The sequence below is a fragment of the Ranitomeya variabilis genome, chromosome 4 (genome assembly GCF_051348905.1).
Source record: "Ranitomeya variabilis isolate aRanVar5 chromosome 4, aRanVar5.hap1, whole genome shotgun sequence".
Classification (NCBI taxonomy): Eukaryota; Metazoa; Chordata; class Amphibia; order Anura; family Dendrobatidae; genus Ranitomeya; species Ranitomeya variabilis.
The window spans coordinates 756983859-757055947 of record NC_135235.1 but is presented as its reverse complement, the minus strand read 5'-3'; the positions used below and the strand labels follow the sequence as shown (position 1 = coordinate 757055947).

Below are 72089 nucleotides of genomic sequence, written 5' to 3'. Positions count from 1 at the left end.
CCTTAAACCCCCCCCCCCCCCCTATTTGACACTTCGTCATGTCCTGACTCCTATCCTATTGGTACAGGTTTTTCCCTTGCTGGAACCTGTTTTTATTTTTGTTTTTAACCTTCTTGAGTGTCATCAGTTACTGATTTGTTATGTCTCTCACTTTGTTTCTTATAGTTTTTTTCACTTTTTCGGTGTGCCGAGATTCATCTATGATACAGAGATTCAACTACATGATAAAGCTATTTTGCTTCTAATTTTCTCTATGCGGAGGATCTGGTCCTTGAGTCCCTGGAGAGAGAGATGGGATGCACTCCATGATTCCATCTGGACAATGTTGAACCCACTACACTTAATATCTTATGTGTGATATTATTGATTGTTCTTGTATATCACTGCTCCCTGTGTAATGCATGGGTTGTTGCGTACCCTTGTACATATCTCTGTCTCCCATGTATGGCCATGTCCCCGCTGTGTTCTGCATGTTTTTCTGATTGATTGTTTCAGTACATTTCTTTACATTGGTGGCAGTGCGCGTGCGCCGGTCCGACCCGCCGGTTCCTGCTCCAGGGCGGCGTCAGCATTGCCTCCCACGTGTGACCGGGGCTTACCCCGCTCACACGCTGTGATGCTGGACGCTGCTGCTGGCCACAGGACCTGCGATCTGATCTGCGCGTGCGCCGACGTTGCCGCTTGTTATTGGCCGCCTCTGGACATGTGAGACGTCACATGTTCAGAGCCCGGCCCTTTTTAAGGTCCTTCTCGGCTACTCTATTCTATCCCCTTGAGAAAGCAGCCTACCGTTCAAGCGAAACGCGCGTTGGGGGTCTCTTTTATTCTGGTCCCAGCCTGGTGTCCTGGTGTGCCCACTCCACTTTGCGGTAAGCATGCCTTGCGGTGCTTATTAGTAGTGACTGCGGTCACTCTATTGCACTTATCAGCTACATGGTGTCTTGCGGTTATGTATATCACTAGTCTGCGGTGTTGTGCAGACTGATTGACCATTTGGGCCCCGCTCACCAGAGGGAAATTCTGTCCTCATCCTTTATGCACCTTGTATGTAGTTTCTATTTATGCTTTATATTTTTGTAATTGATGCATGTATTTATACATTGTATATTTAATAAACTTTGATACCCAGTATACTCCTTTATCCTCTTTGTTTCTAGTATTAGCATGGAGTCGAGTGGGTGGCCTTTCGTGTAGGCCTGGGACTGTTTCGCACTTTTTTGTGTTAATCAGCCCCTTTTTTTGCCTGTTTTGTTGGTAACATGTTCTCTGGTTGTGTAATAATTATTGTATCTGTGTTTATCACAGTCTTTTCCAGATCTACCATGGATTTTAGAGCCCGCGATTCCACCTGGCGGGCACAAATAGACGATGCATTTAAGGATGGTTTGGATGGGGGTCTGGACGGACTGGTAGGGGATTTACAGGAATCTATAGCTAGGTTTAAGGAGCTCCTCCGTAAGAGGACTAGAGTGTGGTGGAACCATGCATACTTTGAGAAATATCTAGAAGGGAAGTTAATTCCCCGTGGATTAAGGATACATGTGTTTCCGTCTTTTCCCATTCCAGAAGGGGATTTTAAGGATAAATGGGAGGAGTTATCCAACACATGCTCTCTTGGCTATATTGCGCTCCTTAAGGACATGGATCTGCGCACACTGAACAGCATTGAAACTGAAATCGATTCTATTCAGCTAATCTTAAAAAGGGAGTTGTCCGCTGAGGCACTCAAGAAATTGAATGACACTATCGACGTCGATCTTCAGAAGTGGGCTACTGAAATTCAGACTAACAAAGTGAGGAAGTTTAGACGCGACGTGCGGGACAAACAGACTGCGAATGTCTGTAGATGGCGGGGCCAGGGAGAACGCTCCCGCTCCCGCTTTAGCGATTTGTCAAGTTCGAGATCGAGGTCACGATCCATGGCGTCCAACACCTCTCGAGATGTGTCACAGTCTCAGACGCCAGAAAATCAACCAGAACCCACGACCTCGCACAATAGAGTCACCACTAGACAGACTGCTAAGAACAAAAATCCAGCTGGCAGACACAAAGGGATGGGTGCCCAGGGGGGTCTCCAGGTATTAAATCTATCCACAAGAACGTTCACCCCTACACAAATTGCGGTGTTAAGTAAGGGCCTGACTTTTTCTCCCACCCACCCCTTTGATTTTTTTACAGCATTAAAGGACCTCCATCTTTTCTCGAGGAAACTGATCCTGCGGAAATTACACCATAAGAGTCAGGATCCGACTGATCCTCTAACTGAGACGGAGAGGGAAACGCTGCGGATTTTAGAGGAATTGCTCGACGAATAATCCTCGACACCTCAAGGTAGGTTCCCACCTGCCATCATGCCCAGATCAACGAGGTTTCCCCCCCTGTCACTTTGCCCAGCGGTGGATCTATTTACTAAGATGGTTAGTGCTGACTTTATAAAGCTTTCATCTAAGCGTCGTTTTGACAATTTGACATATAGTCAGCGTTCTGCCATCAAAGAACTACAATCTTACACCGATGTGGTCTATAAACCAGCTGATGGGGGGGAAACATCATGATCTGGCCATGTAACAAGTATGAAAAAGAGGTGTATCGCCAGCTTAAGGATACGGCTACATATACCAAACTGACCCACAACCCGACGATGCTTTCCTTCTCGTCTCAGTTGCAGGTGATGCTTACCCGTGCATTAGAGGAGGGAACCATTAATAAAAAGGTGTGGGAGGGATTATCAGTCAGATGCCCTAGGACCCCTACATTTTATCTTTTACCCAAGGTCCACAAGGACGCCGTCAACCCCCCGGGACGTCCGATCGTGTCGGGCATTGACGGTCTCTGTGACCCGATCTGTAAATTTATAGATTTTTACCTGAAACCTTTGGTCGAGGTACTCCCGTCATATGTCAGGGACACGACGGACGTCCTTACCAGGGTGGATGGCGTTCTTGTGGACTTAGATGTCCTCCTGGTTACTGCGGATGTGCAAACATTGTACACCTGCATTGACCATGAGCATGGCCTGGATGCCGTCCGCCTCTTCCTCGGAGCCTCCGACCTGGACGGCCCTTTATGCGATTTTATCCTCGAGCTGCTGCGCTTTGTCCTCACGCATAACTTCTTTGTCTTTAAGGATTTCTACTATCTTCAGAAACACGGCACGGTCATGGGTGCGGCCTGTGCCCCCTCGTATGCCAATCTCTTTCTGGGTCACTGGGAGAGATCTTTATTTGGTGACGGGGGGCCCGGGCCGCTGACCATGTGCTGTGCTGGCTCAGATATATAGAAGACATTTTTTTTTGTGGGGGGGCACGGCTCGGCAGCTCGAGGACTTTATGAGTCAACTGAACGACAATCCGTATAATATCACGTTGACGTATCAATACGATGCCAGGCGTGTCGACTTTCTCGACATCAGTCTGGAGATCGACAGTTCACGCCGTATCCAGACTGATGTTTTTAGGAAGCCGACGGCTGTTAACGCCTTGCTACGGGCTGATTCAGCACACAACCCAGCAACAGTAAGGGCTGTCCCAGTCGGACAGTTCTTGAGGATGAGGTGGATCTGCTCTACAGAGGACAAATTCCAGGCCCAGGCAGTGTCTCTCAAGGCCCGCTTTGAGGCACACGGCTACAGCCGCAGGTGCGTCAGGCGTGGCTATGATAGATCCAGGAGGACACCCCGTACAGATCTTCTCTACCGTGCGGGTCATAGAGCTAAAATCGGGCCAGGGGACTCAAAAATAAGATTTATTACAACATGTAACCACGAATGGGTTAATATGAGGGAGATTCTGGCCCGACATTGGCCTATCCTGGGTACCGAACCGTCCCTGGGTCCCGCACTTGTTGACTTTCCTTCTATGACAGCAAAGAGGTCCCCTCATCTTAACAATATGCTCGTTCGAAGCCATTATGTGCCTCCTGCTAGTAACCCTTTTGGCTCCAGGGGCCCAGTGCTCGGCTGCTTCCAGTGCGGCCACTGTATGGCTTGTGCCAATATCGTCCGGACTACTTCCTTTTTATCTTCTGATGGGATTAGGACATATTCTACCAGACACCACATATCGTGCAGCACGAAGAATGTGGTGTACTATGCTACGTGCAGCTGTCCTTTAATCTATGTGGGTCTGACGTCGAGGGAGCTCCGTACACGCACTAGAGAACATGTGCGTGACATTCAGGCGGCCAGGACTGTGGTCGATGCCTCTCTCCTGAAGACGATACCGCGCCACTTCAAATTATTTCATGATTGTGACGCGGGGTCGCTTCGGGTCAGGGGCATCGACTGCGTCCATTTGGGCGCGCGTGGGGGCGATTATAAGAAGGCACTGGCACAACGCGAAGCAGGTTGGATAGTTAGGCTTAATACAGTCGCACCTAATGGTCTAAATGAATCGCTCAGTTTCGCCTCATTTTTATAATGCTCTAAGTGTGCGCAGATCGGTCCAATACTATACATTGTTGTTCATCTTCATTATAGTTTTTCCTTAAACCCCCCCCCTATTTGACACTTCGTCATGTCCTGACTCCTATCCTATTGGTACAGGTTTTTCCCTTGCTGGAACCTGTTTTTATTTTTGTTTTTAACCTTCTTGAGTGTCATCAGTTACTGATTTGTTATGTCTCTCACTTTGTTTCTTATAGTTTTTTTCACTTTTTCGGTGTGCCGAGATTCATCTATGATACAGAGATTCAACTACATGATAAAGTTATTTTGCTTCTAATTTTCTCTATGCGGAGGATCTGGTCCTTGAGTCCCTGGAGAGAGAGACAGGACGCACTCCATGATTCCATCTGGACAATGCTGAACCCACTACACTTAACCCTTGTCAGGCTGCATAATTTTACAACCTTAACAGGCTGCATAGGTACAATTGTACCTTCACATATACCTCCACTGTGGGAAGACTTTACTTGGTTTCAGAAACTAAAGTTCATTCAGCTACAAATGTTATGCTGATATCTATTGTTCAGTGTTGTTACTGGTCACTTATGTTGCTGTCAATTAAGTTAATTCAAACTGGGAGTGGCTTCTACTTGTCTTCCTGCCTCCCTCCTCTCATTAGCCATTTTGCTGTTCATCTCATTGCTGTGAGCACACATTTCTAGGCTTGTGAAGTCTTCAATTTCTTGGAAACGAAGGTAGGAAAGTCTCACAGCATCTAACAGCCAGTTATACCTTTATTCTCATTATGTGGGGACAGAACAGTCAAATTGTCTTTCAGCCTGGACTTGGCTTACATATATTTTGTATGAAACTTATCACTATAGGTATAATTTTTATACGAAAAATGGATAATAATTAGTATCTACATATTGTTTTACGATGTTTTATTTATATTCAGCACAAAATACGAAGCCAAAATTCATCTAGCAAGTCATCATGAGTGATAGTAATGCTGGATCTAGTTTCCGCCATAATCCAAGAAAACGTGTTTGCAGGTTAGTATAATTTTGTGAAAAGCCAATAATGTAGTATTTCGGAAAATTATTTATTTTACATTTTTTCATATTTACAGATTTACGTCTGACGAAATAATGCGAATGCTAGAAGAATCTGATTCTGAGCATGAGGATGAACCATATGTTGCATCTGATGATGAAAACTATGTACCACAAGTGGATGTTACTGAAGAAGATTCAGACATTGAACAAGAAATGGTCATAGAGCATGAAAATGAATACGAATCAGACGAAAGTGTTGAGGATGATTCTGTGCCTCAAAGTGCAGGCGACATTTGGACTGCTAAGGATGAAACTCAATGGTGCAGTAATCCACTGCCAAATGCACAAACAAAATCTCGTAATGTCCTACGACAAAGAGGTGGCCCTGCAGCAATCAGCAACCTATATACAGCAAAAGAGCTATTCAAGTCCATCATGACTCCCGAGATGTGTGACATCATATTACGGGAAACGAATCGAAAGGCCAAGAGAGTTTGTGATGCTTACAACAACGAACTGGTACAACGTTTTCCTGATTCTTCCAAACGGCCACCACAAAAAACATTCAAGCAATTTACTGAAACTGAACTTCATGCATTTTTGGGCATACTGATTGCTGCTGGTGTGCACAGAGCCAGCAAAGAGAATCTGGAGGAAATGTGGAATGTTGCTGCTCTGCCTCTTATACGTGCAGCCATGTCTCGTGACCGCTTCAAGATGATACTCAGATTTATCAGGTTTGACAACGAAAATACACGTGCAGAACGTGTGCAAACAGATAAAGCTGCACCAATACGGGACATCTGGACAATGCTGAACAGTAATCTGGAGAGAGCCTACAAGCCATATCATTGTATCACCGTCGACGAGCAATTATTTCCATTTAGAGGTCATACTAAATTTACCCAGTATATACCTTCAAAACCAGCTAAATATGGCATAAAGATTTTCTGGGCTTGTGACTCATCAAATGCCTACCCTTTACAAGGTCAGCTCTACACTGGGAAACCAACTGATGGTCCTCGACAAGTAAACATTGGAGAACGAACAGTATTGGACCTAGTGAGCTCGTATAAAGGCTCTGGAAGAAATGTCACCACCGATAACTTCTTTACAACCATGGAACTAGCTAAGGTATTGAACTCCTGGAACATGACACTAGTTGGTACAGTGAGAAAAAACAAAAGGTTCCTACCTAACAACATGCAGCCTGCCAAAGAAAGGCCTGTAAACTCGACAAATTTTGCCTACAATCATGATGCAACAGTCTGTTCATATGTACCAAAGAAGAACAAATCAGTCGTGCTTCTATCATCTATGCACATGACGGGAGAAGTTGAAGAGACACTAGCAGCCAAGCCAGAGATAATAAAATACTACAACATAACAAAAGGTGGCGTTGATGTTATGGATAAAATGTTGGGAGAGTACACTGTGAAACGACGAACATCACGTTGGACTTTGGCATTTTTCTACAATATGATTGATGTCAGTGGGTTAGCATCCTACATCATCTACAGAGAACACAATCCAAGCTTCAGGGCAAAGGATCAACGAAGAAAGTTCCTGAAAGATCTCGCAAATCAGCTGTGTATGATTGCAATTGAAGATCGTAGTACAAACAAAATGATAATGAGAAACCATTTTCTTCGAGGTGCAGTAGAAATGGTGCTTGGACGATGCATTGTGGTAGCATCGCAGCCAGCAGCTGGCCCCAACATACCTCATGGTAGTCGTGGACCCTCCCCTGTTGTTGGTAGTTGCTATGTCTGCAGAGACCTGAGGCGAAAACAACGCAAGACTAGAAAGTCTTGTGTGGTTTGTGTGAAACCCATTTGCGATGAACACTCTGTAGCAAAGCCAACATGCATTACTTGCAAAGAAAATCAATAAAAAAAAGTTTCTTACATTTTCTTTTATAATGTAAATGAACAGTTTTTTACTTGTTTATAATAGTTAAATAGCATTATCATTAAAAAAAAATTTATGCTTTTTCCCTTGCATTATCTTCATTCAAAATATATGAGGTACATTTGTACCTATGCAGCTTGTTATGGATGCAAAAAGATCTCGACCCCTTATCTCGGAAGTGGGTGGAGATATTTTATTGAAATTTGGCCAATATATTCTGGACCAAAAATGTAGAGATGTCATGAAATTTCAGCCCTCTACGTCTTTTCAAAAAAAAGTTATTGCAATTTTAAAACGGAATAGTTACAATTGTACCTATTCAGCCGGATAAGGGTTAATATCTTATGTGTGATATTATTGATTGTTCTTGTATATCACTGCTCCCTGTGTAATGCATGGGTTGTTGCGTACCCTTATACATATCTCTGTCTCCCATGTATGGCCATGTCCCCGCTGTGTTCTGCATGTTTTTCTGATTGATTGTTTCAGTACATTTCTTTACATTGGTGGCAGTGCGCGTGCGCCGGTCCGACCCGCCGGTTCCTGCTCCAGGGCGGCGTCAGCATTGCCTCCCACGTGTGACCGGGGCTTACCCCGCTCACACGCTGTGACGCTGAGCGCTGCTGCTGGCCACAGGACCTGCGATCTGATCTGCGCGTGCGCCGACGTTGCCGCTTGTTATTGGCCGCCTCTGGACATGTGAGACGTCACATGTTCAGAGCCCGGCCCTTTTTAAGGTCCTTCTCGGCTACTCTATTCTATCCCCTTGAGAAAGCAGCCTACCGTTCAAGCGAAACGCGCGTTGGGGGTCTCTTTTATTCTGGTCCCAGCCTGGTGTCCTGGTGTGCCCACTCCACTTTGCGGTAAGCATGCCTTGCGGTGCTTATTAGTAGTGACTGCGGTCACTCTATTGCACTTATCAGCTACATGGTGTCTTGCGGTTATGTATATCACTAGTCTGCGGTGTTGTGCAGACTGATTGACCATTTGGGCCCCGCTCACCAGAGGGAAATTCTGTCCTCATCCTTTATGCACCTTGTATGTAGTTTCTATTTATGCTTTATATTTTTGTAATTGATGCATGTATTTATACATTGTATATTTAATAAACTTTGATACCCAGTATACTCCTTTATCCTCTTTGTTTCTAGTATTAGCATGGAGTCGAGTGGGTGGCCTTTCGTGTAGGCCTGGGACTGTTTCGCACTTTTTTGTGTTAATCAGCCCCTTTTTTTGCCTGTTTTGTTGGTAACATGTTCTCTGGTTGTGTAATAATTATTGTATCTGTGTTTATCACAGTCTTTTCCAGATCTACCATGGATTTTAGAGCCCGCGATTCCACCTGGCGGGCACAAATAGACGATGCATTTAAGGATGGTTTGGATGGGGGTCTGGACGGACTGGTAGGGGATTTACAGGAATCTATAGCTAGGTTTAAGGAGCTCCTCCGTAAGAGGACTAGAGTGTGGTGGAACCATGCATACTTTGAGAAATATCTAGAAGGGAAGTTAATTCCCCGTGGATTAAGGATACATGTGTTTCCGTCTTTTCCCATTCCAGAAGGGGATTTTAAGGATAAATGGGAGGAGTTATCCAACACATGCTCTCTTGGCTATATTGCGCTCCTTAAGGACATGGATCTGCGCACACTGAACAGCATTGAAACTGAAATCGATTCTATTCAGCTAATCTTAAAAAGGGAGTTGTCCGCTGAGGCACTCAAGAAATTGAATGACACTATCGACGTCGATCTTCAGAAGTGGGCTACTGAAATTCAGACTAACAAAGTGAGGAAGTTTAGACGCGACGTGCGGGACAAACAGACTGCGAATGTCTGTAGATGGCGGGGCCAGGGAGAACGCTCCCGCTCCCGCTTTAGCGATTTGTCAAGTTCGAGATCGAGGTCACGATCCATGGCGTCCAACACCTCTCGAGATGTGTCACAGTCTCAGACGCCAGAAAATCAACCAGAACCCACGACCTCGCACAATAGAGTCACCACTAGACAGACTGCTAAGAACAAAAATCCAGCTGGCAGACACAAAGGGATGGGTGCCCAGGGGGGTCTCCAGGTATTAAATCTATCCACAAGAACGTTCACCCCTACACAAATTGCGGTGTTAAGTAAGGGCCTGACTTTTTCTCCCACCCACCCCTTTGATTTTTTTACAGCATTAAAGGACCTCCATCTTTTCTCGAGGAAACTGATCCTGCGGAAATTACACCATAAGAGTCAGGATCCGACTGATCCTCTAACTGAGACGGAGAGGGAAACGCTGCGGATTTTAGAGGAATTGCTCGACGAATAATCCTCGACACCTCAAGGTAGGTTCCCACCTGCCATCATGCCCAGATCAACGAGGTTTCCCCCCCTGTCACTTTGCCCAGCGGTGGATCTATTTACTAAGATGGTTAGTGCTGACTTTATAAAGCTTTCATCTAAGCGTCGTTTTGACAATTTGACATATAGTCAGCGTTCTGCCATCAAAGAACTACAATCTTACACCGATGTGGTCTATAAACCAGCTGATGGGGGGGAAACATCATGATCTGGCCATGTAACAAGTATGAAAAAGAGGTGTATCGCCAGCTTAAGGATACGGCTACATATACCAAACTGACCCACAACCCGATGCTTTCCTTCTCGTCTCAGTTGCAGGTGATGCTTACCCGTGCATTAGAGGAGGGAACCATTAATAAAAAGGTGTGGGAGGGATTATCAGTCAGATGCCCTAGGACCCCTACATTTTATCTTTTACCCAAGGTCCACAAGGACGCCGTCAACCCCCCGGGACGTCCGATCGTGTCGGGCATTGACGGTCTCTGTGACCCGATCTGTAAATTTATAGATTTTTACCTGAAACCTTTGGTCGAGGTACTCCCGTCATATGTCAGGGACACGACGGACGTCCTTACCAGGGTGGATGGCGTTCTTGTGGACTTAGATGTCCTCCTGGTTACTGCGGATGTGCAAACATTGTACACCTGCATTGACCATGAGCATGGCCTGGATGCCGTCCGCCTCTTCCTCGGAGCCTCCGACCTGGACGGCCCTTTATGCGATTTTATCCTCGAGCTGCTGCGCTTTGTCCTCACGCATAACTTCTTTGTCTTTAAGGATTTCTACTATCTTCAGAAACACGGCACGGTCATGGGTGCGGCCTGTGCCCCCTCGTATGCCAATCTCTTTCTGGGTCACTGGGAGAGATCTTTATTTGGTGACGGGGGGCCCGGGCCGCTGACCATGTGCTGTGCTGGCTCAGATATATAGAAGACATTTTTTTTTGTGGGGGGGCACGGCTCGGCAGCTCGAGGACTTTATGAGTCAACTGAACGACAATCCGTATAATATCACGTTGACGTATCAATACGATGCCAGGCGTGTCGACTTTCTCGACATCAGTCTGGAGATCGACAGTTCACGCCGTATCCAGACTGATGTTTTTAGGAAGCCGACGGCTGTTAACGCCTTGCTACGGGCTGATTCAGCACACAACCCAGCAACAGTAAGGGCTGTCCCAGTCGGACAGTTCTTGAGGATGAGGTGGATCTGCTCTACAGAGGACAAATTCCAGGCCCAGGCAGTGTCTCTCAAGGCCCGCTTTGAGGCACACGGCTACAGCCGCAGGTGCGTCAGGCGTGGCTATGATAGATCCAGGAGGACACCCCGTACAGATCTTCTCTACCGTGCGGGTCATAGAGCTAAAATCGGGCCAGGGGACTCAAAAATAAGATTTATTACAACATGTAACCACGAATGGGTTAATATGAGGGAGATTCTGGCCCGACATTGGCCTATCCTGGGTACCGAACCGTCCCTGGGTCCCGCACTTGTTGACTTTCCTTCTATGACAGCAAAGAGGTCCCCTCATCTTAACAATATGCTCGTTCGAAGCCATTATGTGCCTCCTGCTAGTAACCCTTTTGGCTCCAGGGGCCCAGTGCTCGGCTGCTTCCAGTGCGGCCACTGTATGGCTTGTGCCAATATCGTCCGGACTACTTCCTTTTTATCTTCTGATGGGATTAGGACATATTCTACCAGACACCACATATCGTGCAGCACGAAGAATGTGGTGTACTATGCTACGTGCAGCTGTCCTTTAATCTATGTGGGTCTGACGTCGAGGGAGCTCCGTACACGCACTAGAGAACATGTGCGTGACATTCAGGCGGCCAGGACTGTGGTCGATGCCTCTCTCCTGAAGACGATACCGCGCCACTTCAAATTATTTCATGATTGTGACGCGGGGTCGCTTCGGGTCAGGGGCATCGACTGCGTCCATTTGGGCGCGCGTGGGGGCGATTATAAGAAGGCACTGGCACAACGCGAAGCAGGTTGGATAGTTAGGCTTAATACAGTCGCACCTAATGGTCTAAATGAATCGCTCAGTTTCGCCTCATTTTTATAATGCTCTAAGTGTGCGCAGATCGGTCCAATACTATACATTGTTGTTCATCTTCATTATAGTTTTTCCTTAAACCCCCCCCCTATTTGACACTTCGTCATGTCCTGACTCCTATCCTATTGGTACAGGTTTTTCCCTTGCTGGAACCTGTTTTTATTTTTGTTTTTAACCTTCTTGAGTGTCATCAGTTACTGATTTGTTATGTCTCTCACTTTGTTTCTTATAGTTTTTTTCACTTTTTCGGTGTGCCGAGATTCATCTATGATACAGAGATTCAACTACATGATAAAGTTATTTTGCTTCTAATTTTCTCTATGCGGAGGATCTGGTCCTTGAGTCCCTGGAGAGAGAGACAGGACGCACTCCATGATTCCATCTGGACAATGCTGAACCCACTACACTTAACCCTTGTCAGGCTGCATAATTTTACAACCTTAACAGGCTGCATAGGTACAATTGTACCTTCACATATACCTCCACTGTGGGAAGACTTTACTTGGTTTCAGAAACTAAAGTTCATTCAGCTACAAATGTTATGCTGATATCTATTGTTCAGTGTTGTTACTGGTCACTTATGTTGCTGTCAATTAAGTTAATTCAAACTGGGAGTGGCTTCTACTTGTCTTCCTGCCTCCCTCCTCTCATTAGCCATTTTGCTGTTCATCTCATTGCTGTGAGCACACATTTCTAGGCTTGTGAAGTCTTCAATTTCTTGGAAACGAAGGTAGGAAAGTCTCACAGCATCTAACAGCCAGTTATACCTTTATTCTCATTATGTGGGGACAGAACAGTCAAATTGTCTTTCAGCCTGGACTTGGCTTACATATATTTTGTATGAAACTTATCACTATAGGTATAATTTTTATACGAAAAATGGATAATAATTAGTATCTACATATTGTTTTACGATGTTTTATTTATATTCAGCACAAAATACGAAGCCAAAATTCATCTAGCAAGTCATCATGAGTGATAGTAATGCTGGATCTAGTTTCCGCCATAATCCAAGAAAACGTGTTTGCAGGTTAGTATAATTTTGTGAAAAGCCAATAATGTAGTATTTCGGAAAATTATTTATTTTACATTTTTTCATATTTACAGATTTACGTCTGACGAAATAATGCGAATGCTAGAAGAATCTGATTCTGAGCATGAGGATGAACCATATGTTGCATCTGATGATGAAAACTATGTACCACAAGTGGATGTTACTGAAGAAGATTCAGACATTGAACAAGAAATGGTCATAGAGCATGAAAATGAATACGAATCAGACGAAAGTGTTGAGGATGATTCTGTGCCTCAAAGTGCAGGCGACATTTGGACTGCTAAGGATGAAACTCAATGGTGCAGTAATCCACTGCCAAATGCACAAACAAAATCTCGTAATGTCCTACGACAAAGAGGTGGCCCTGCAGCAATCAGCAACCTATATACAGCAAAAGAGCTATTCAAGTCCATCATGACTCCCGAGATGTGTGACATCATATTACGGGAAACGAATCGAAAGGCCAAGAGAGTTTGTGATGCTTACAACAACGAACTGGTACAACGTTTTCCTGATTCTTCCAAACGGCCACCACAAAAAACATTCAAGCAATTTACTGAAACTGAACTTCATGCATTTTTGGGCATACTGATTGCTGCTGGTGTGCACAGAGCCAGCAAAGAGAATCTGGAGGAAATGTGGAATGTTGCTGCTCTGCCTCTTATACGTGCAGCCATGTCTCGTGACCGCTTCAAGATGATACTCAGATTTATCAGGTTTGACAACGAAAATACACGTGCAGAACGTGTGCAAACAGATAAAGCTGCACCAATACGGGACATCTGGACAATGCTGAACAGTAATCTGGAGAGAGCCTACAAGCCATATCATTGTATCACCGTCGACGAGCAATTATTTCCATTTAGAGGTCATACTAAATTTACCCAGTATATACCTTCAAAACCAGCTAAATATGGCATAAAGATTTTCTGGGCTTGTGACTCATCAAATGCCTACCCTTTACAAGGTCAGCTCTACACTGGGAAACCAACTGATGGTCCTCGACAAGTAAACATTGGAGAACGAACAGTATTGGACCTAGTGAGCTCGTATAAAGGCTCTGGAAGAAATGTCACCACCGATAACTTCTTTACAACCATGGAACTAGCTAAGGTATTGAACTCCTGGAACATGACACTAGTTGGTACAGTGAGAAAAAACAAAAGGTTCCTACCTAACAACATGCAGCCTGCCAAAGAAAGGCCTGTAAACTCGACAAATTTTGCCTACAATCATGATGCAACAGTCTGTTCATATGTACCAAAGAAGAACAAATCAGTCGTGCTTCTATCATCTATGCACATGACGGGAGAAGTTGAAGAGACACTAGCAGCCAAGCCAGAGATAATAAAATACTACAACATAACAAAAGGTGGCGTTGATGTTATGGATAAAATGTTGGGAGAGTACACTGTGAAACGACGAACATCACGTTGGACTTTGGCATTTTTCTACAATATGATTGATGTCAGTGGGTTAGCATCCTACATCATCTACAGAGAACACAATCCAAGCTTCAGGGCAAAGGATCAACGAAGAAAGTTCCTGAAAGATCTCGCAAATCAGCTGTGTATGATTGCAATTGAAGATCGTAGTACAAACAAAATGATAATGAGAAACCATTTTCTTCGAGGTGCAGTAGAAATGGTGCTTGGACGATGCATTGTGGTAGCATCGCAGCCAGCAGCTGGCCCCAACATACCTCATGGTAGTCGTGGACCCTCCCCTGTTGTTGGTAGTTGCTATGTCTGCAGAGACCTGAGGCGAAAACAACGCAAGACTAGAAAGTCTTGTGTGGTTTGTGTGAAACCCATTTGCGATGAACACTCTGTAGCAAAGCCAACATGCATTACTTGCAAAGAAAATCAATAAAAAAAAGTTTCTTACATTTTCTTTTATAATGTAAATGAACAGTTTTTTACTTGTTTATAATAGTTAAATAGCATTATCATTAAAAAAAAATTTATGCTTTTTCCCTTGCATTATCTTCATTCAAAATATATGAGGTACATTTGTACCTATGCAGCTTGTTATGGATGCAAAAAGATCTCGACCCCTTATCTCGGAAGTGGGTGGAGATATTTTATTGAAATTTGGCCAATATATTCTGGACCAAAAATGTAGAGATGTCATGAAATTTCAGCCCTCTACGTCTTTTCAAAAAAAAGTTATTGCAATTTTAAAACGGAATAGTTACAATTGTACCTATTCAGCCGGATAAGGGTTAATATCTTATGTGTGATATTATTGATTGTTCTTGTATATCACTGCTCCCTGTGTAATGCATGGGTTGTTGCGTACCCTTATACATATCTCTGTCTCCCATGTATGGCCATGTCCCCGCTGTGTTCTGCATGTTTTTCTGATTGATTGTTTCAGTACATTTCTTTACATTGGTGGCAGTGCGCGTGCGCCGGTCCGACCCGCCGGTTCCTGCTCCAGGGCGGCGTCAGCATTGCCTCCCACGTGTGACCGGGGCTTACCCCGCTCACACGCTGTGACGCTGAGCGCTGCTGCTGGCCACAGGACCTGCGATCTGATCTGCGCGTGCGCCGACGTTGCCGCTTGTTATTGGCCGCCTCTGGACATGTGAGACGTCACATGTTCAGAGCCCGGCCCTTTTTAAGGTCCTTCTCGGCTACTCTATTCTATCCCCTTGAGAAAGCAGCCTACCGTTCAAGCGAAACGCGCGTTGGGGGTCTCTTTTATTCTGGTCCCAGCCTGGTGTCCTGGTGTGCCCACTCCACTTTGCGGTAAGCATGCCTTGCGGTGCTTATTAGTAGTGACTGCGGTCACTCTATTGCACTTATCAGCTACATGGTGTCTTGCGGTTATGTATATCACTAGTCTGCGGTGTTGTGCAGACTGATTGACCATTTGGGCCCCGCTCACCAGAGGGAAATTCTGTCCTCATCCTTTATGCACCTTGTATGTAGTTTCTATTTATGCTTTATATTTTTGTAATTGATGCATGTATTTATACATTGTATATTTAATAAACTTTGATACCCAGTATACTCCTTTATCCTCTTTGTTTCTAGTATTAGCATGGAGTCGAGTGGGTGGCCTTTCGTGTAGGCCTGGGACTGTTTCGCACTTTTTTGTGTTAATCAGCCCCTTTTTTTGCCTGTTTTGTTGGTAACATGTTCTCTGGTTGTGTAATAATTATTGTATCTGTGTTTATCACAGTCTTTTCCAGATCTACCATGGATTTTAGAGCCCGCGATTCCACCTGGCGGGCACAAATAGACGATGCATTTAAGGATGGTTTGGATGGGGGTCTGGACGGACTGGTAGGGGATTTACAGGAATCTATAGCTAGGTTTAAGGAGCTCCTCCGTAAGAGGACTAGAGTGTGGTGGAACCATGCATACTTTGAGAAATATCTAGAAGGGAAGTTAATTCCCCGTGGATTAAGGATACATGTGTTTCCGTCTTTTCCCATTCCAGAAGGGGATTTTAAGGATAAATGGGAGGAGTTATCCAACACATGCTCTCTTGGCTATATTGCGCTCCTTAAGGACATGGATCTGCGCACACTGAACAGCATTGAAACTGAAATCGATTCTATTCAGCTAATCTTAAAAAGGGAGTTGTCCGCTGAGGCACTCAAGAAATTGAATGACACTATCGACGTCGATCTTCAGAAGTGGGCTACTGAAATTCAGACTAACAAAGTGAGGAAGTTTAGACGCGACGTGCGGGACAAACAGACTGCGAATGTCTGTAGATGGCGGGGCCAGGGAGAACGCTCCCGCTCCCGCTTTAGCGATTTGTCAAGTTCGAGATCGAGGTCACGATCCATGGCGTCCAACACCTCTCGAGATGTGTCACAGTCTCAGACGCCAGAAAATCAACCAGAACCCACGACCTCGCACAATAGAGTCACCACTAGACAGACTGCTAAGAACAAAAATCCAGCTGGCAGACACAAAGGGATGGGTGCCCAGGGGGGTCTCCAGGTATTAAATCTATCCACAAGAACATTCACCCCTACACAAATTGCGGTGTTAAGTAAGGGCCTGACTTTTTCTCCCACCCACCCCTTTGATTTTTTTACAGCATTAAAGGACCTCCATCTTTTCTCGAGGAAACTGATCCTGCGGAAATTACACCATAAGAGTCAGGATCCGACTGATCCTCTAACTGAGACGGAGAGGGAAACGCTGCGGATTTTAGAGGAATTGCTCGACGAATAATCCTCGACACCTCAAGGTAGGTTCCCACCTGCCATCATGCCCAGATCAACGAGGTTTCCCCCCCTGTCACTTTGCCCAGCGGTGGATCTATTTACTAAGATGGTTAGTGCTGACTTTATAAAGCTTTCATCTAAGCGTCGTTTTGACAATTTGACATATAGTCAGCGTTCTGCCATCAAAGAACTACAATCTTACACCGATGTGGTCTATAAACCAGCTGATGGGGGGGAAACATCATGATCTGGCCATGTAACAAGTATGAAAAAGAGGTGTATCGCCAGCTTAAGGATACGGCTACATATACCAAACTGACCCACAACCCGATGCTTTCCTTCTCGTCTCAGTTGCAGGTGATGCTTACCCGTGCATTAGAGGAGGGAACCATTAATAAAAAGGTGTGGGAGGGATTATCAGTCAGATGCCCTAGGACCCCTACATTTTATCTTTTACCCAAGGTCCACAAGGACGCCGTCAACCCCCCGGGACGTCCGATCGTGTCGGGCATTGACGGTCTCTGTGACCCGATCTGTAAATTTATAGATTTTTACCTGAAACCTTTGGTCGAGGTACTCCCGTCATATGTCAGGGACACGACGGACGTCCTTACCAGGGTGGATGGCGTTCTTGTGGACTTAGATGTCCTCCTGGTTACTGCGGATGTGCAAACATTGTACACCTGCATTGACCATGAGCATGGCCTGGATGCCGTCCGCCTCTTCCTCGGAGCCTCCGACCTGGACGGCCCTTTATGCGATTTTATCCTCGAGCTGCTGCGCTTTGTCCTCACGCATAACTTCTTTGTCTTTAAGGATTTCTACTATCTTCAGAAACACGGCACGGTCATGGGTGCGGCCTGTGCCCCCTCGTATGCCAATCTCTTTCTGGGTCACTGGGAGAGATCTTTATTTGGTGACGGGGGGCCCGGGCCGCTGACCATGTGCTGTGCTGGCTCAGATATATAGAAGACATTTTTTTTTGTGGGGGGGCACGGCTCGGCAGCTCGAGGACTTTATGAGTCAACTGAACGACAATCCGTATAATATCACGTTGACGTATCAATACGATGCCAGGCGTGTCGACTTTCTCGACATCAGTCTGGAGATCGACAGTTCACGCCGTATCCAGACTGATGTTTTTAGGAAGCCGACGGCTGTTAACGCCTTGCTACGGGCTGATTCAGCACACAACCCAGCAACAGTAAGGGCTGTCCCAGTCGGACAGTTCTTGAGGATGAGGTGGATCTGCTCTACAGAGGACAAATTCCAGGCCCAGGCAGTGTCTCTCAAGGCCCGCTTTGAGGCACACGGCTACAGCCGCAGGTGCGTCAGGCGTGGCTATGATAGATCCAGGAGGACACCCCGTACAGATCTTCTCTACCGTGCGGGTCATAGAGCTAAAATCGGGCCAGGGGACTCAAAAATAAGATTTATTACAACATGTAACCACGAATGGGTTAATATGAGGGAGATTCTGGCCCGACATTGGCCTATCCTGGGTACCGAACCGTCCCTGGGTCCCGCACTTGTTGACTTTCCTTCTATGACAGCAAAGAGGTCCCCTCATCTTAACAATATGCTCGTTCGAAGCCATTATGTGCCTCCTGCTAGTAACCCTTTTGGCTCCAGGGGCCCAGTGCTCGGCTGCTTCCAGTGCGGCCACTGTATGGCTTGTGCCAATATCGTCCGGACTACTTCCTTTTTATCTTCTGATGGGATTAGGACATATTCTACCAGACACCACATATCGTGCAGCACGAAGAATGTGGTGTACTATGCTACGTGCAGCTGTCCTTTAATCTATGTGGGTCTGACGTCGAGGGAGCTCCGTACACGCACTAGAGAACATGTGCGTGACATTCAGGCGGCCAGGACTGTGGTCGATGCCTCTCTCCTGAAGACGATACCGCGCCACTTCAAATTATTTCATGATTGTGACGCGGGGTCGCTTCGGGTCAGGGGCATCGACTGCGTCCATTTGGGCGCGCGTGGGGGCGATTATAAGAAGGCACTGGCACAACGCGAAGCAGGTTGGATAGTTAGGCTTAATACAGTCGCACCTAATGGTCTAAATGAATCGCTCAGTTTCGCCTCATTTTTATAATGCTCTAAGTGTGCGCAGATCGGTCCAATACTATACATTGTTGTTCATCTTCATTATAGTTTTTCCTTAAACCCCCCCCCTATTTGACACTTCGTCATGTCCTGACTCCTATCCTATTGGTACAGGTTTTTCCCTTGCTGGAACCTGTTTTTATTTTTGTTTTTAACCTTCTTGAGTGTCATCAGTTACTGATTTGTTATGTCTCTCACTTTGTTTCTTATAGTTTTTTTCACTTTTTCGGTGTGCCGAGATTCATCTATGATACAGAGATTCAACTACATGATAAAGTTATTTTGCTTCTAATTTTCTCTATGCGGAGGATCTGGTCCTTGAGTCCCTGGAGAGAGAGACAGGACGCACTCCATGATTCCATCTGGACAATGCTGAACCCACTACACTTAACCCTTGTCAGGCTGCATAATTTTACAACCTTAACAGGCTGCATAGGTACAATTGTACCTTCACATATACCTCCACTGTGGGAAGACTTTACTTGGTTTCAGAAACTAAAGTTCATTCAGCTACAAATGTTATGCTGATATCTATTGTTCAGTGTTGTTACTGGTCACTTATGTTGCTGTCAATTAAGTTAATTCAAACTGGGAGTGGCTTCTACTTGTCTTCCTGCCTCCCTCCTCTCATTAGCCATTTTGCTGTTCATCTCATTGCTGTGAGCACACATTTCTAGGCTTGTGAAGTCTTCAATTTCTTGGAAACGAAGGTAGGAAAGTCTCACAGCATCTAACAGCCAGTTATACCTTTATTCTCATTATGTGGGGACAGAACAGTCAAATTGTCTTTCAGCCTGGACTTGGCTTACATATATTTTGTATGAAACTTATCACTATAGGTATAATTTTTATACGAAAAATGGATAATAATTAGTATCTACATATTGTTTTACGATGTTTTATTTATATTCAGCACAAAATACGAAGCCAAAATTCATCTAGCAAGTCATCATGAGTGATAGTAATGCTGGATCTAGTTTCCGCCATAATCCAAGAAAACGTGTTTGCAGGTTAGTATAATTTTGTGAAAAGCCAATAATGTAGTATTTCGGAAAATTATTTATTTTACATTTTTTCATATTTACAGATTTACGTCTGACGAAATAATGCGAATGCTAGAAGAATCTGATTCTGAGCATGAGGATGAACCATATGTTGCATCTGATGATGAAAACTATGTACCACAAGTGGATGTTACTGAAGAAGATTCAGACATTGAACAAGAAATGGTCATAGAGCATGAAAATGAATACGAATCAGACGAAAGTGTTGAGGATGATTCTGTGCCTCAAAGTGCAGGCGACATTTGGACTGCTAAGGATGAAACTCAATGGTGCAGTAATCCACTGCCAAATGCACAAACAAAATCTCGTAATGTCCTACGACAAAGAGGTGGCCCTGCAGCAATCAGCAACCTATATACAGCAAAAGAGCTATTCAAGTCCATCATGACTCCCGAGATGTGTGACATCATATTACGGGAAACGAATCGAAAGGCCAAGAGAGTTTGTGATGCTTACAACAACGAACTGGTACAACGTTTTCCTGATTCTTCCAAACGGCCACCACAAAAAACATTCAAGCAATTTACTGAAACTGAACTTCATGCATTTTTGGGCATACTGATTGCTGCTGGTGTGCACAGAGCCAGCAAAGAGAATCTGGAGGAAATGTGGAATGTTGCTGCTCTGCCTCTTATACGTGCAGCCATGTCTCGTGACCGCTTCAAGATGATACTCAGATTTATCAGGTTTGACAACGAAAATACACGTGCAGAACGTGTGCAAACAGATAAAGCTGCACCAATACGGGACATCTGGACAATGCTGAACAGTAATCTGGAGAGAGCCTACAAGCCATATCATTGTATCACCGTCGACGAGCAATTATTTCCATTTAGAGGTCATACTAAATTTACCCAGTATATACCTTCAAAACCAGCTAAATATGGCATAAAGATTTTCTGGGCTTGTGACTCATCAAATGCCTACCCTTTACAAGGTCAGCTCTACACTGGGAAACCAACTGATGGTCCTCGACAAGTAAACATTGGAGAACGAACAGTATTGGACCTAGTGAGCTCGTATAAAGGCTCTGGAAGAAATGTCACCACCGATAACTTCTTTACAACCATGGAACTAGCTAAGGTATTGAACTCCTGGAACATGACACTAGTTGGTACAGTGAGAAAAAACAAAAGGTTCCTACCTAACAACATGCAGCCTGCCAAAGAAAGGCCTGTAAACTCGACAAATTTTGCCTACAATCATGATGCAACAGTCTGTTCATATGTACCAAAGAAGAACAAATCAGTCGTGCTTCTATCATCTATGCACATGACGGGAGAAGTTGAAGAGACACTAGCAGCCAAGCCAGAGATAATAAAATACTACAACATAACAAAAGGTGGCGTTGATGTTATGGATAAAATGTTGGGAGAGTACACTGTGAAACGACGAACATCACGTTGGACTTTGGCATTTTTCTACAATATGATTGATGTCAGTGGGTTAGCATCCTACATCATCTACAGAGAACACAATCCAAGCTTCAGGGCAAAGGATCAACGAAGAAAGTTCCTGAAAGATCTCGCAAATCAGCTGTGTATGATTGCAATTGAAGATCGTAGTACAAACAAAATGATAATGAGAAACCATTTTCTTCGAGGTGCAGTAGAAATGGTGCTTGGACGATGCATTGTGGTAGCATCGCAGCCAGCAGCTGGCCCCAACATACCTCATGGTAGTCGTGGACCCTCCCCTGTTGTTGGTAGTTGCTATGTCTGCAGAGACCTGAGGCGAAAACAACGCAAGACTAGAAAGTCTTGTGTGGTTTGTGTGAAACCCATTTGCGATGAACACTCTGTAGCAAAGCCAACATGCATTACTTGCAAAGAAAATCAATAAAAAAAAGTTTCTTACATTTTCTTTTATAATGTAAATGAACAGTTTTTTACTTGTTTATAATAGTTAAATAGCATTATCATTAAAAAAAAATTTATGCTTTTTCCCTTGCATTATCTTCATTCAAAATATATGAGGTACATTTGTACCTATGCAGCTTGTTATGGATGCAAAAAGATCTCGACCCCTTATCTCGGAAGTGGGTGGAGATATTTTATTGAAATTTGGCCAATATATTCTGGACCAAAAATGTAGAGATGTCATGAAATTTCAGCCCTCTACGTCTTTTCAAAAAAAAGTTATTGCAATTTTAAAACGGAATAGTTACAATTGTACCTATTCAGCCGGATAAGGGTTAATATCTTATGTGTGATATTATTGATTGTTCTTGTATATCACTGCTCCCTGTGTAATGCATGGGTTGTTGCGTACCCTTATACATATCTCTGTCTCCCATGTATGGCCATGTCCCCGCTGTGTTCTGCATGTTTTTCTGATTGATTGTTTCAGTACATTTCTTTACATTGGTGGCAGTGCGCGTGCGCCGGTCCGACCCGCCGGTTCCTGCTCCAGGGCGGCGTCAGCATTGCCTCCCACGTGTGACCGGGGCTTACCCCGCTCACACGCTGTGACGCTGAGCGCTGCTGCTGGCCACAGGACCTGCGATCTGATCTGCGCGTGCGCCGACGTTGCCGCTTGTTATTGGCCGCCTCTGGACATGTGAGATGTCACATGTTCAGAGCCCGGCCCTTTTTAAGGTCCTTCTCGGCTACTCTATTCTATCCCCTTGAGAAAGCAGCCTACCGTTCAAGCGAAACGCGCGTTGGGGTCTCTTTTATTCTGGTCCCAGCCTGGTGTCCTGGTGTGCCCACTCCACTTTGCGGTAAGCATGCCTTGCGGTGCTTATTAGTAGTGACTGCGGTCACTCTATTGCACTTATCAGCTACATGGCGTCTTGCGGTTATGTATATCACTAGTCTGCGGTGTTGTGCAGACTGATTGACCATTTGGGCCCCGCTCACCAGAGGGAAATTCTGTCCTCATCCTTTATGCACCTTGTATGTAGTTTCTATTTATGCTTTATATTTTTGTAATTGATGCATGTATTTATACATTGTATATTTAATAAACTTTGATACCCAGTATACTCCTTTATCCTCTTTGTTTCTAGTATTAGCATGGAGTGGGTGGCCTTTCGTGTAGGCCTGGGACTGTTTCGCACTATTTTGTGTTAATCAGCCCCTTTTTTTGCCTGTTTTGTTGGTAACATGTTCTCTGGTTGTGTAATAAATGCCACAATTTGTAGCCCACAGATAGATGAGGCGTGTGACAGATAGCCCACTTTCAAATATCAGGCCTGTATTTTTTTTTCTGGCCAGGAAAATTGTGTCAATAAGGCTGGCTTCACACTTGCGTTTTGATCTGCAGCGTTTTAGCGCTAAAAAACGCATGCGTTTTTTTTCTTCTATACTTAACATTAAAAAACGCATGCGTTTTTTAGAGTGTGTTTTGACGCATTTTTGGCAACGCATGCGTTTTTTGACGCGTGCGTTTAGTTGCAGAAATGCAACATGTAGTAATCTCTAGCGGCGTTTTTTTGCCGCAAAAAAAGCATGCGTTTATTTGCGGCAAAAAAATGTATTGCTGTCTATGTAAACGCATGTGTTTTTAAGCACATGCGTTTGCATGAGTTTCTATAAAAAAAACACAAGAAAACACACACAAAAAACAAGAAAACCATAACCCTAACCCTAACCCTTGGGATCCTAACCCTAACCCTAACCCTTAGGGTTAGGATCCCTGGGGTTAGGGTTAGGGTTAGGGCTTGGATCCCTAGGGTTAGGGTTAGGGTTAGGGGTAGGGTTATGGTTAGGGTTAGGATCCCAAGGGTTAGGGTTAGGGTTATGGTTAGGGTTAGGATCCCAAGGGTTATGGTTATGGTTAGGGATAGGGGTAGGGTTAGGGGTAGGGTTAGGGGTAGGGTTTGGATCCCTAGGGTTAGGGTTAGGTTTGGGGTTAGGGTTAGGGTTTGGATCCCTTTATCACCTTGATGGTGGGGGGTGGCTTATCAGTGACCTGGTGACCAGGACATTCTTCTAATAAAAAGCTACCCCTAACCCTAACCCTAGGGATCCTAACCCTAACCCTAACCCTAGCTAATTCTATTAATAGTGGGTTTTTTACATGCGTTTTTTCACCACATGCGTTTTTTTTTTAAACGCTGCAGATCAAAACGCCAGTGTGAAACCAGCCTAAGAAGGCAATGGCACAACAAAAAAAGATTCTATGGAGACCTGAAATGGCACAATTTTAAGCACAATGATATGCGATCCGTGTGGCTTGCAAAACTCAGTTTAAAATATTTGACCTATTGCTAAATGTTTTTTTGGCAGCTAAACATTTGTTGTGCAGAAAAATCGTGTCAAGAAATTGGATAAAACACTCCAAAAATTTTTTACAGTACCACACAAATTGGCAGAATTTTCTGCGCACTCAGATGTGATCGCTGGGACGGGCAAACCTGTGTAAAATAGCTGGATTTTTATGCTAAACTATGAAAAGGATCTGGCTGTAGTCTGCAGTGTCAACATGCAAATGGAGGAAAAAGAGGACTCTGGATTGCTTTGGAATAAAATAATCAGGATTAAGATGCAAAAAAAAATTATTCCTGGCCACTGATACCTGGGGCAATGTATATATGTAATAGGGGGCAGCAGACAGTAATGGAATGGACCCTCTTGATGTATGCAGTGATATCTATATACCCACATACACTGCCTGCAGGACTTGCACTGATATGTATAGAGCCATATACACTCCCCTGCCTACCTAGCACTGCAATCTATATACTCCATAATTAGTCCTTAGAAGGACTGTTGGTTTAGCTGGATTTGTGGATTCTATGATGGTAGACCCTCACTAACTGAAAACCCCCCACATCTGACCCGATCTCTGCAGAAGCTCTCCCTACACTGTCTGAGCTCAATGTGACGAGCAGGGCGAGGCCAGGTCTCTTATTGACCTGATGATGCTGTGCGGCCAGCCAATCACTGTAATGCCACAACCAACATGGCTATGGCATTAGGCTATGTGCACACGTTGCGGATTGGGGTGCAGAATTTTCTGCACAAAATCCGCATCTCCTGGCAGAAAACGCAGGTGCACATTTGAAGTTTTTTTTATGCAGATTTTGTGCATTTTTGTGCGGATTTTCTGCGTTTTTTTTACCTCTGCGGATTTCTATAATGGAAGGGTTCAGAAACGCTGCAATTCCACACAAAAGAAGTGATCCGCAGCGGTTTTCATGCGGATTTTTCCGCACCATTAACACAGCTTTTTTTTTTTCAATTGATTTACATTGTACTGTAAATCACTTTGCGGAACTACAGCGTTTCTGCGCAGAAAAAACCCTGCGGATCCGCACTAAATCCGCATCGTGTGCACACAGCCTTACAGTGCGTGGCAGACAATCCCTGCATGTTTATTGGCTCTCTAAAGAGTGCCAAACATGCAGGGCGGGGACCTGAACTCCTGCCGAGCAAACCCGGAAATGCTCGGTGCTCGCCGAATACAGCGATGCTCTGGTGAGTAACCAGCATTACGGAGTATGCTCGCTCATCACTAGTGTAGTTCATTCCCTTAGTTTTTCGTTGTCTCTGGCATCCAGAGAGCTCCTCCAATGGATCCTCCATTCTGTAGCCTGAGTGATCAGCCGACGCTCTTTGAATCGCATTATTCACCTCATGAACACCTCCCTCATTTTCCCTCACTCCCATTCACTACACATTCTATCAGCTTCCACCATAGTAGCTGACCCCGATACATGCTCACTAGGTTTATGTCTCCTGTTACCAGAACAGGCGCGACCAGGAACCAACACGCGCTCTTCGAATAGACAGCCGTCACATACAAGATCCAATCACATTCTTGTGTTGTCAGCACTTCCATTTCTCACTATGTAACACCCCAGGCTGACATTCATTCTTATTACTTATTAACCATTGGGTTACGGATTTGTCTTCTGCTTCAGTGGATTCTTTCCCAAAAATCCTATTTTTTCAGTCCAATGCTGATCCATCCAGTTCACTAGTGGTGCCCAGCTTTACACCACTATACCTGTGACTTCAGAACCTTACAGAACACCAGGTCACATCTCATATAGGAAACTACTGACAGAACTCAATAACACCATTTATAAATGATTTATTTACTGGCAGGAACTTTCTCATTCACATCACATACATGTTTATTCCTTCGTTTAGGTGACCTCACTTCATTCATAAGTACTTTTTAATATAATTAATGTATGTAAATGATTTTTGTCTTTTTCACGAACCATACTTTATCTTTGTTTGATGGATTTTCTCATGAACTTTAACATATCTTGCTTTGTTTGGCTTTTTTTTTTCATAAAGACTTCATATAAAACGTTCCAAGCTTGACGTGTTCATCCGCTATCAGGTTTGTCCTGAGGAAGAGGTCCTGCGTGATTGTGAAACGCGTTGACTTTGAAAACCTATTGGAATAAACGTTTTTAAGGAAATCTCCATATCTGATAGTCTTCATCAGCAGTGCAGGTACAGACACATTATACCCGGATCAGCTATTCTGCTCGGTCTTTGGCCCCGTGTCCTGCAGCAGCTGATTTATGCATTGAACATGTTGCTGAGGTGCCGCTCTATCAGGTGAGTGTAATACTCCTCTATTCTCATTAGATCTTGTTATCAGATAAGACCCTATATTTCGCTTGTTTGTTCCTCAGTATCTCGACTACAAGAAATCTCTGTAAAGCTTTCAGGTTACTTGCTTAGAAGCAATCAAGGACTGCTTGGACCTTAACGGGGTCCATCTGAAACCCCAATGCAGAAGCCAAAAGTCCTGAGATCTGGACCTGCTGTACCATAAATTGCCATTTCTCCAGGTTAGCATATAAATAGTTGTCACGTAGACCCTGGAGAACCTGTCTGACATGCTCACCATGCTCCTCCAGAGTACGTGAGGAACTCAATATATCATCCAGGAGAATTACCACAAATCCACCAATCAGTGAGAAAAAAATATAATTAATGACATTTTCATAGACTGGCGAAGCATTGGTTACCCCGAATGGCAGCATCAAATGTTCAATCTGCCCCTCAGGTGTATTGTGTGCGGTCTTCCATCCGTCACCATGGCGATACGTATAAGGTTATATGCCCCTCTCACGTTAAGTCTGTAAAACCATTTATCTCCAGGTAATTGGCTAAACAGGTCAGGTGTAAGGGGTAAAGGACAGGGAAGGTGAGCTGTGATTTTATTACTCTCTCTGAAGTCCAAGCATGGACGCCGCCCTCCATCCTATTACCAAACCCCACAGTGACTGGAGAGGAGCATGGCCATATATGACCCTTAGCCGGACACTGGAAGGGGTTAAATAAGTGAGATTTCGGCATTTTAGCTCCTGGTGTGGAGGCGATAGCACAATCATATGCCGCCATATACTAGACGTCCGGTAACCGGTGATAATCCCCTCATGTGTGGGGTCTATTTGTCTCCAGAGAAATCACACGTTACATTCCACACAGAACATTGTGTAGAAAAGGCGGCGCGAGGTGATTGTGCCAGTAGTGAGGGCGAATAATGGCGGGAATGTCACTGACTGAGGAGAAGTCTCCATGTAGCGTCTTCACTGCGGATCACGTGACCCCTGACTCCTCCCCCTGTGACCTCATCACAGGTCCTGTGCGCACAGAGCAGCCATATATGTGGAGTGCGGCTCTGCAGGTGGAGGTATTATTATTATTATTATTTATTCTTATAGCGCCATTTATTCCATGGCGCTTTACATGTAAGGAGGGGTATACATAATAAAAACAAGTACAATAATCTTAAACAATACCAGTCATACCTGGTACAGGAGGAGAGAGGACCCTGCCCGTGAAGGCTCACAATCCATCCAAATACCCCGAAACAGCTGTCTGTGGATGGATACCATGTTTTGGCATAGGTGGTTTTCCTTTATTGGATGCTGCCCTTCTCGTGGTTGTTCCTTCCCGGTGAAAGACCTGGCTATTTATTGCTTGGTTGAGAAACACGTGATGGTGTCTCTGCGGTGTTGGATGTTTTGATCTCCCCGAGGTCATTCATCCTTATGTTTATAGTCCTTTTACTAGGCACTGCTCCTAATAGCCAGTTTCCTACTCCACACTGATGATGTACAATTTTCATAGTCCTGAAAATACTGAAAAATCTTTAAATGAGAAGGTGTGTCCAAACTTTTGGTCTGTACTGTGTGTGTGCGTGTATATATATATATATATATATATATATATATATATATATATATACTTGTCCTGCATGCATGTTCTGTATATATGATGTGTACCTGCTGTGCATCCGTTATTTAGCATGTGTGTACTAAGGACATGTATGATGTGTGTGACTGTATGATGTGTATGTAATGAGCCTGTGTTGTCCAGTATTTGTGCTGTATATAACGTAATTTAACCACTTCACCACTTTTGGCGTTCTTATACGTCAAAGGTTGTATCCTTGCCTTTGATACAATCTCGCACGCTGGCAATATACTATATGGAGGACTATGGAGAGTGCATTATACTATATGGAGGACTATATGAATTATACTATATGGAAGTAATTCTAATATTTGGAGGGCTCTGTGGGGGCATGATAATACTTAAAGGGCTATGAGGAAGCCTTTATACTTTATGGAGGGCTGTGTTGGGGCCATTATACTGTGCGTAGTTATTATTATTATTTATTTATATAGCACCATTACTTCCATGGTGCTGTACGAGAGGGTCCTTTATACAGTATGGAGGGCTGTATGGGGCTCACAATTGGGGATCATACTGTGGCGGGATAGTTGAGGGGGTACAGTAAGGTCATCATACTGTGCGTGTGGAGGAATCATTGTGGGGGTCATAGTGTTTGTGGGGCACCTTTGTTGGCATAATACTTTATGGGGGCAATGAATGAGGAATCTGGGGGCTTCAATAGGAGCAAAGTTGTGAGATATGTACCTATGTGACCCAGACAATTTTAAGCATTTTGGCAGAAGGAGGCTTGGTCTGTTGGGGAAGACGCGCCATTTTACCAGCTTAGTGCAGTGGTGGCTTGTTGATGCTTCTGCACTTTTCTTCAGGCAGCAGAGAGGCTAGGTTCACCCCTGTATCCACCTCACTAACTACCTCCGACCACCGACAATTAATAAAAACACTCACTTAACCTCATTCTTGGTGCAAATACTAATGAACCCAGGATCTATGAGATATTTACCATCCGATAGTTGGATAAGCAGGAGTGTATCGTCCAAAACTGTAGCTCAATCGGTTGCTATGATGCCTATGAATTGACAGGGCTCGGTGGGGTGTGGTATTGGTCATCCTCTCCTTCCCATCATCACAATTTCAGTGATATCCACAGTCCCATGATGGTGAAACCACTGAATAGATTAGTGAATCAGGGAGTCAAAAGCTCCTGATCCTCCATTCAGCTTTCGCTTGTGAGTCTGAGACTCCATGCACTACAGGCACAATGATGTCACTACATCACACCTGTAGTATGGAGCCTCAGTACTCACACCGCACAGACCAGAGCAGCGCTCCTCAGGATCCTGGTTCGGTGAGTAGAATGTGTTTTGTTTTTTTTCAAATATCAGGAATTGTGGGGGCATCATATTAAGAGAAGAGCTGTTGGGACTCTCATACTGAATGTGTGGCTGGTAGGGGCCATTATACTGGGGTTGTGGTGGACTGTAAATGCCTCCATACTGAGTGAGCTTTTTATTTTGTGTAGCAGGTTGTGGTGGCCATAATTAGAGATGAGTAAATCTGTTCGGACAACGATTGCCAAACATAAATTCGGCACGAATATGGTACATTCGGATTCATGATCGATAACATGAGCATTTTTCTTAAGATCGGAAAAAGTCGGTAACATTCGGTAAAAGATATAATAGAAGCCGGCAATATATGTGCCGCGTTTAGTAAAATCACTGCCACCAATGTGGGAGATTGGGGTTCAAATCCAGGCTCTGCCCTGTTGGACATTGTGATAGTGTGATATGCTATGTGGGTATCATATTTGTGTATATTTCTATTTTACTTATTTTCATGGTGTTCTCTTGTAGAAGGAGTTATTTGCTAATTGATGAATGGCTGTTGCTGCCATCTGATATCAGCCCCCACAGCACTGTATTGTTTGCTAATATGCTAATGACATGTTGACCTAGCTTGTTGAAACAATGAGCCCCTGAGACATTCCGCCTCCTGACCTGTGAATGAGGAGGGAGACTTAAAATATCAGGGAGGTGAGACACAGATGAGTCCTGTGTGGAATGATGATGTGTTCACAGCATCTCAGAGAGAAAGAAGACTATGCTATCCTCTGTGTGCTGGATTGTTGGACTTTTATCCTATTACTGAACTGTATTCGTGTTGTGGACTATTTTATCCTTTGTGTGGTGGATCGTATATGGACCTTTCGTATTTTTGCCTAAATAAAGGTCTTGGGATTGTTTACTAGATTCTAGCTCTGTTGATTGTGTGATACCGGAGTAGGACCCAATGACAGACATAATATACCAGTAGTGGTCCATAACACTATGCTGCCTACCTCAATAAACAAGAGTGTCAAGAGCAAAGAGAGTCATGCCAGCTCGGACGTTGCCTGGATTAACAAGGTCCGTGTCCGATGTTGAGGAACCAGGACAATCTGATGATAAAAGGGCTACTGGACCAAACCATACATGGACAAGGCAAGAGAACCTGGATCTGATGAAATGATACAGTAACAGCAGATGAAATGGGAGAGGATATATGAAGCATATGCGGAAACTCTGGATGGATACAAGACCTGCATGTCCCCTAACTGAAAAACGACTAGTCACCCAACATTTCAATATCATAAAGAGAAAGCTATTATCACAACTTGAGATGGATCAACTGCACTGCAGATCCACCTCACATGAAGACCTGGAAGAACAACATGTGCAACCCCCTGAAGATTCTGATCCAACCCTGAAACTAGAGTGCACTGCAGCTGGTCTGAAACAGAAGATCTTAGATAAACTAAATACCATCAATACCAGAGGTCGACTGCCAAGGCTCAGCAAAGAAACACCACCAGACAGTATGCTAGAGGATGCCAACAGAACAGCTCTTGCATCAATACCTACCACCACTATAACTTAAACTAATAATCTGATCTATGCTACTTCTTCAGCAATCATGGAAATGCTTGGCTATACAACCAGCAAGAACAACAAAAGTACGTGCTCCCATTGGAAAAGAAGACTGCAGACAAAGATCAAGGTGCCACGAAGGGAAGTCAGCCAACTATCAGAAATACAGTAGTGTGTAAAGATCAAGAATAAGACCAAGCTGGACAAGTACAAAGCCTGACCCCAACTGAAGAGACTGCTAAACAACGGCTCACAATACTTGCTGCAAGACTAGGTAGATACATTAGAGAAGCTGAGGCCAAGAAGATATATGTCCTGTTCTCCAAAGAACCATCCAAAGTGTAAAAAACACAACACCACTGCAATGTGGCTGCAATATCTGAGAATGAAACACAGCAACCACCTAGAGCAGGAAGCAGTCACCATTACAGAAGCAAAAATCCAACAACGGGCCAAGGACATGAAGAGCTGGACAGCACAGACATGATCCTCACCTACTGGTAAAATAAATTAACAGTGGTACATGAATGCATGGCAATGCAGATGAACCAACTGCTAGAAGCAGGCCACCACCCAGCTTGGCTAACACAAGGAAGAACAGTGCTGAACATGAAGGATTCTCACAAAGGAACAGTTCCATCCAACTACTGCCCAATAACCTGCCTTACAACAACATGGAAACTTCTGTCAGGCATCATAGCCACCAAGCTACAGAACCATATGAACCAGTACATGAATCCAGCTCAGAAAGACATTGGGACTGACACCAGAGGCTCTAAACACCAGCTCCTAGTAGATAGAGCAGTCACTCAAGATTCAGACAGACCAATCTCATCACAGCCTGTATTGACTACAGGATAGCCTATGACTCATTGCCACACACATGGATCTGTGAATGCTTGGCTCTGTACAATGTCAACAGGAAATTTAGAACCTTCCTCAGAAACTCAATGGGGCTATGGAGAACAACATTGGAAGTCAACTCAAGACAACTAGCACAAGTGACTATCAAATATAGCATATACCAAGGTGATGCACTGTCCCCATTGCTGTTCTGCATAGGCTTGAACCCCCTCAGTCAGATAATTATAGAGTCTGGCTATGGATACAAGTTCAAGAGTGGAAGCACCATCAGCCACCTCCTCTACATGGATGACATCAAGCTGTATGCGAAAAATGAACGAGACATCAATTCACTGATCTACCTGACAAGATCTACAGTGAAGACATCGGGATGTCCTTCAGACTGCAGAAGTGCGGCCGGTTGGTAATAAAGAGGGGCAAGGTAGTCAAGACTAATTGAGTGGAATTACCAGCAGGGCAGATAGCAGATGTACAGACATGCTACAAGTACCTCAGCATTCCACAGGGATACAGTAACCATTAGAGGAGGCAAGGAAAGCAGTAACATCCAAATACCATCAAAGGGTAACAAGGTCCTGAAGAGCCAGCTCAATGGGAAGAATAAAATCCGTGCTATCAATACATTTGACCTGCCAGTTATCAGATAAAGAAGAGATGGAAGCTGCAGATGTGAAGACACGAAAGCTCCTCACAATGTATGAATATCGCCACCCGAAGTCTAAAGGCCCCGTCTCATATAGCGAGATCGCTAGCGAGATCGCTGCTAAGTCACAAGTTTTGTGACGCAACAGCGACCTCCGTAGCGATCTCGCTATGTGTGACACGTACCAGCGATCAGGCCCCTGCTGTGAGATCGCTGGTCGTGTCGGAATGGCCTGGACCGTTTTTTGGTCGTTGAGGTCCCGCTGACATCGCTGAATCGGTGTGTGTGACACCGATCCAGCGATGTCTTCACTGGTAACCAGGGTAAACATCGGGTTACTAAGCGCAGGGCCGCGCTTAGTAACCCGATGTTTACCCTGGTTACCAGCGTAAATGTAAAAAAAAAAAAAACACTACATACTCACCATCTGATGTCCGTCAGGTCCCTTGCCGTCCGCTTCCTGCTCCCACTGAGTGCTGCCATACAGTGAGAGCACAGCACAGCAGTGACGTCACCGCTGCGCTCTGCTCTCACTGTACGGCGGCACTCAGAGCAGGAAGCGGACGGCAAGGGACCTGACGGACATCAGATGGTGAGTATGTAGTGTTTGTTTTTTTTGGTAACCAGGGTAAACATCGGGTTACTAAGCGCGGTCCTGCGCTTAGTAACCCGATGTTTACCCTGGTTACCCGGGTGCTGCAGGGGGACTTCGGCATCGTTGAAGACAGTTTCAACGATGCCGAAGTCGTTCCCCTGATCGTTGGTCGCTGGAGAGAGCTGTCTGTGTGACAGCTCCCCAGCGACCACACAGCGACTTACCAACGATCACGGCCAGGTCGTATCGCTGGTCGTGATCGTTGGTAAATCACTATGTGAGACGGGGCCTTAACACCCAAGGATTGTGTACCAACAGAAAAAAGGGTGGTTGAGGCTTGATAAGCATCCAAGTCACCATCACGGATGAAACAAGGAGTATCCAGGAATACATCAGAAAAATGGCACCAAAAGATGAGATGCTGAGAGAAAGCCTAAGGCAGCATCAACACAAGATCTGGCAGGAAGAACAGGAACATGAAGCGCCATGGCAAGACAAGCTGCTACATGGGATGTACCATCGACAGATAATGGAGGTGGCTGACATGGAGAAATCCTACCAATGGCTGGAGAAAGCTGGACTCTGAGACAGCACAGAGGCACTAATCATAGCGGCACAAGAGCAAGCACTAAGTGCCAGATCCATAGAAGCAGGAATCTACCACACAAGACAAGACCCAAGGTGCAGATTATGCATAGAAACCTCAGAAACCATCCAACGCATAGTGGCAGGAAGCAAAATGCAAGCAGGAACAGCATATACTGAACGCCACAACCAAGTAGCAGGAATTTTGTATACAGGAACATCTGCACAGCATATGGGCTAATTCCCTCCTAAGTTCAGGTGGGAGACCCCAGAAAAAGTGGTGGAGAATGAAAGGGCGAAAATCCTGTGGGACTTCAAGATCCAGACGGATAAGCAGGTGTTGACTAACCAACCAGATATTGTGATAGTAGACAAGGATCACAAGACAGCAATGATGATAGATGTGCAAGAGCTAAGTGACCGCAACATCAGAAAGAAGGAATATGAGAAGCTGGAGAAATACCAGGGCCTCAAAGGAGAACTGGAGAAGATATGGAAGGTGAAGGCAACAGTGATTCCAGTGGTGATAGGAGCACTTGGAGCAGTGACCCCCTAAGTGGGAAGAATGGCTACAACAGATCCCAGGAGCAACATCTGAGTTCTCTGTCCAGAAAAGCTCAATGCTGGGAACAACTAAGATCCTGCGTACGAACCCTCAAACTCCCAGGCCTCTGGTAGAGGACCCGAGAATGAGAGGACAACAAAGACCACCCCCATTGGGGGTGAGAAGGAAGGTTTTTTTTTTTATAGATCTCAGTGACAGTGTATATACAGTATATTACATAGATAGATGGAAGAAAATCTGGTAATTCAGAAGCCGCGGTATTGTAAAATCACTGCAGGAGCCGACAGGATAGAAGACATGGATTACATACAAATAGAATAGGTAGATATATAGATGTCAGTGACAAATACAATTAGTACAGTGTGTGCAGATTACTGTACATGTGTATATGTCATTTTTCTGAAAAAAAAATGGTGTGGGCGCTGTGAGATCCCCACTAGCACCGTGAGGAAGTCACACGATGCAGAGGCGAGTTCACCGGGATAATTTCACTGCGGTGAATTTCAACTCGCCTCTGCACTGTGCAACTTTCTCATGGTGCTAGCGGGGATCTCACTGAGGTCACCGCAGTTCAGCCCGGCTGGGAGCGCAGCTTCAGTGATGTCACCGCTAGTCGCTGATGCTGTGTTCCCAGCAGCTTATTCACCAGTGGTTCTCAGCCTGGACAGTCACATCTTAGCACCGTCCAGGTTGAAAACTATTTCTCCCCTAGACATGGATTATGGTGTGGGTCAGAACCACAGGCAGGTATGGTATATTGTTCTTTTTGTATTTTAGTTTTAGTACAGGAGATCGAGGGTTTTGGTGGAATTAGGCGAGCGCAAGAGCGGCTGAAGAATACCCCCCATCATCCGCTCCTGCTGTCACGGTTATGTTCAAACTGGGCGTTTTTCATTCGTTTTTCTATGCTAATTTTCAACTGCTTTTTCCATTACCAGCAAAGTCTGAGATTTCAGAAATCTCATACACATTGTTTTTTTTTTGTCATCAGCATTTTGTGCTTTGCAGCGTTTTTTTTACATAAGGCATGTCACTTCTTTCAGCATTTTTACAGCGTTTTCACCCATTGACTCGAATGGATGGTGAAACGCTGTAAATTCTCAGGTTGACCGGTTTTTTTGCAGCGTATTTGCAGCAGAAAAGTCACACTCAGCTCTGCTACCTCTAGATGGCAGGCTGCATGATGCGTCCACACAGCCTGTCATTGAACAGAGTGGACCCGAACCCTATTCACTTGAATGGGGGCCCCGAAAATACAGTGTTTGACATGCTGTCATATGTATGACAGCGCGGCAAACACCGCTTCTGAACGGCGGTGAAACCATCCCCGCCGATCAGAGAACTGCAGCTCCCCCACTATCAAAAGACAGCGGGATCGCTCAGCTGTGATCGGAGGTGTACAGGTTACCTCCGGTCACTGGTGTCAGCTGATGGGACAACTGCTCCCATCATCCGACACCTGCTGCTGCTAATAAGGCCGGAGTCACACATGCGAGAAACACGTCCGTGTCTCGCATTTGAAAACCAAGCTCTGGCGCCGGCACTTGGGAGCGGAGCGTGCAGCTGCATGTGTTGCTATGCGGCCGCACGCTCCGCTCCACAGTGCCGGCGCCAGAACTTGGTTTTCACATGCGAGACACGGACGTGTTTCTCGCATGTGTGACTCCGGCCTAACAGTGAGAGCAGGAGCAGATGATGGCAGTATTCATCAGCTGATTCTGTGCAGTAATTACATAATTTAAAAAAACCTGCATGGGATCCCCTTATTTTTTATAACAAGCCAGGCAAAACTCACAGCTGGGGGCTGCAACCCTCAACTTGCGACTTTCTCACGGTGCTAGCGGGGTTTCTCACCAAGGTCACCACAGTGCAGCCCGGCTGGGAACGGAGCTTAAGTGATGTTACCACTAGACACTGAGGCTGCGCTCGCAGCAGCTCATTCACCAGTGGTTCTCAGCCTGTACGATCACATCTTGGCACCGTCCAGGTTGGAAATTATTTCTCCCCCAGACATGGATTACAGCGTGAGACAGAACAATGGTGAGGTGATGGATATTGTTGTTTTATTATTTTTGGCTTATTACAGGAGATCGAGGGCTTTGGTGGAATTAGGCGACGTCGTAAGTATGGTTTAATTGAGATTATTAAAGGAGTCTGTGTCATTATTTCAATTAAAGGACTTTTTTCTGGGTGTCTGTGTTTTCTTACAATGTGGCTATAGGGTTAGTAATGAGGGCGTCTTATTGATGCCTCTCCATTACTAACCTCAGGGCTTGATGTCACCGGGCAATACAAAGGTGGCACCAACCCCCCAACTATTACCCCACTTGCCAGCGCAAAAGAGCAAGTGGGAAGAGAGAGGCTAAGTGCCAGAATTGGTGCATCTTAGAGATGTGCCTTTTTTGGGCAGGCTGAGAGTTGATGTTTTAGCCTGGCGGGCCAGTATCCATGGCCCCTTCCTAGGCTATTAATATCATCTCCCAGCTGTTTGCATAGTCTTTGCTGGTTATTAAATATAGGGGACCCTACGTCACTTTTTTTGGAGTCCCCCATTTTAATAGCCACTAAAGGCTAAGTATACAGTTGTGAGCTGATATTAATAGCATGGGAAGCTCCATGGGTATTACCCCCGTCCCAGGCTATAAACATCGGCCCCCAGCCATCGGCTTCCCTCTTCTGGTTACAAAAATTGCATGGGAGCCCATGCCATTTTTTTCAGAAAAATAATCTTTTATGAATTAAATACATATACAGTAAGCTGCACACACAGTGCACTATACCCATCACACATCCTCCATCCCATAGTCGAGTGCCCATATACCCATCACACACATCCTCCATCCCATAGTCCAGTGCCCATATACCCATCATACACATCCTCAATCCCATAGTCCAGTGCCCATATACCCATAACACATCCTCCATCCCATAGTCCAGTGCTTATACACCCATCATACATATCCTCCATCCCATAGTCCAGTGCCCATATACCCATCATACATATCCTCCATTCCATAGTCGTGTCCATATACCCATCACACATCCTCCATCCCATAATCCTGTGTCCATATACCCATCACACATCCTCCATCCCATAGTCCCGTGCCCATATACCATCACACATCCTCCATCCCATAGTCCAGTGCCCATATACCCATCATACATATCCTCCGTCCCATAGTCCAGGGCCCATATACCCATCATACATATCCTCCATCCCATAGTCCAGTGCCCATGTACCCATAAGACACATCCTCCATCCCATAGTCCCGTGCCCATTTACCCATCATACATATCCTCCATCCAATAGTCCAGTGGCCATATATCCATCACACATCCTCCATCCCATAGTCCGGTGCCCATATACCCATCACACATCCTCCATTCCATAGTCCAGTGCCCATATACCCATCACACGTCCTCCATTCCATAATCCAGTGCTCCTATACCATCATACATCCTCCATCCCATAGTCCTGTGCCCATATACCCATCACATATCCTCCATCCCATAGTCCAGTGCTCATATACCCATCATACATATCTTCCATCCCATAGTCCAGTACCCATATACCCATTGCACATCCTCCATCCCATAGTCCCGTGCCCATATACCCATCACACATCCTCCATTCCATAGTCCAGTGCCCATATACCCATCACACATCCTCCATCACATAGTCCAGTGCCCATATACCCATCACACGTCCTCCATCCCATAATCCAGTGCTCCTATACCATCATACATCCTCCATCCCATAGTCCCGTGCCCATATACCCATCACATATCCTCCATCCCATAGTCCAGTGCCCATATACCCATCATACATATCTTCCATCCCATAGTCCAGTACCCATATACCCATCGCACATCCTCCATCCCATAGTCCCGTGCCCATATACCCATCATACATCCTCCATTCCATAGTCCCATGCCCATAAACCCATCATACACATCCTCCATCCCATAGTGCTGTGCCCATATACCCATCACACATCCCCATCCCATAGTCCAGTGCCCATATACCCATCATACATATTCTCCATCCCATAGTCCAGTGCCCATATACCCATCACACATCCTCCATCCCATAGTCCAGTGCCCATATACCCATCATACACATCCTCCATCCCATAGTGCTGTGCCCATATACCCATCATACACATCCTCCATCCCATAGTCCCGTGCCCATATACTCATCATACATCCTCCATCCCATAGTCCCATGCCCATATACCCATCACACATCCTCCATCCCATAGTCCCGTGCCCATATACTCATCATACATCCTCCATCCCATAGTCCTGTGCCCATATACCCATCACACATCCTCCATCCCATAGTCCTGTTCCCATATACCCATCACACATCCTCCATCCCATAGTGCTGTGCCCATATACCCATCACACATCCCCCATCCCATAGTCCAGTGCCCATATACCCATCACACATCCTCCATCCCATAGTCCAGTGCCCATATACCCATCATACACATCCTCCATCCCATAGTGCTGTGCCCATATACCCATCATACACATCCTCCATCCCATAGTCCCGTGCCCATATACTCATCATACATCCTCCATCCCATAGTCCCGTGCCCATATACCCATCACACATCCTCCATCCCATAGTCCCGTGCCCATATACTCATCATTAGTGTTGAGCGATACCGTCCGATACTTGAAAGTATCGGTATCGGAAAGTATCGGCCGATACCGGCAAAATATCGGATCCAATCCGATACCGATACCCGATACCAATACAAGTCAATGGGACTCAGGTATCGGACGGTATCCCTGATGGTTCCCAGGGTCTGAAGGAGAGGAAACTCTCCTTCAGGCCCTGGGAACCATATAAATGTGTAAAATAAAGAATTAAAATAAAAAATATCGCTATACTCACCTGTCCGACGCAGCCGGGACCTCGGCGATTGTAAGCGGCAGCGTTGTTTCTTTAAAATTTGCGCTTTTACTTGCTTACGTGAATTCCCGGCTTCTGATTGGTCAGGGCGGCCATGTTGCCGGGACTCGGACCAATCACAGCAAGCCGTGACGAAATTACGTCACGGCTTGCTGTGATTGGTCCGCGTCCCGGCAATATGGCGCCGTGACCAATCACAAGCCGTGACGTCACGGGAGGCTGGACACGCGCGCTTTTCAAAATAAGCGCGTGTCCAGCCTCCCGTGACGTCACGGCTTGTGATTGGTTAATGGCGGCCATGTTCCTGGGACGCGGACCAATCACAGCAAGCCGTGACGTAATTTCGTCACGGCTTGCTGTGATTGGTCCGCATCCCGGCAATATGGCGCCGTGACCAATCACAAGCCGTGACGTCACGGGAGGCTGGACACGCGCGCTTTTCAAAATAAGCGCGTGTCCAGCCTCCCGTGACGTCACGGCTTGTGATTGGTTAATGGCGGCCATGTTCCTGGGACGCGGACCAATCACAGCAAGCCGTGACGTAATTTCGTCACGGCTTGCTGTGATTGGTCCGCGTCCCGGCAACATGGCCGCCCTGACCAATCAGAAGCCGGGAATTCACGTAAGCAAGTAAAAGCGCGAATTTTAAACAAACAACGCTGCCGGTTCCTTCGCTGAGGTCCCGGCTGCGTCGGACAGGTGAGTATAGCGATTTTTTTAATTTTAATTCTTTCTTTTACACCTTTTTACATTAATGTTGTTTCGATACCGATATCCGATATTACAAAAATATCGGATCTCGGTATCGGAAATTCCGATACAGCAAGTATCGGCCGATACCCGATACTTGCAGCATCGGAATGCTCAACACTACTCATCATACATCCTCCATCCCATAGTCCTGTGCCCATATACCCATCACACATCCTCCATCCCATAGTCCTGTTCCCATATACCCATCAGACATCCTCCATCCCATAGTCCAGTGCCCATAAACCCATCACACATCCTCCATCCCATAGTCCTGTGCCCATATACCCATCACACATCCTCCATCCCATAGTCCTGTTCCCATATACCCATCACACATCCTCCATCCCATAGTCCCGTGCCCATATACCCATCACAAATCCTCCATCCCATAGTCCCGTGCCCATATACCCATCACACATCCTCCATCCCACAGTCCAGTGCCCATATACCCATCACACATCCTCCATCCCATAGTCCTGTGCCCATATACCCATCACACATCCTCCATCCCATAGTCCTGTTCCCATATACCCATCACACATCCTCCATCCCATAGTCCTGTGCCCATATACCCATCACACATCCTCCATCCCATAGTCCTGTTCCCATATACCCATCACACATCCTCCATCCCATAGTCCCGTGCCCATATACCCATCACACATCCTCCATCCCACAGTCCAGTGCCCATATACCCATCACACATCCTCCATCCCATAGTCCTGTGCCCATATACCCATCACACATCCTCCATCCCATAGTCCTGTTCCCATATACCCATCACACATCCTCCATCCCATAGTCCCGTGCCCATATACCCATCACACATCCTCCATCCCATAGTCCCGTGCCCATATACCCATCACACATCCTCCATCCCACAGTCCAGTGCCCATATACCCATCACACATCCTCCATCCCATAGTCCCGAGCTGGGTGGCGCTGAGCAGGGAGTTCCTGGAGATGTGCTGTTATGTATCCTGGCAGTGCAGCTCTGCGTGTGGCCGCTGATGATGTGATTTTCTACGCCGGTAACAATAGAGCGCGGCAGTAATAGAGGAGGGGGATTCATTTCTGTCATGTGCTCTCTGCTCCTTTCTGGGGGCAGACAATGGCTGGAGCTTATGTTCCCAGGGATGCGAGATTTCTCCCAACCGGTCAGTGTCTGCTGAGGTGTTGTGGAGTGGGAAAACCGTTGGTCATAGCAACCAATCACAGCTCAGCTCCTTTTAAACAGCTCTGGTGAAATGAAAGATGCTTTGTGATTGGTTGCTATGTGGAATGGGTGTGGCCACACACACACACACACACACACACACACACCCACACCTTTTATATACAACCCCTAGCAGAAATAAACCTGCGTTTATTTGTGAAAAAAACGGAAATTTTGAAAATTTCACAATTTTTCAACTTTGAATTTTTATGCCCTTAAATCAGAGATATGTTACACAAAATACTTAATAATTAACATTTAGTACTTTACATCAGAACAATTTTGGAAACAATTTTTTGTTAGGGAGTTATAAGGGTTAAACCTTGACCAGCAATTTCTAATTTTTACAACAAAATTTACAAAACCATTTTTTTTAGGGACCACCTCACATTTGAAGTCACATTTAGGGGTCTATATAGCAAAAAATACCAAAAAGTGACACCATTCTAAAAACTGCACCCCTCAAGCTGATCAAAACCACATTCAAGAAGTTTATTAACCTTTCAGGTGCTTCATGAGAGCTAAAGCAAAGTTGAAGGAAAAAATGAAAATGTAACTTTTTAGTCATGAAAACGATCTTTTAGCAACAATTTTTTTATTTTTCCTAGGGTAACAGGAGAAATTGGACTGCAAAATTTGTTGTCCAATTTGTCCTGAGTACACTGATACCGCATATGTGGGGGGGAACCAGAAGGTAAGGAGCGCCATTTGACTTTTTCAAGCAAAAATTATCTGGAATTGAGATCGGACACCATGTCGCATTTGGTGAGCCCCTGATGTGCCTAAACAGAGGAAACCCCCCATAAGTGATCCCCTTTTGGAAACTAGACTCCCTAAAGAACTTATCTAGATGTGTGGTGAGCACTTTTATCCCCCAAGTGCTTCACAGAAGTTTATAACGCCCGGTCGTGAAAATAAAAAATCCTATTTTTTCCTCAAACATGATCGTTTAGTCCCCAATTTTTTATTTTCTCAAGGGTATCGAAGTTCGGGCGCTGCTGGGTGTGTGAACGGGGATGTGAAAAAAAACTGTCAGGCACGAGAGCTCTGATAAGTGAACCGCGTCACTTATCAAAGTTCAGCGGCTGCTGGGTGTGCGAACGGAGATGTGAAAAAAAAAAGAAGAAAAGGAAGGCACGGGTTAGACGCGGCGGCTGGGTGAGCGCACGTTGATGGAAAAAAAAGAAAGGAAGGCACGGGTTAGACGCGGCGGCTTGGAGAGCGCACGGGGATGGGGGAAAAAAAAAGAAAAGGAAGGCACAGGTTAGACACGGTGGCTGGGTGAGCGCACGGAGATGTGAAAGAAAAGAAATCGGCAGTCACGAGAGCTTTGATAAGTGAACCGCGTCACTTATCAAAGTTCGGCGGCGGCTTGTTGCGCGCACAGGTGTGGTGACAAAGAAAAAAGGAAAACGGCCGGCACAAGCTCTGATAAGTGAACTGCGTCACTTATCAAAGTTTGGCGGCTGCAGGATGGGTGTACGGAATTCGGCAAAGGCGGCTGAGGAAAAAAAAAGCGAGCACAAGTGTTGATCGGTGAACTGCGTCACCAATCAACGCTCGGCGGCTGCTAAACGTGCGCACAGAGGCGGCGCAAAGAGGCATGGAGGGGGTAAAAAAGAGGGGGGAAGGGGGATGGGGGGATTGGGGGGATGAGGAGAGATCGGGTAGGGGCTGATAACACTTACGTTTGTAGTCTCTCGTCTTTCTTCGGTTTTCTTTCTTTCTTTCTTTCTTTTTCTTCAACTTCCACCAAAGATTTTCAATTGAATTGAGATCCGGACTATTTGCAGGCCATGACATGGACCTTATGTGTCTTTTTTCAAGGAACGTTTTCACAGTTTTTGCTCTATGGCAGGATTCATGATCATCTTGAAAAATGATTTCATCATCCCCAAACATCCTTTCAATTGATGGGATAAGAAAAGTGTCCAAAATATCAACATAAACGTGTGCATTTATTGAAGACTAAAGGGTGGCCCGATTCTAACGCATCGGGTATTCTAGAATATATATGTAGTTTATTTATGAAGTTTTCAGAATAATGCAATTTATACACAGGATTCGGCCGGCCGGGCGTGACCAATTAGCGAAGCGTGGTTCAAATTCCGCGCCAATTCGCGGCCGGACTGCGCCTGTCACTGATTGGTCACGCCCGGCCAGCCGCGAACAATCAGTGAAGCCAGGGCCGGCTCCAGGTTTTTGAGGGCCCCGGGCGAAAGAGTCTCAGTGGGCCCCCCTCTTTAACACACCACGATTCATGATGCACAGATACAGCAGAGAAATATACCACAGCCAATTAGCATATAACACAGCCCATGTAACATATAACAAAGCCCACGTAGCATATAACACAGCCCATGTAGCATATAGCACAGGCCACGTAGCATATAGCACAGGCCACGTAGCATATAGCACAGGCCACGTAGTATATAGCACAGGCCACGTAGTATATAACACAGGCCACGTAGCATATAGCACACCCCACGTAGCATATAGCACAGCCCACGTAGTATATAGCACAGCCCACGTAGCATATAGCACAGCCCACGTAGTATATAGCACAGCCCATGTAGTATATAGCACAGCCCACGAAGTATATAGCACAGCTCACGTAGTATATAGCACAGCTCACGCAGTATATAACACAGCCGCGTAGTATATTGCCCAGCCACATAATATATTGCGCAGCTACGTAGTATATAGCACAGCACACGTAGTATATAGCACAGCTCACGCAGTATATAACACAGCCACGTAGTATATTTCCCAGCCACGCAAATATATTGCACAGCTACATAGTATATAGCACAGCGCACGTAGTAATATATTGAACAGCCCACGTAGTATATAGCGCAGAGACGCAGTATATAACACAGCTCACGCAGTATATAACACAGCCCACGCAGTATATAACACAGCCCACGCAGTAAATAACACAGCCCACGTAGTATATAGCAATGTGGGCACCATATCCTTGTTAAAAAAAAGAATTAAAATAAAAAAGTTATATACTCACCTTCCAGCGGCCCCCGGATCCAGGTGAGGCATTTAGCGATGCTCCTCGCGACACTTCGGTCCCAAGAATGCATTGCGGTCTAGCGAGACCGCTACGTCATCATCTCGCGAGACTGCAATGCATGGCCCGGAGCGTCGCGAGGAGCGGGAGAGGCGCCAGAAGGTGAGTATATAATGATTTTTTATTATTTTTAACATTAGATCTTTGTACTATTGATGCTGCATAGGCAGCATCAATAGTAAAAATTTGGTCACACAGGGTTAATAGCAGCGTTAACGGACTGCGTTACACCGCGGTGTAATGCAGCCATTAACCCTGTGTTAGCGCTGACTGGAGGGGAGTATGGAGGGGGCACTGACAGAGCAGGAAGGGGCGAATTCACAGCCGGACTGTGCCCATCGCAGATTGGTCGTGACCAGCAATTAGTGACGTGGGATTTCCGTGACAGACAAACAAACAGACAGACAAACAGACGGAAGTGCCCCTTAGACTATTATATATATATATATATATATATATATATATATATATATATATATACATACATACATACATACATACATACATATACAATTTAAAGATCTTTCTGTATTTTCATGACTATGAAAATTGTACATTCACATTGAAGGCATCAAAACTATGAATTAACACATGTGGAATGATATACTTAACAAAAAAGTGTGAAACAACTGAAAATATGTCTTATATTCAAGGCTCTTCAAAATAGCCACCTTTTGCTTTGATGACTGCTTTGCACACTATTGGCATTCTCTTGATGAGCTTCAAGAGGTAGTCACCGGGAATGGTCTTCCAACAATCTTGAGGGAGTTCCCAGAGATGCTTAGCACTTGTTGGTCCTTTTGCCTTCACTCTGCGGTCCAGCTCACCCCAAACCATCTTGATTTGGTTCAGTTCTGTTGACTGTGGAGGCCAGGTCATCTGGCGTAGCACCCCATCACTCTCCTCCTTAGTCAAATAGCCCTTACACAGCCTGGAGGTGTGTTTGGGGTCATTGTCCTGTTGAAAAATAAATGTTGGTCCAACTAAACGCAAACCGGATGGAATAGCATGCCGCTGCAAGATGCTGTGTTAGCCATGCTGGTTCAGTATGCCTTCAATTTTGAATAAATCCCCAACATTGTCACCAGCAAAGCACCCACACACCATCACACCTCCTCCTCCATGCTTCACGGTGGGAACCAGGCATGTAGAGTCCATCCGTTCACCTTTTCTGCGTCGCACAAAGACACGGTGGTTGGAACCAAAGATCTCAAATTTGGACTCATCAGACCAAAGCACAGATTTCCACTGGTCTAATGTCCATTCCTTGTGTTCTTTAGCCCAAACATGTCTCTTCTGCTTGTTGCCTGTCCTTAGCAGTGGTTTCCTAGCAGCTATTTTACCATGAAGACCTGCTGCACAAAGTCTCCTCTTAAGGCCGGGTCACACTAGACCGTAATACAGACGAGTGCAATGCGATAAAAAAATCACATAGCGCTCGTCCCAATGTTAATCAATGGTGCAGCTCCCATCATCCGATATTTTCTCGGCCGTATTCAGGATCCGAGTGAAATCGCAGCATGCTGCGATTGTCAGCATATCTCGGCCGAGAATCGCCAATGCAAGTCTATGGGTGCGAGAAAAAAATCGGATTACACACGGACCATGCGTGTGCATTGCGAGAAATACGGAAGACTTCTCCAGGTGACAGGAAATTGAATCATCCATTATCAGGAAGCTTTGGCTAATTTCTGGGCCACGCTGGATTGAAAAGCAGGAAGCACGCCTCCACGGAGTGTACTGTGTAGCAGCATGGCCAGGCATATAAATGCTGATTGCTCTGGTCCATGATAGACCAGAATTATGGGACCAACGCAACGCACATTATGCGGACCGTGCACGTAAAGACGCAGCATGGAGGGCAATCTGTCGCCGCATGTTCCCCGATTTTGATGAGCGACCTCATGAGGTTCAGCAAGAAATTTGTAAGTACCATCCTTTACCAAAATTGTGTTTAAAATTGGTTTCCTGATAAAACTTACCATGAACACATCATATGTGGTGTGTTTATTAGTTATGTAAATGTTAAAAGCTCTTGGTTGCGGATGCAAAATCATCAACATGACACACAAATATGGTTGAAATGTAGTAGCAATAGTCCTTTAATATAGGACGAAGGGAGTTTTATGTCCCCCTAGGCTCCAGGGCCCGTGTGTGATTGCAAACCCTGTATCTGTTGGAGCTATGTGCTTGATAGTTCAAAAAATTCTTGTGTTTCTTTGCAGTGAATGATGTCAATAGATGCTGTCGTAGTTGCCGGGGCCAATACTGGCGTGAACGTCAACTTTCTGAGCGGAGTGGTGATGCAGCACCCAAAAAAAGAAAATATCTTTATTATGATCGGCTTAATTTTCTTGCAACGGTGATGGAGCTCAGACCGTAAGTGCATGCATGTCACAAAATTTTTAACACATGTTATAACGTGAATATGTTTTTAATTTTTTTTTTTATATATTTTTTGAAATCCAGAACAGAGTCAAATCTGACAGAAAGGGAGACTGCATCTGACTCCGAGGTGGTGATTGACCCCGTTGGTCAAGGTGCCGAAATGGCTGGACCATCTGGCCACCCAACAAGCAGCAACCAACCACCACCACCACCACAACCAGCAGCAGCATCTTCTGCCACACAGGAGGCCAATCCAGAGGTGGAGGAAGGCGCCCAGAGCAGCAGTCCAACCTTGGCTCTGGATACATCACCACAGCCTAATGCAAGACCAAACCGTGGTCGGCGCAGAAGGGTGGCTTCTACCTCTGCCACCAGGAGGCAAGTGGATACAGGGGTGTTGGACTATTTGGCCAGGGCTGCCCATGATGATGGGGAGGAAGCGTACTTCCGCAGTCTTGCCCGCTACTTACGTCCCATTCCGCACTCGCTCAGGCTGCGGACCAGGGGTTGTATACAAATTGTGATAGATGTGGCAACCCCCCCAAACAACCCTACTCCTGTGTTTAACTACCTCGAAAGTTGGCAAATGTCATCTACAAACCTTCTGGCGGTGCAAGACCTTCCACCGGAACAAACACATACAGTTGCAGCACCACCCCCGCCACGTATAGCTCCACAACAACAGCCTGCCCAAAGCAACCAACAAACCCAACTTAGGCCAATTTATGATTATCCAGCAACTGCCCAATCTGACCACTTGAACAGACACACGTTTGGAGGCTGGTCCCAACATGTCTGCTCGACATGGCCATATTGGGGGGTATGACCAAATGGGACAATCCAGTACACAGGACTTAATGCACTTCTACCCTCAACATCAAGTTTTACCTCAGACACAGGATAGATCCTTGCAACACCACCCTCCATATATATCTGGCATACCATAGGTTGACAGTCAGGTTGGTCATCCACCTAGGCCAAGTTCCGCACATGCTGGACACCCGCCATCACCATCACCACCCCCCAACCTACCAGAACCTGTAATTTCTCCAAACCAGTTTTTGGCCTGTCATTTACGCTGTTTTTGGTGTTAAGTTATTTGCGCCCTTGGCATGTTATGCTTTCTTGTTTGCTCAGGTTAATATGCCTACAAGTACATATGATATGAATATGTTTTTGGCTACTAGATATATGCTTTGAGCAGTAAAAATAGTTTTACAAATATGAGTGTTATGTATTGTTCTGACTACATACATAATGTGACAACTTAACAAAATAAGTATTTTGTAAGGACAAACATACTACACAATTCTAACAGGAACATTATGCTATTTATTAAGTTAGAATATAACTAAAGATTAAAGCAAAACAGCATTGTCTTGCCAGACAGTCGATCCCTCTGGTGACACAAAATAATTTGTTAACACATCACAAACTTTTAGGCCTGAGGGCTGACGACGTGAAGGAAGAACACGTGTAGTAGACAAGACAGTATTTGCATAATCAACTTCATCATCAGCAGATGATGGGCAATCATGGTATCTTGTAAAGTTGTGAAGAACAACACATGCTTTGATCACGCCATTGACATTGCCTTCACTCAGTTGACTTGCGGACTGAAGTACCCGCCATTTTGCAGTGAGAATGCCGAATGAACACTCTACCAGACGGCGGGCACGGGAAAGGAGCAAATTAAAAATTTGTCGCCGGTAGTCCAGGCCTCTCCGTGGATAGGGCCTCATGACATTCCTTGATAACTGAAACGCCTCATCTGCTACCATCATGTAAGGCACCGCATCCAAATTAGACCCTGGTATGTGACTTGGGGGTGGGAGATCCAAATCATTGTTGCGCAGCCGCCGACCCATAATGGAAGAACTGAAGACTCTAGAGTCTCCAGTTCTACCATAGGCCCCAATATCTACAATTATAAACCTGTAGTTGCTGTCGACTAGGGCCAACAGCACTACAGAGAAAAAAAAAACTGCTTATAATTATAGAATTGGGTCCCTGAGCTCGGCGGCTTACGCACACTGATGTGCTTTCCGTCCAGAGCACCAATACAGTATGGAAACTGGCACGTGTCCTGAAACCCTTGTGCAATACGTAACCAGTCTGCCATTTTAGGCTCAGGCATCACCTCTTGATGGAGTCTTCTCCAGATTTCCAAGCATGTATCCCGCACAATTCCAGAAATTGTGGATTTGCCCAGTAAAAACTCTAAATGCAGTGCCGCATATGAAAGGCCAGTGGCAAGGAAGCTAAAAGAAAAAGCTTAAAAAAAACACAAAATGAACACATTACAGTGTAATATAGTCAAAAACTAAGATTAGATAACTAAGATGCCATGTTTAATCAAACATTAAGGACATGCGATGGCTTTGATCTAAAAACTAAAATATTATAAAAGCACAAATGATGTTGAAGTTACATAACAATTTAATGGTCTAATTATAAAAAGGGGTAAGACCAAGAAAGTAAAAACAGTATTTGTAAAAAGAGGATTTATACATACCGTAACGTAAGGATAAGGCGCTCCTCTGCAGAAATAGATTTGTGCATCCTGGAGTCCTTCTTGGTGATCCCTGGTCGCAAAATCTCCAACAAAATATCAAACGTTTGTATCCTCATCTGACAATAGTTGAAGAACTTGTCTGGATTTGTCCTCAGAGCAGCATACAGATGGTTGAAATGGCCTTTATTGATCCGTTGCTTCAAAAGTGGATGTACCCACATCTGTCTCCGCCTCCTCGGATCTACAATAACTGGGTATGGCTCCCCAAAACGTTGGGGCAGTCCCGATTTTGACAGTCTACCTCACTGTCACAGGCGGGATCTCACTTTTCCCGCACTGCAATGTGAGCCTCAGCCTCATCCCTCCACCCGCAGAGCAGCACACCACATATATGGCTGCTCTGTGCACACAGGACCTGTGATGAGGTCACATGAGGGGAGGAGTCAGGGTCACATGATTGAGGCCTCCGTGTAGCCATTATACAGTATGGAACACTGTGTGGCCATTATACAGTATGGAGCACTGTGTGGCCATTTTTTTTTGTTTATAATTATTGTTTATGAAACAGTGTGATCAGCTGTGATAAATGGGTGTGTTGGGGTGTGGATATGCGTGTGACTAGTTGTGAAATGGGTGTGGTCAGAGGTGTGGCCTACAATTTGCCGCTTCGCGTGCCGCAAACTTTGTCCCTCTTTCCTTTCTTCCAAAGTTGAGAGGTATGCCATACACATGAGATAAGAGTTGGCTGAACGGTCATTTGGCAGACGGCCATCTCTCCCGACTCCCCCATACACACAAATATTCCAGCTTTCCTGGGGTCTGTATGAGAGAGTCGCCTCCAGACTCCTCTAGCTGAGGATTATCTACAGGAAGAACAAACGGATTATCCTCTGAAATTCAGGATGTCAGATCCTTCTCTGCCCTGACATCATCTGTCGGGAGGCCCCAAATACATTATATAGTCGCCCAAACCCCCGAAATCAGTGATTTCATGGAACTTTAGTCTAATGTGTATGGGGGCGGTAAAAGGCCTCTGGCCCGGCCTAATAGACCTTCATACATTGCAGCCCAGACACCATTATTAGGCATGTAAGTATCGTAATAACTAGGCCGCCCCGTACTATCCAGTACTTGGGGGCGGGGGGCGTTCAGCCAAACTCTGTCACCTTCTTAGATGCCATGTTTGCTTTCCACAGCAGCAAGTGGTTAAACTGCCAGGCTTTTTGTTGAAGGCTCATCTGTGCTGTCCCTGCGGTGCACATCTATGTTCTGGGGCACAAAAATATTAATTTCTTTTTAATAAATGTTTAACATGTTAAAATTTATAAAATGTGTCTTCTGCTTTTTCCATGTTTTTTTCTTTTTACAAGAATTGTTGGAGACAATTTTCTTTAGAAACATTTTAATATCTGTTTTTTTTCTGGTGTTTTTCCTGTAATATAGGAAAGCCTAAGGCCAGAAATAAACCCCATAAATCACTGTACATGGAGACTTTGGGATCGGATCATTTCTGTCCGCATTGATTGTGGAAACAAAAAAGCTTTTCTAAAAGCCTCAAACTTCTGTGTGTGAATCAGATCTGAGATCTAACGTGGTAGAAGATTACAGTGCGGGGAAGACGGGAAACTTTCATATAGACGGCCGGTGGTGATGGAGTCAGTGACCGACTCTGGCCAAATATGTCTCTAGAGCCGTAGTAGAAGATGAAGATGTCGTCCTCATCATGAAGTAGTTATTTCTCATGTCGCGTGTAATGAATATCTCCTGCAGTATTGCTAATGCCGATTCCAGGGTCGGTAAATGAGACGAGAATTAGCGTTATGGAAGATGAGTCTATGAGAAACGTATTCAGCTGCCGACTCCGAGGAAGAAACTGCTTGTTGTCTGTGGCCTAAATATATAGGTTTTATTAGTAGATGTAAAGAAGGAAACTAAATACTGTAAAATAATAAATCTCCTCATATGTTTCCCTTATTATCTCCAGTAATTGTATTATTACACAGGATTCTTATGATGTTACATCGGCTCATCTTCTCATTCAGGTCTCTACAATATCGGATCCTCTCAGTGAAGATCTTCTACAAAAGAACATTTTCCTGATTTACCCATCAAGGATGGATATGGACAGAGACAAGATGGTGGAGAGGATATTACACCTCACCCTAGAGATCCTCTTCCGGCTTACTGGAGAGGTGAGAGATTCTGATGACGTCACATTACATCATTCTTATCTATGGGAATAACAGATGGACAGAACTGGAGAGGTGAGGACTCTGGAAATGTTTGTAGTGAGATTTATTAATGTGTCTCTCCATTACCAGGATTACACAGTGGTGAAGAAGACCTCTAGTGATCGCTGTCAGGACCTTGTGTCTGAGGGATGGGGAAGACCCCTGAGCCCAATCACGGGACCTCCACCTCACCCCCTGATCCATGAGGACATCAATGACCAGAAGATCCTAGAACTCACCTACAAGATGATTGAGCTGCTGACTGGAGAGGTGACACTGCTGGGAATGCTGGGACATTATACAGTAACACTATGAAGGGATCGGGGGGATGACGGTATCATTGTATGTGTCAGGTTCCTATAAGGTGTCAGGATGTCGCTGTCTATTTCTCCATGGAGGAGTGGGAGTATTTAGAAGGACACAGAGATCTGTACAAGAATGTCATAATTGAGGTTCCCCAGCCCCTCACATCTCCAGGTAATAGACAGGACTAAATACACACGGCCTATAATTATTTGTATGTAAAGAATGAATTCACTCCCTGTTTGTGTTTCCTCCAGATCTATCCAGTAAGAGGACAACACCAGAGAGATGTCCCCGTCCTCTTCTTCCACAGGACTGTAACCAAGAAGATCCCAATGCTCCTCAGGATCCCCAGGTAGATGGACAGAAGGTGTCAGGAGATCTCCCCTATGATGTGAAGACGCCGGTGAAGGTCTTGTGCTCAGTCTTGTTTTATCCACCAGTATTATATGTTTTATACGTGTGTAATGAGAACGGTGGAGATGGCAGGATTAGAGCTGATCATAGATGGGACTTCTCCATCTGTCAGTGACTTTTATAATATTTGTTTCAGGGTGAAGATCTGACCCATATTAATACTACAGAGACATATGTGAGGGGGGATGAGTGGTGTAAAGAGGAGCTTCCCACATATGACCACCCAGGTGAGTAGTAACCACTAAATGTAGAGAGGTCACAGATTCTTCTCAGTCACCGGCTGTGGCTGCTTTATCGGTTGTGTAGTCCGGCCGTATTACCATGATTACCATGGATTCTGGCTGATGAATTGGGACACTCATGAATTTGTTTGTAGGACACTATGCTCTAGCAAGCTATCTGTCAAACAAATTATAAAAAAATTGATTGGTCCAAAATTTTCCATCTCCACATTTATACCAGGAATGGCAATAAAATTAGGGATAAATGGAGTAGCCGAATCCGAATCCTCCCATCTGGGAAATGCTACATCAAGATGCAAAGCCCTTTGGACATTGGTGTGCGCCAACTCACGAGCACTAGGGACATCGCTAGTACTGGGCATTGTTCCCTGAGTAGGAGACATTTCTCCAGAAGCGCTATTTGTCCTTCTTTTTGTACTGGTCCTTGTGTGTGAGGATGGACCAGAATCACTGCTCATTTCTGAGCTATCACTGTCGCTGCTACTAAAGCCCTCGAAATCCACATCTCCATCCGGCACTGCGCTATTTTCGCTGTCAGAACATAAAAGTGCATAAGCCTCCTCTGCACTATAATACTGATGGGCCATTTTATTTGTTTGTTTTCTATTTCCGAAAAAAAAAAACTGACATGACCAAATTATTGGGGAGACAATTGAGAAAAGTTTAATTCTTTAGCCTAACCCTAACTTTAGAATAAACCCTAACTTTAGCCCCAACACTAACCCTAACTATAGCACTAACCCTAACCTGCCTTATCTGTTTTTTTTACTTTATAACAAGATCGCTGACTGACTCAGCTGTTGCCAGCAGCACTTGTAACACTGATTCTCCTCTAATCTCTCACTGAATGGACATCTGAGGAGAAACAGCGTTTTTATGAGGCAGTTCGCCAGGGAAAGTTAATTTTTACAACACACTTTCTTAGTGATTTGTCTCATTGGCTGGTGTGACGCTGACGTCATCACGACGTGAACCAATCAAGTCTCAATGAGGTCGGGGGTCACAGTAAGTGTTGTGCGCCAGAATCCCTGCATTATAAGGTACATGGGGGTCCCGATGAGCACAAAATCGCCAACCTTAGACAAAGGGTAGATAAACGTCGGCGCTGGCAGGGCTTTGTGCAGCGCTGAAGCTTATCTACCGCTGGTGGTCACAAAGCTAAGTTAAGGGTACCATCATTTCTGTCCAGGCCTATTTCCTGAGTTTTATTTTTTTTTTAATTCTGTGGAAGCATGGTTGAAAAGCAATGTCTGGCTTTTATTTGTTCATTTTCATAGATTTTTGATTTATTACTTTTGTCAGATTCAAGTTATTTCTGTGACCATTGTGGGGTTTTCTGTCATTAAACGAGGGGTACCAACAATTTTGACCACGTGTGTAGGAGTGAATATTTTGAATCCACATCCATTTTCTGGAAATTAGCACGAAGTGGATGTCAAAATTACACATTTGCCATTTTATTACCCAGCACATAGTGCCCAGATTGTGCTCCAGGAGACACACCCCGCAGAGTAAGTGGATTCTTCTCACTATAATATTGCTAAATACAGGGATCCTAAATGTTGTTTGAGCTCACTGCAAGACTCAGAAGTGAGAGCGGATTTTGCTGGATTGGTTTATAGAAACTGTTGCTTTTCAACAGCCTTTGAGCTACTAATAGTGTGGGAACCTGTTTTACAAAGCTCGCAAAAGTGTGAGATGGGTCACACCTATACAATACCCTCAGGCATATCAGTAGAATATAGCACGGAGAGTCTCCCAATAATTAAAACGTAACTTTTAATCACTAAGATAAAATGGACAAACTAAGGGTACCGTCACACATTGAAATTTCCATCGCTACGACGTTACGATTCGTGACGTTCTAGCGATATCGTTACGATATCGCAGTGTCTGACACGCTACTGCGATCAGACACCCTGCTGAGAATCGTACGTCGTAGCAGATCGTTTGGAACTTTCTTTCGTCGCTTGATCACCCGCTGACATCGCTGGATCGTTGTGTGTGACAGCGATCCAGCGATGTCTTCGCTTGTAACCAGGGTAAACATCGGGTAACTAAGCGAGGGCCGCGCTTAGTAACCCGATGTTTACCCTGGTTACAAGCGTAAACGTAAAAAAACAAACCGTACATACTCACCCGTCGGTGTCCTTCAGGTCCCTTGCCGTCTGCTTCCTGCTCTGAGTGCCGGCCGGAAAGTGAGAGCAGAGCGCAGCGGTGCTGCGATCTGCTCTCACTGTACGGCTGCACTCAGAGCAGGAAGCAGACGGCAAGGGACCTGAAGGACACCGACGGGTGAGTATGTACTGTTTGTTTTTTTACGTTTACGCTGGTAACCAGGGTAAACATCGGGTTACTAAGCGCGGCCCTGCGCTTAGTTACCCGATGTTTACCCTGGTTACCCGGGGACTTCGGCATCGCTCCAGCGCCGTGATTGCAACGTGTGACAGCAGTCTACGACGCTGGAGCGATGCTTATACGACGCTGCGACGTCACGAATCGTGCCGTCGCAGCGATGAAAATTTCAATGTGTGACGGTACCCTAACATGACACAATTAACACATGTGAATAAGGTGCTCGTGCAAACCAGTGCTCAAGATAAAAATTGGTTTGCCAATTGTGTTAATTCTGTCATGTTAGTTTGTCCATTTTATTTTAGTGATTAAAAGTTATGTTTTAATTATTGGGAGACTCTCCGTGCTATATTCTAACCTCTGTTTATCCATTAATCGATGATGGACTTGACAGGGGACTTTGTTTTTTGTGAGATGAGAATTGATATTATTTTTGCCTACATAACATTGATTGATTCTTTTTATTCAATATTTGGGAGGCAGAATGAACAAACAGTTGAACACCACACACTACTGGTTCATCCAACAAGGTTTTCTATTAGACTGTGAACAGTCATTGTCTTGGTAAATAATTAAAGTTTTTACAAAGCTTGCCATTTTTATGGATGGTTTAAGTTGAAATGTTCAAAAATATAAAACTCAAGGATATTTTATTTAAATGAAAAAATGTTTTTTATCTTAGCAGGTGACTGTACCAGGAGATCAGAGGGACAGTTGACATCTTCAGTTTTTAAATCTGATGATCTTGAGATCCTACAAGATACAACTGAAGTGAATGCCATTACTCCAGATATATCATCTTCCATTCACAGCAAAGATCTGTCATCTGGTCCGATGAAACAGGTCCCATCTTCTGATTCATTGCTAACTACTAAGGAAAATCAAAGTCATAAACGAGGCATTAAAAGACAAACTGCTCCTAAAGCAAATAAGTCATTTTCCTGCTCAGAATGTGGGAAATGTTTTACATGTAAATCACTGCTTGTTGCTCACCAGAGAAGTCACACAGGAGAGAAGCCTTTTTCCTGCTCAGAATGTGGGAAATGTTTTATCCAGAAATGGCATCTTGTTAGTCACCAGAGAACTCACAAAGAGGAGAAGCCTTTTTCCTGTTCAGAATGTGAGAAATGTTTTATCCGGAAATCCGATTTGTTTAGGCACCATAGAACTCATACAGGGGAGAAGTATTTTTCCTGTTCAGAATGTGGGAAATGTTTTACATGCAAATCACTGCTTGTTGCTCACCATAGAATTCACACAGGGGAGAAGCCTTTTTCCTGTTCAGAATGTGGGAAATGTTTTATCCAGAAATGGCATCTTGTTAGACATCAGAGCAGTCACAAAGAGAAGCCTTTTTCCTGTTCAGAATGTGGGAAATGTTTTACATGTAAATCACTGCTTGTTGCTCACCATAGAATTCACACAGGGGAGAAGCCTTTTTCCTGTTCAGAATGTGGGAAATGTTTTACATGTAAATCACTGCTTTTTGCTCACCATAGAATTCACACAGGGGAGAAGCCTTTTTCCTGTTCAGAATGTGGGAAATGTTTTATCCAGAAATGGCATCTTGTTAGACATCAGAGCAATCACAAAGAGGAGAAGCCTTTTTCCTGTTCAGAATGTGGGAAATGTTTTATCCAGAAATCAGATTTTGTTAGGCACCATAGAACTCACACACGGGAGAAGCCTTTTTCCTGTTCAGAATGTGGGAAATGTTTTACACGTAAATCACTGCTTGTTACTCACCATAGAATTCACACAGGGGAGAAGCCTTTTTCCTGTTCAGAATGCGGGAAATGTTTTAACCAGAAATCAGATTTGGTTAGGCACCATAGAACTCACACACGGGAGAAGCCTTTTTCCTGTTCAGAATGTGGGAAATGTTTTAACCAGAAAGGGAATCTTGTTAGTCACCAGAGAACTCACAAAGAGGAGAAGCCTTTTTCCTGTTCAGAATGCGGGAAATGTTTTAACCAGAAATCAGATTTGGTTAGGCACCATAGAACTCACACAGGGGAGAAGCCTTTTTCCTGTTCTGAATGTGGGATATGTTTTAACAGGAAAGCACTTCTTGTTAGGCATCAGAGCAGTCACACAGAGAAGCCTTTTTCATTTTCTTAATGTGGGAAATACTTTACTTGGAAATCAACTGTTAATAAACATCAGATACATCACATAGGGGAGAAGCCTTTTTTATGTTCATAATGTTAGCATAGGTTTAACGAAAATTGAATCTTCTTAAATGAGTTATCTCTTGTCATTCCTCATGTTTGTTGACAAAAGGATAAAACTAAACTTTATTAATTCCAAACGTAAAACTATACCCATAATTTACCCCCTGAAGGTTAGTCAGTAGGTGACTAATAGAAAGAACATGTACCCCACATTTCATTATATACGGTAAGGTGACATATACACACTCACGCTCCAAGCCTCTCATTTCTACGGGTTTCATCATCCTCACCAAAGGCGACTCATCAGGAGACTATTTGATATTGAACTATATTTAAGCAAAACTAGACAAAAAAATTAAAACCATGTATCATGTTAGCCGAAGCAGTCAGAAAACCAGCCACATATTGGCAGATCCCAGACCTCAAACTATATACTTCATAAGTTTATAAGCCACTCCAGTGTCAGGAATAGATAGTATGTGACAATACAGTATAGTTCTTGTGTTTTCTCCTATAGTGACTGCCCTAGTTTGCTATTGTAACAGCTGTTAATTAGTAGTGCAAACTGTCCTAGGCTAAACTCCGTTTTCAGATGGCCCAATATGTACCACTCAGGGAAAACTTACCTACTGCAAAGATCAATAGCAGCTTCTAATGGCCATGCTGTCAAGGAATGAGTGCAATATCGTTATAAAGACTAGGGATATGTGCAACCATAATGTATGGATGATCTGTGCCATTATTTAGTGTGAAAATGTCACGGAGTGACTGGCCCAGTGTGACACGACCCAGCAACATACAGCATTGTATCTTAATTAACCAGAAAACTATTTTTAGCAAATGAAGAATAATAGAATGTTATCTGTATGTTGGTTTTCAAATTTAAAGTGTTGATTTCTGGTTGGTCAAGAAAACAGACTTTTGTTAGTGTAAATCCCCCGTCTCACTAAGCGAGATCGCTAGCGAGATCGCTGCTGAGTCACAAGTTTTGTGACGCAACAGCGACCTCAGTAGCGATCTCGCTATGTGTGACACGCAGCAGCGACCAGGCCCCTGCTGTGAGATCGCTGGTCGTGTCGGAATGGCCTGGACCTTTTTTTGATCGTTGAGGTCCCGCTGGGTAGCACACATCGCTGTGTTTGACACCTTACCAACGACCTCATTGACGACTCAGACACTGAATCGTCATAATAGCTCCCATGTGACATCGTTGTACAGGTCGCTACAGGTCGCTGGTGAGATGTCAAACAGTGAGATCGCAGCAGCGATCGTTGGAAGATCTCACTGTTTGACATCTCACCAGCGACCACATAGCGACGCAGCAACGATCCCAGACAGGTCGTATCGTTGTCGGGATCGCTTTAGCGTCGCTAAGTGTGACGGGGCCTTAAGCCTGGAATATTGACTTTTATTGTGGCTTATCCTTGATCACTAGTGATGTTTGCTGTTATGCTAATTATGCATTGTTTTATTGAGCCAGTTTGTTGACTTCTAAAGCAGAGAGGGAAAAGCTATGCAAATAATTTAAATAATCAAGTAATGCTATTTGATCTCATCTGCATTCTTACCCTTTATGTAAATACTGAATGAGGGCCACTTGTTAAGTCTAAAAATAGGTTACATGCCTCTATATAAAGATACTGAGAGAAACAGCCTGAGAGATTCTGCCAAGACATCCATACATCTCAAAAGGACCAGAGAAAGGACAGCATCCATTTTACATCATGGCTCCATTACAAGGGACACAGAGCTATCATTCTATAGGTAACGACCTAGGGGTTTTCAGCCTCAGTTGGAAGAATACAGATCTGTTCCATAGACCATCGCTGGATACGTTAGGAGAAGCCAGGTTGTGATCCTCAGATCAACTGACCTTGTACTTTGTATGGACTCGGTGGACTGTCATCTTCCTACACTTGTTGTTACCTCCTCTCTGTGTGCGTGCCACAGGTGGAGTAACCGACCCTGGAATATGAAGCCAGGTTGTGATCCTCAGATCCACTGGCCTTGTAGCTTGTATGGACTCAGTGGACTGTCATCTTCCTACTCTTGTAGTTACCTCCTCTCTGTGCATGCCACAGGTGGGGTAGCGACCCTGGAAGATCTGTAGTCACAGCTGCTATTATCCCGGCGAGAGTCAGTGGAAGTGCGAGACTCTAATGTGCACCATCTTGGGATGTTTGCTGGGACTGTTCTATGTGTTATCTGCCTGTTTTGTGGTACAATAAAGCATTGCCACACTGTTTTACCCTCACCCTGTGTTGCCTGAGTCCTTTTAACATGGGCAAAAAGCTAGAGTGAGAGTTTGGCGAGACGATCCCTGGTCCCTGCATTTTCGGCTAGCGGGCGGCGCTCATAGCAATCCGGCAGTGACAACCATAGACTTATGCTGGAGACCTCTGGTTGTCTTGCCAACCCATCGGTGAGCCGCGATCATGTGACAGGATCACTGATGAGCGGGATTTCTGGCGCGCTTGCTTACATGTGCCAGAAAAGATGTGGCTCAGCGCTGGAGCCCACATCAAAGGGAGGGAGTCTGACATCGGCGTACGTTTATGGCTGGTGTTGTAAAGGGGTTAAAGGGGATTGTTGTTACAGAGACAGAAGTGGTAATCAATCATGTATACTTACATATATGTATGTGTGTATGAAGCCCCGCCCATTCCACATAGCCCCGCCCACTCCGCATAGCCACACTCACTCCACACGCAAAGCCCATATAATATCTAATATATCTATTTCATAGGCACATCTTCTTGACCACAACAGCTTACACTACCTGTGTTGCCCATAGCAACCAATCACTAAGCATCTTTCATTTCACCAGAGCTGTTTAGAAGATGAAAGCTGAGCTGTGATTGGCTGCTATGAGCAACAGTTTCCTTGTAGACAGTTGTGGTAACTGAGGCCTATTATTCTTCTCATTTCTATGGTGTTATTGTCCTTCTGTAAAGCTGGAAATAACACTATTTATTACTGTGCCGACACAGACCCCCCTCTGCCACAGACTGCAGGGGGCCCAGAATCAGGAACTTCTTTGTCTGGCATGAAGCATCTCATTAACTTCAACCACAGATTAAAGAAAGAAACACAAGACGGATTTCTCCAACCCAGGAACCATTTTACTTGGTGTAACAGCGTCACCCTGACAATGCCGGGTTCACTGTACACCTATTTATACAGCTACAACTAATGCTGCTCTAAATGACTCCTTCTATACAATGTCTAACTAAATGGTATTACTGAAATGCTGTGTGCTGCGGGGACACTGCTCCTCCACCGTGTACAGACGGGGGCAACCTGGAGACGACACACAGGTATATACTATATACAGGGGAGATGACACACAGGTATATACTATATACAGGGGAGAGGACACACAGATATATACTATATACAAGGGAGATGACACACGGGTATATACTATATACAGGGGAGATGACACACAGGTATATACTATATACAGGGGAGATGACACACAAATATATACTATATACAGGGGAGTTGACACAAAGGTATATACTATATACAGGAGGAGATGAAACACAGGTACAGTACAGACCATAAGTTTGGACACACCTCATTTAAAGATTTTTCTGTACTTAACAAAAAAGTGTGAAACAACTGAAAATATGTCTTATATTCTAGGTTCTTCAAAGTGGCCTCCTTTTGCTTTGATGACTGCTTTGCACACTCTTGGCATTCTCTTGATGAGCTTCAAGAGCTAGTCACCGGGAATGGTCTTCCAACAATCTTGAAGGAGTTCCCAGAGATGCTTAGCACTTGTTGGCCCTTTTGTCTTCAGCCTGTGGTCCAGCTCACCCCAAACCATCTCGATTGGGTTCAGGTCTGGTGACTGTGGAGGCCAGGTCATCTGGCGTAGCACCCCATGACTCTCCTTCTTGGTCAAATAGCCCTTACACAGCCTGGAGGTGTGTTTGGGGTCATATATATTTAGTCTGGCTGGGATAGCACATGCACGGGGTCGCGTGTGCAACAGATATTAAGTGCAACAGTATAAAGTGCTTGGCAGTTAGACAATGGCATTGAAGCTGATGTCCCTCTCTTCTTCACACAGGTAATTTATCTATCATCCATTTTGTGCTGACTGCAAGTGTGAACAGAACCGTATCTAGCAAGCTTTGCTCATGGTAATTTATCCATCATCCATTTGTGTGCTGACTGCAAGTTTGAACAGAACCATATCTAGCAAGCTTTGCTCATGGTAATGTATCCATCATCCATTTGTGTGCTGACTGCAAGTTTGAACAGAACCATATCTAGCAAGCTTTGCTCATGGAAATGTATCCATCACTCCTGTGTTGCTTATTTTCCCTCTGTTTTTGGTTTCTGATTTAAAGTGTTCAAAGCTTTTTTTTCTTTCCTTTTTTCCCACTGTTTTATGGCCTTGTTCAACATTGGTTGTTTACCCTGCATAGTAATGCCTGCTCTGGCCTTAGGGTACTGTCACACAGTGCAATTTTGATCGCTACGACGGCACGATCCGTGACGTCGCAGCGTCGTATGATTATCGCTCCAGCGTCGTAGACTGTGGTCACACTTTGCAATCACGGCGCTGGAGCAATGCCGAAGTCCCCGGGTAACCAGGGTAAACATCGGGTTACTAAGCACAGGGCCGCGCTTAGTAACCCGATGTTTACCCTGGTTACCAGCGTAAACGTAAAAAAACCAAACAGTACATACTTACATTCCGGTGTCTGTCCCCCGGCGTTCTGCTTCTCTCCACTGTGTAAGCACCATAGCCGGAAAGCAGAGCGGTGACGTCACCGCGTCACCGCTGTGCTCGCTTTCCGGCCGGCCGGCGCTCACAGTGCAGAGAAGCTGAGACGCCGGGGGACAGACACCGGAATGTGAGTATGTACTGTTTCTTTTTTTTACGTTTACGCTGGTAACCAAGGTAAACATCGGGTTACTAAGCGCGGCCCTGCGCTTAGTTACCCGATGTTTACCCTGGTTACAAGCGAACACATCGCTGGATTGGTGTCACACACACACCGATCGAGCGATGTCAGCGGGTGATCAAGCGACGAAAGAAAGTTCCAAACGATCTGCTACGACGTACGATTCTCAGCAGGGTCCCTGATCGCTGCTGCGTTTCAGACACTGCGATATCGTAACGATATCGCTAGAACGTCACGAATCGTACCGTCGTAGCGATCAAAATTGCACTGTGTGACAGTACCCTTATGCTAATTGGTTAATTGCTGATTGTGGCCATTTGGTTCCTGATGCTAGCAGTCCTTTCATATATATTTAGTCTGGCTGGGATAGCACGTGCGCGGGGTCGCGTGTGCAACAGTATAAAGTGCTTGGCAGTTAGACAATGGCAGTTGGACAGGGCAGGAGACAGGTAAGGTACATAAGTTTTTCAAACAATCATGCTTCTTGGTCAGTCATACTACATTATGCATTGATCATATCAATCTGCTTCTTATTTGTTTTTACTTCTGCTTTCTCACAATTCACCGGCGCTTTAACACATTCTGGGCACTCTCTCTATATCCACCCCTCCCTTCTCCCCTCTCCCATGTATAACTCTGAGACTCTACTGACATTTCTTACCCACTCCAAACCATCCAATACCTCCATGCAGCACTCAAAACGTTCATACAAATCATCCCACCAGCTGCTCTTTCTGTTTTTTCTCCTTCTACTAGTTGCAGGAGACATCTCCCCCAACACTGGGCCTCCCTCCACCAGCATACATTCCTCTCCTCCAGCTGCATATAGAAACCCTGCTAATCTTACTAACATTCAGAGCATGCCTTCTCCTATCGCTTTCCACTGTGCTCTCTGGAATGCACGGTCTATGTGTAACTAACTTACATTCACGATCTTTTCCTCTCTAATTCCCTTAACCTTCTGGCTATTACAGAAACCTGGATCCAGCACTCAGACACCACCGCCGCTGCCGCTCTCTCGTTTGGTGGGCTGAAATTTTCACATACCGCCAGACCTGAGAACAGACAGGGTGGAGATGTTGGTTTGCTCCTTTCATCACAATGTGCTTTCCCGGTCATCCCCCCGGTTCCCTCACTTACATTTCCTTCCTTTGAAGTCCACGCCGTCAGACTCTTTAAGCCTTCTCCTTGTGAGAGGCGGTTGTTTATCGCCCTCCAGGCTCCTCCCGCCTGTTTCTAGACCACTTTGCCACCTGGCTTACTCACTTTCTATCCTGTGACATCCCCACCCTCATCATGGGAGACTTTAACATCCCCATCAATGATACCCTCTCCCAATCTGCCTCTCATCTTCTTTATTTAACTTCTTCATTCGGCCGCTCACAGTTTACTAATTCTCCTACGCATGAGGACGGGAATACTCTGGACCTGGTTTTCTTCCGTCCCAGATCGCTGCCCGACTTTACTAACTCCCCGCTCCCGCTCTGGGACCACAACCTTCTTTCCTTCTCTGTCAAGAATTGTCTTCTCACCCAGGTCACCCCCACTTACCACACTTATTGGAATACACGTACCATTAATACCCAGCAGCTTATAGACAACCTCCACACATCTTTAGCCCCTATCTCCTCCCTCTCCTGTCCAGACTTAGCATTGTCACACTTCAATAATACACTGAAGAATGCCCTAGATGAAGTAGCACCTTCTACATGTAGAAAGACCCGACACAGACAACGGCAGCCCTGGCACACTATGCAAACACACTTTCTTCAGCGTTGCTCAAGGTGTGCAGAGCGGCAGTGGAGAAAATCTCTCTTAGCAGAAGACATCCACTATAAGTTCATGCTCAAAACCTATAAATCTGCCCTTTATCTGGCCAAACACTCCTACTTCACCACCCTCATCACCTCACTATCCAACAACCCAAAACGACTTTTTGAAACCTTAAACTCCCTCCTGAAACCTAAAGTACAGGCCCCCATCACCAACCTCAGTGTGAGGATCTGGCCACTTATTTCCTAGAAAAAATCAACCACATCCATCAGGATATCTCAGCCCAATCTCCTCAGTGTCTGGATCCCCTTCCCTGCCACACCCCAAGCTCACTAGACATCTTTGAGCCTGTTTCAGAAGAATTTTCCTAGCTCCTCGCTTCTGCTCGGCCTACAACCTGCAACAGTGACCCCATTGCTTCACATCTCCTGCAGTCTCTCTCACCAGTGGTCACCACTCACCTGACTAAAATATTTAACCTCTCTCTTTCTTCAGGTATCTTTCCCTCCTCATTTAAACATGCCATCATAACCCCTTTACTTAAAAAGCCATCCCTGGATGAGAACTGCACTGCTAACTACAGACCTGTCTCTAACCTTTCCTTCATCTCTAAACTCCTGGAACGCTTGCTCCACTCCCGTCTAATCCACTATCTCTCGGATAACTCTCTTCTCGACCCCTTACAATCCGGTTTCCGCTCTTTACACTCCACTGAAACTGCCCTCACTAAAGTCTCTAATGATCTAATAACAGCTATATCCAAAGGTCATTGCTCTCTGCTTATTCTCCTGGATCTCTCTGCCGCATTTGACACTGTGGATCAACAGCTCCTTCTCACTATGCTCCGCTCCATAGACCTCAAGGACACAGCCCTCTCTGACCGCTCCTTCACTGTATCTTTTGCCAGCTCCGCTTCCTCTCCACGTCCCCTTACTATCGGGGTTCCACAGGGCTCAGTCCTAGGCCCCCTCCTCTTCTCTCTATACACAGTCCCTATTGGACAAACAATCAGCAGATTTGGGTTCCAGTATCATCTCTATGCTTTTGACACCTAATTATACACTTCTTCCCCTGACATCACCCCCACTCTAATTCAAAATACCAAGGATTGTCTGTCTGCTGTCTCTAACATCATGTCCTCCCTCTATCTAAAACTAAATCTCTCCAAAACGGAACTTCTTGTGTTTCTCCCTTCTACTAACCTCACTCTATCCAACATCGAAATTACCCTGGAGGGTTCAACCATAACTCCCAAGCAGCATGCCCGCTGTCCTTGGGGTCATATTCAACACCGAACTTTCCTTCACTTCCTGTATCCGATCACTCACTCGCTCTTGTCACCTGCATCTTAAAAACATCTCCAGAATCTGACCTTTTCTCACCTTTGAAACTGCTAAGATTCTTACTGTAGCTCTTATTCATTCTCGTCTGGACTACTGCAACTCTCTTCTGATCAGTCTCCCTCCTACCAAACTTTCTCCTCTCCAATCCATCTTCAATGCAGCAGCCAGGGTCATATTTCTGTCCAGCTACTTCACCGATGTCTCCATTTTGTGCCAGTCATTACACTGGCTACCGATTCGCTACAGGGTCCAGTATAAACTCATCTCTCTCACCCACAAAGCTCTCCACAGTTCTGCACTGCCTTATATCTCCTCTCTCATCTCTGTCTATCGCCCTACACGTGCCCTCCGTTCTACAAATGACCTAAGACTAACATCCCCTGTAATCCGAACCTCGCACCTCCGTCTCCAAGACTTCTCTCGTGCTGCGCCAGCTCTCTGGAATGCACTTCCCCAGACGATCAGGCTGATACCTAGCCCCGACCTATTCAAGCGCGCTTTGAAAACCCTTCTCTTCAAAGAAGCCTACCACATCAACTACTCAGTAACCTACTGTAGCTTTGCCCTGTTTTCTCCTTCCAAATATTCTGAATCTGCACCCTACTATTCATCTGTCTCCACACCCTCCATGCACGATAACTGCACTTGATACTTGTCTATTGCACTTAAACACACAGGCTGATGACCAGACCAAGCAGATTTATATGAAAATCCCTATTTATTAGAATTGCCAGACCTGAAATAACAAGCACTTTTCACCTATTGTGCCCCCCCATTTCCTTGTAGATTGTAAGCTTGCGAGCAGAGACCTCACCCCTAATGTCACTGTTTAAATTGTCTTAACTTGTATTGAATATATTGTCTGTACATGTCCCCGCTTAATTGTAAAGTGCTGTGGAATATGTTGGCACTATATAAATAAAAAAATATTATTATTATTATTATTGTCCTGTTGAAAAATAAATGATGGTCCAACTAACCGTAAACCGGGTGGAATAGCATGCCGCTGCAAGATGCTGTGGTAGCCATGCTCGTTCAGTATGCCTTCAATTTTGAATAAATCCCCAACAGTGTCACCAGCAAAGCACCCCCACACCATCACACCTCCTCCATGCGTCACGGTGGGAACCAGGCATGTAGAGTCAATCTGTTCACCTTTTCTGCGTCGCACAAAGACACGGTGGTTGGAACCAAAGATCTCAAATTTGGACTCATCAGACCAAAGCACAGATTTCCACTGGTCTAATGTCCATTCCTTGTGTTCTTTAGCCCAAACTAGTCTCTCCTGCTTGATCCCTGTCCTTGGCAGAGTTTCCTACCAGCTATTTTACCATGAAGGCCTGCTGCACAAAGTCTCCTCTTAACAGTTGTAGTAGAGATGTGTCTGCTGCTAGAACTCTAGGTGGCATTAACCTGGTCTCTAATCTGAGCTGCTGTTAACCTGCGATTTCTTAGGCTGGTGACTCGGATAAACTTATCCTCAGAAGCAGAGGTGACTCTTGGTCTTCCTTTCCTGGGGCGGTCCTCATGTGAGCCAGTTTCTTTGTAGCGCTTGATGGTTTTTGCCACTGCACTTGGGGACACTTTCAAAGTTTTTCCAATTTTTCGGACTGACTGCCCTTCATTTCTTAAAGTAATGATGGCCACTCGTTTTGTCTTTACTTAGAATTTGTATTGTGGTAAGAAAAAAAGCAGCTAACAGTCTATTCAGTAGGACTATCAGCTATGTATCCACCAGACTTCTGCACAACACAACTGATGGTCCCAACCCCATTTATAAGGCAAGAAATCCCACTTATTAGACCTGACAGGGCACACCTGTGAAGTGAAAACCATTTCCGGTGACTACCTCTTGAAGCTCATCAAGAGAATGCCAAGAGTGTGCAAAGCAGTCATCAAAGCAAAAAGTGGCTACTTTGAAGAACCTAGAATATAAGACATAATTTCAGTTGTTTCACACTTTTTTGTTAAGTATATAATTCCACATGTGATAATTCATAGTTTTGATGCCTTCAGTGTGAATGTACAATTTTCATAGTCATGAAAATACAGAAAAATCTTTAAATGAGAAGGTGTCCAAACTTTTGGTCTGTACTGCATATACTACAGAAAAAAGAGTTTTTGGCAAAGCCAGCTCACCGCTTTGAAGAAACAGGAATACATCTAACCTGTGGTTATAGTTCGCACGGAAAAAGAATTGGGATAAATCCACACAAAAAGAAAAAACGTTTTGTTTCTCCAGCGATCAGTCCAATGGTAAAAGTTCCAGATTTCTTCAGTTACAATATTGCATACATTCAATCCCTTATGGACGACATGTTTCGACAACACATGTGTCTTCCTCCAGGTCCAAATGAGTACTGAATCAAGACCGCATATATAGTATAGTGAAGGCCAAAAAAAGGCCCATATGAGCTACTGGGTGTCACAGGTGTGTATAGAGAATTCCAATAGATTTGATTTAACCCGGTTAACCCCATAGCCAACAGTAACCCCTTGTGGTATTGATCCTTCCCCAAGGGCTTCAACAACATGAAAAAACCTAATGATTAAAATCGACATTAAATACAAATTAAAATCATCCATATCTATAGGATACAAAAAAATTCATTAAATATTCAGATATTCACAGCACAAAGAAATGGTTAATAGTTGAATTATTCCATATTAAATAAATTACTGTGACTATAGAACTTCTATTATAACATCTCAATTCATATTTAATACTGCGTTATCAAGTCCATGCGGCTATGTAACCCACACGGCACTCTAGTTTCCAGTACAAAAATCCACTTACTTTCTCTTGCCAAGATTTTTTTGTGCAAGTTGCCCCCCCCCCCCCCCAAATGGGCTTAGAATATTTAATATTATTTTTTTTGTATCCTATAGATATGGTTGACTTTGATTTATGATTGAAGGTATGCAATACTGTTATTGAAGAAGTCTGGAACTTTTTAATGGATAAATAAAAGGTATATTTTATTCTACCATTGGACTGATCGCTGGAGAAACAAAAAGTTTTTTCTTTACATGTAACCACAGGTTGGATGTATTCCTGTTTCTTCAAAGCGGTGAGCTCTTTTTATATATTTTTTGTGGGATTTAATAGCCTTGCTCAAAACAAGTTGCCTATTATAATATTAATGTTAAATAACATGGATCTTTCAAACGAGGATTTGGTGGGTTACTGACAATTACACAGCTAGATTGCATAAATCAGCAGATATTTTTTAATGAAGATAATGAAAACACAGCAGAAGGCGAAAATGATCTGAAAACTATTATGAGAAAGTTGGAATCTGCAAAGCATAAGGAGCTCAGGCTCTGGTGGGATCACAACTCACTTAGTAATTGTGCAGATAAGAATATGATCCCCAGAGGCTTAAGAATAAAAAATTAACAACTGCAAATTATGGAGAAGTGTTTAGACTAAAATGGGAAGAAATTTTAAGCAACTGTTCAATGGTTCTCATCCACCTGATTATTGAAGAGGAAGAAAAAGAACTAAACACCATTAAAACGACGATTAAAGGGAACCTGTCACCTCCAAAATCGAGAGTGAGCTAAGCCCACCACATCATGGGCTTATTTACAACATTCTGGAATGCTGTAGATAAGCCCCCGATGTATCCTGAAAGAGGAGAAAAAGGTTATATTATACTCACCCAGGGGCGGTCCGGCTGCTAGTCCGGTCCGATGGGTGTCGTGGTCCGCTCTGGTGCCTCCTATCTTTATCAGATGACGTCCTCTTCTGGTCTTCACGCTGCGGCTCCGGCGCAGGCGTACTTTGTCTGCCCTGTTGTACTGCAGTGTGCAGGCGTTGGGCCTCTCTGACCTTTCCCAGCGCCTGCGCACTGCAGTACTTTGCTCTGCCCTCAACAGGACAGACAAAGTACGCCTGAGCCGGAGCTGCAGCAAGAAGACCAGAAGAGGACGTCATCCTATGAAGATGGGATGCCCCGGACCGCGACACCCATCGGATCGGACTGCCCGCGTGATTATAATCTAACCTCTTTTTCTCATCTTTTAGGATACATCGGGAGCTTACAGTTAGGTCCATATATATTTGGACAGAGACAACATTTTTCTAATTTTGGTTATAGACATTACCACAATGAATTTTAAAGAAAACAATTCAGATGCAGTTGAAGTTCAGACTTTCAGCTTTCATTTGAGGGTATCCACATTAAAATTGGATGAAGGGTTTAGGAGTTTCAGCTCCTTAACATGTGCCACCCTGATTTTAAAGGGACCAAAGGCAATTGGACAGATTCAATAATTTTAAATAAAATGTTCATTTCTAGTACTTGGTTGAAAACCCTTTGTTGGCAATGACTGCCTGAAGTCTTGACCTCATGGACATCACCAGACGCTGTGTTTCCTCCTTTTTGATGCTCGGCCAGGCCTTCACTGAGGTGGTTTTCAGTTGCTGGTTGTTTGTGGGCCTTTCTGACGGAAGTTTAGTCTTTAACAAGTGAAATGCATGCTCAATTGGGTTGAGATCAGGTGACTGACTTGGCCATTCAAGAATATTCCACTTCTTTGCTTTAATAAACTCCTGGGTTGCTTTGGCTTTATGTTTTGGGTCATTGTCCATCTGTAGTATGAAACGACGACCAATCAGTTTGGCTGCATTTGGCTGGATCTGAGCACACAGTATGGCGGCTCTGAAGACCTCAGAATTCATTTGGCTGCTTCTGTCCTGTGTCACATCATCAATAAACACTAGTGACCCAGTGCCACTGGCAGCCATGCATGCCCAAGCCATCACACTGCCTCCGCCGGGTTTTACAGATGAGGTGGTATGCTTTGGATCATGAGCCGTACCACACCTTCGCCATACTTTTCTCTTTCCATCATTCTGGTAGAGGTTGATCTTGGTTTCATCTGTCCACAGAATGTTCTTCCAGAACTGTGCTGGCTTTTTTAGATTTTTTTAGCCTTTTATTCTTGATGCTTATGAGTGGCTTGCACCATGCAGTGAACCCTCTGTATTTACTTTCATGCAGTCTTCTCTTTATGGTAGATTTGGATATTGATACGCCGACCTCCTGGAGAGTGTTGTTCACTTGGTTGGCTGTTGTGAAGGGGTTTCTCTTCACCATGGAGATTATTCTGCGATCATCCACCACTGTTGTCTTCCGTGGGCGCCCAGGTCTTTTTGCATTGATGAGTTCACCAGTGTTTTCTTTCTTTCTCACGATGTACCAAACTGTAGATTTTGCCACTCCTAATATTGTAGCAATTTCTCGGATGGTTTTTTTCTGGTTTTCGCAACTTAAGGATGGCTTGTTTTACCTGCATGGAGAGCTCCTTTGACCGCATGTTTACTTCACAGCAAAACCTTCCAAATGCAAGCACCACACCTCAAATCAACTCCAGGCCTTTTATCTGCTTAATTGAGAATGACATAATGAAGGGAATGCCCACACCTGTCCATGAAATAGCCTTGGAGTCAATTGTCCAATTACTTTTGGTCCCTTTAAAAACAGGGTGGCACATGTTAAGGAGCTGAAACTCCTAAACCCTTCTTCCAATGTTAATGTGGATACCCTCAAATGAAAGCTCAAAGTCTGAACTTCAACTGCTTCTGAATTGTTCTGTTTAAAATTCATTGTGGTAATGGCTAGAACCAAAATTAGAAAAATGTTGTCTCTGTCCAAATATATATGGACCTAACTGTATCTACAGCATTGCCGAATGCTGTAGATAAGCCCCTGATGCCGGTGGGCTTAGCTCACCATTGATTTTGGGGGTAATAGGATCCCTTTAAATCCCTACAAGATCAAACTAAATCCTTTCAAAACAACGAGGAACATAAAAAATTACAACGAAGAATGGATAAAAATTTAATTAAACTTGAAAACACAATAACTGAAACGAAGTGAAGAAAGTTTAACCCCTTTTTGTCATTGGACGTACTATTCTGTCCATGTGGGGTGGGCCCTACTTCCCAAGGACTGAATAGTACGTCCAGCACGATCGGCCGCGCTCACGGGGGGAGCGCGGCCGATCGCGGCCGGGTGTCAGCTGACTATCGCAGCTGACATCTGGCACTATGTGCCAGGAGCATTCACGGACTGCCCCCGGCACATTAACCCCCGGCACACGAAGCATGATCGCGGTGTGCCGGCGGTATAGGGAAGCATCGCGCAGGGAGGGGGCCCCCTGAGACCCCCGGAGCAACGCGATTTGATCGCGTTGCTCCGAGGGTCTCCTACCTCCTTCCTCGCTGCAGGTCCCAGATCCAAGATGGCCGCGGCATCCGGGTCCTGCAGGGAGGGAGGTGGCTTACCGAGTGCCTGCTCAGAGCAGGCGCTGGTAAGCCTGCTGCACTCTAAGTGAGATCGGTGATCTGACAGAGTGCTATGCACACTCTCAAATCACCGATCTGTAATGTCCCCCCCTGGGACAAAGTAAAAAAGTAAAAAAAAAAATGTCCACATGTGTAATAAAAAAAAAAAAAAAAAATTCCTAAATAAATAAAAAAAATAAATAAATTATTCCCATAAATACATTTCTTTATCTAAATAAAAAAAAAAATCAAACAATAAAAGTACACATATTTAGTATCGCCGCGTCCGTAACGTCCCCACCTATAAAACTATATCACTAGTTAACCCCTTCAGTGAACACCGTAAAAAAAAAAAAACGAGGCAAAAAACGCTTTATTCTCATACCGCCAAACAAAAAGTGGAATAACACGCGATCAAAAAGACGGATATAAATAACCATGGTACCGCTGAAAACTTCATCTTGTCCTGCAAAAAATGAGCCATGATACACCATCATCAGCAAAAAAATAAAAAAGTTATAGTCCTCAGAATAAAGCGATGCCAAAATAATAATTTTTTCTATAAAATAGCTTTTATCGTATAAAAGCGCCAAAACATAAAAAAAAGATATAAATGAGATATCGCTGTAATCGTACTGACCCGAAGAATAAAACTGCTTTATCAATTTTACCAAACGCGGAACGGTATAAACGCCTCCCCCAA

General features: G+C 44.7%; 1 protein-coding gene across 1 annotated transcript; it reads left to right on the top strand.

Moving 5' to 3' along the window:
- Positions 1-27729: 27729 nt before the first annotated feature.
- On the top strand, positions 27730-57053 carry LOC143766809 (uncharacterized). The gene is made up of 7 exons (XM_077254775.1): positions 27730-27789; positions 51374-51523; positions 51653-51832; positions 51916-52039; positions 52123-52277; positions 52419-52509; positions 55565-57053. The coding sequence occupies exons 1-7, from the start codon at positions 27763-27765 to the stop codon at positions 56998-57000; spliced, it is 2163 nt and encodes a 720-aa protein (XP_077110890.1). The 5' UTR covers positions 27730-27762; the 3' UTR covers positions 57001-57053.
- Positions 57054-72089: the final 15036 nt, after the last annotated feature.

What these genes read in the sequence shown, in the direction of transcription:
- LOC143766809 (XM_077254775.1), top strand. Translation starts at nt 27,763, where the DNA reads ATGTGGAGTGCGGCTCTGCAGGTGGAG. An exon ending in TCTTCCGGCTTACTGGAGAG is followed by an intron (nt 51,524 to 51,652) that starts GTGAGAGATTCT and finishes CTCCATTACCAG; the next exon opens with GATTACACAGTGGTGAAGAA. An exon ending in ATGTGAAGACGCCGGTGAAG is followed by an intron (nt 52,278 to 52,418) that starts GTCTTGTGCTCA and finishes TATTTGTTTCAG; the next exon opens with GGTGAAGATCTGACCCATAT.